This window comes from Cucurbita pepo, chromosome 20 (genome assembly GCF_057944985.1).
Source record: "Cucurbita pepo subsp. pepo isolate OVF chromosome 20, ASM5794498v1, whole genome shotgun sequence".
NCBI classification, from domain to species: Eukaryota; Viridiplantae; Streptophyta; class Magnoliopsida; order Cucurbitales; family Cucurbitaceae; genus Cucurbita; species Cucurbita pepo.
The window spans coordinates 11,862,145-11,934,233 of record NC_141817.1 but is presented as its reverse complement, the minus strand read 5'-3'; positions in this window follow the sequence as shown (position 1 = coordinate 11,934,233).

Here is a 72,089-nt window from a genome sequence, read left to right as displayed (position 1 = left end):
ATTTTTTTTCACTTTCGCTTCCGGGCCATTTTGCACTCAAATTCCATAGGTGTTAACATAGGAACTTTTTTCCACTTTGGGACAGGGTCGTTAACTAGATCTGAAAAGTTGTTTTCTCGTTTTAGTATCATACCATATCCACTAAAGATGGTCCTAAGTGAAAAATATGTTAGAAAAAAAACATTTACTCTTGTCGATAAGACTTCACAACCTCAACCCTTATGAAAAGACCCTCATGGAGGCACCCTAATCAGTATCGGAAAAACCTTTGTTTCTCTCGATATTTTTCGACGAATCTGTAAGGAACGGTCAAGATTAAGAACCGTACACATATAATTGGTGAAAATACGAATTTTTTTCACTTTCGCTTCCGGGCCATTTTGCACTAAAATTCCATAGGTGTTAACATAGGAACTTTTTTACCCTTTGGGACAGGGTCATTAACTCGATCTGAAAAGTTGTTTTCTCGTTTTAGTATCATACCATATCCATTAAAGATTGTCCTAAGTGAAAAACATGGAACAAACGAATCATTTACTCGTGTCGATAAGACTTCACAACCTCAACCCTTATGAAAAGACGCTCGTGGAGGCACCCGAATCAGTATCGGAAAAACCTTTGTTTCACTCGCTATTTTTCGACGAATCTGTAAGGAACGGTCAAGATTAAGAACCGTACACATATAATTGGTGAAAATACGAATTTTTTTCACTTTCGCTTCCGGGCCATTTTGCACTCAAATTCCATAGGTGTTAACATAGGAACTTTTTTCCCCTTTGGGACAGGGTCGTTAACTCGATCTGAAAAGTTGTTTTCTCGTTTTAGTATCATACCATATCCATTAAAGATTGTCCTAAGTGAAAAATATGGAACAAACAAATCATTTACTCGTGTCGATAAGACTTCACAACCTCAACCCTTATGAAAAGACCCTCGTGGAGGCACCCGAATCAGTATCGGAAAAACCTTTGTTTCACTCGCTATTTTTCGACGAATCTGTAAGGAACGGTCAAGATTAAGAACCTTACACATATAATTGGTGAAAATACGAATTTTTTTTCACTTTCGCTTCCGGGCCATTTTGCACTCAAATTCCATAGGTGTTAACATAGGAACTTTTTTCCACTTTGGGACAGGGTCGTTAACTAGATCTGAAAAGTTGTTTTCTCGTTTTAGTATCATACCATATCCACTAAAGATGGTCCTAAGTGAAAAATATGTTAGAAAAAAAACATTTACTCGTGTCGATAAGACTTCACAACCTCAACCCTTATGAAAAGACCCTCATGGAGGCACCCTAATCAGTATCGGAAAAACCTTTGTTTCTCTCGATATTTTTCGACGAATCTGTAAGGAACGGTCAAGATTAAGAACCGTACACATATAATTGGTGAAAATACGAATTTTTTTCACTTTCGCTTCCGGGCCATTTTGCACTAAAATTCCATAGGTGTTAACATAGGAACTTTTTTACCCTTTGGGACAGGGTCATTAACTCGATCTGAAAAGTTGTTTTCTCGTTTTAGTATCATACCATATCCATTAAAGATTGTCCTAAGTGAAAAATATGGAACAAACAAATCATTTACTCGTGTCGATAAGACTTCACAACCTCAACCCTTATGAAAAGACCCTCGTGGAGGCACCCGAATCAGTATCGGAAAAACCTTTGTTTCACTCGCTATTTTTCGACGAATCTGTAAGGAACGGTCAAGATTAAGAACCTTACACATATAATTGGTGAAAATACGAATTTTTTTCACTTCCGCTTCCGGGCCATTTTGCACACAAATTCCATAGGTGTTAACATAGGAACTTTTTTCCCCTTTGGGACAGGGTCGTTAACTCGATCTGAAAAGTTGTTTTCTCGTTTTAGTATCATAACATATCCATTAAAGATTGTCCTAAGTTAAAAATATGGAAGAAACAAAACATTTACTCGTGTCGATAAGACTTCACAACCTCAACCCTTATGAAAAGACCCTCATGGAGGCACCCGAATCAGTATCGGAAAAACCTTTGTTTCTCTCGATATTTTTCGACGAATCTGTAAGGAACGGTCAAGATTAAGAACCTTACACATATAATTGGTGAAAATAAAATTTTTTTTCACTTTCGCTTCCGGGCCATTTTGCACTCAAATTCGATAGGTGTTAACATAGGAACTTTTTTCCCCTTTGGGACAGGGTCGTTAACTCGATCTGAAAAGTTGTTTTCTCGTTTTAGTATCATACCATATCCACTAAAGATGGTCCTAAGTGAAAAATATGTTAGAAAAAAAACATTTACTCGTGTCGATAAGACTTCACAACCTCAACCCTTATGAAAAGACCCTCATGGAGGCACCCTAATCAGTATCGGAAAAACCTTTGTTTCTCTCGATATTTTTCGACGAATCTGTAAGGAACGGTCAAGATTAAGAACCGTACACATATAATTGGTGAAAATACGAATTTTTTTCACTTTCGCTTCCGGGCCATTTTGCACTAAAATTCCATAGGTGTTAACATAGGAACTTTTTTACCCTTTGGGACAGGGTCATTAACTCGATCTGAAAAGTTGTTTTCTCGTTTTAGTATCATACCATATCCATTAAAGATTGTCCTAAGTGAAAAATATGGAACAAACAAATCATTTACTCGTGTCGATAAGACTTCACAACCTCAACCCTTATGAAAAGACCCTCGTGGAGGCACCCGAATCAGTATCGGAAAAACCTTTGTTTCACTCGCTATTTTTCGACGAATCTGTAAGGAACGGTCAAGATTAAGAACCTTACACATATAATTGGTGAAAATACGAATTTTTTTCACTTCCGCTTCCGGGCCATTTTGCACTCAAATTCCATAGGTGTTAACATAGGAACTTTTTTCCCCTTTGGGACAGGGTCGTTAACTCGATCTGAAAAGTTGTTTTCTCGTTTTAGTATCATAACATATCCATTAAAGATTGTCCTAAGTTAAAAATATGGAAGAAACAAAACATTTACTCGTGTCGATAAGACTTCACAACCTCAACCCTTATGAAAAGACCCTCATGGAGGCACCCGAATCAGTATCGGAAAAACCTTTGTTTCTCTCGATATTTTTCGACGAATCTGTAAGGAACGGTCAAGATTAAGAACCTTACACATATAATTGGTGAAAATACGATTTTTTTTCACTTTCGCATCCGGGCCATTTTGCACTCAAATTCCATAGGTGTTAACATAGGAACTTTTTCCCCCTTTGGGACAGGGTCGTTAACTCGATCTGAAAAGTTGTTTTCTCGTTTTAGTATCATACCATATCCACTAAAGATTGTCCTAAGTGAAAAATATGGAAGAAAAAAAATATTTACTCGTGTCGATAAGACTTCACAACCTCAACCATTATGAAAAGACCCTCATGGAGGCACCCGAATCAGTATCGGAAAAACCTTTGTTTCTCTCGATATTTTTCGACGAATCTGTAAGGAACGGTAAAGATTAAGAACCTTACACATATATTTGGTGAAAATACGAATTTTTTTCACTTTCGCTTCCGGGCCATTTTGCACTCAAATTCCATAGGTGTTAACATAGGAACTTTTTTCCGCTTTGGGACAGGGTCGTTAACTCGATCTGAAAAGTTGTTTTCTCGTTTTAGTATCATACCATATCCACTAAAGATGGTCCTAAGTGAAAAATATATTAGAAAAAAAACATTTACTCGTGTCGATAAGACTTCACAACCTCAACCCTTATGAAAAGACCCTCATGGAGGCACCCGAATCAGTATCGGAAAAACCTTTGTTTCTCTCGATATTTTTCGACGAATCTGTAAGGAACGGTCAAGATTAAGAACCTTACACATATAATTGGTGAAAATACAATTTTTTTTCACTTTCGCTTCCGGGCCATTTTGCACTCAAATTCCATAGGTGTTAACATAGGAACTTTTTTCCGCTTTGGGACAGGGTCGTTAACTCGATCTGAAAAGTTGTTTTCTCGTTTTAGTATCATACCATATCCACTAAAGATGGTCCTAAGTGAAAAATATATTAGAAAAAAAACATTTACTCGTGTCGATAAGACTTCACAACCTCAACCCTTATGAAAAGACCCTCATGGAGGCACCCGAATCAGTATCGGAAAAACCTTTGTTTCTCTCGATATTTTTCGACGAATCTGTAAGGAACGGTCAAGATTAAGAACCTTACACATATAATTGGTGAAAATACGATTTTTTTTCACTTTCGCATCCGGGCCATTTTGCACTCAAATTCCATAGGTGTTAACATAGGAACTTTTTCCCCCTTTGGGACAGGGTCGTTAACTCGATCTGAAAAGTTGTTTTCTCGTTTTAGTATCATACCATATCCACTAAAGATTGTCCTAAGTGAAAAATATGGAAGAAAAAAAATATTTACTCGTGTCGATAAGACTTCACAACCTCAACCATTATGAAAAGACCCTCATGGAGGCACCCGAATCAGTATCGGAAAAACCTTTGTTTCTCTCGATATTTTTCGACGAATCTGTAAGGAACGGTAAAGATTAAGAACCTTACACATATATTTGGTGAAAATACGAATTTTTTTCACTTTCGCTTCCGGGCCATTTTGCACTCAAATTCCATAGGTGTTAACATAGGAACTTTTTTCCGCTTTGGGACAGGGTCGTTAACTCGATCTGAAAAGTTGTTTTCTCGTTTTAGTATCATACCATATCCACTAAAGATGGTCCTAAGTGAAAAATATATTAGAAAAAAAACATTTACTCGTGTCGATAAGACTTCACAACCTCAACCCTTATGAAAAGACCCTCATGGAGGCACCCGAATCAGTATCGGAAAAACCTTTGTTTCTCTCGATATTTTTCGACGAATCTGTAAGGAACGGTCAAGATTAAGAACCTTACACATATAATTGGTGAAAATACAATTTTTTTTCACTTTCGCTTCCGGGCCATTTTGCACTCAAATTCCATAGGTGTTAACATAGGAACTTTTTTCCGCTTTGGGACAGGGTCGTTAACTCGATCTGAAAAGTTGTTTTCTCGTTTTAGTATCATACCATATCCACTAAAGATGGTCCTAAGTGAAAAATATATTAGAAAAAAAACATTTACTCGTGTCGATAAGACTTCACAACCTCAACCCTTATGAAAAGACCCTCATGGAGGCACCCGAATCAGTATCGGAAAAACCTTTGTTTCTCTCGATATTTTTCGACGAATCTGTAAGGAACGGTCAAGATTAAGAACCTTACACATATAATTGGTGAAAATACAATTTTTTTTCACTTTCGCTTCCGGGCCATTTTGCACTCAAATTCCATAGGTGTTAACATAGGAACTTTTTTCCGCTTTGGGACAGGGTCGTTAACTCGATCTGAAAAGTTGTTTTCTCGTTTTAGTATCATACCATATCCACTAAAGATGGTCCTAAGTGAAAAATATATTAGAAAAAAAACATTTACTCGTGTCGATAAGACTTCACAACCTCAACCCTTATGAAAAGACCCTCATGGAGGCACCCGAATCAGTATCGGAAAAACCTTTGTTTCTCTCGATATTTTTCGACGAATCTGTAAGGAACGGTCAAGATTAAGAACCTTACACATATAATTGGTGAAAATACGATTTTTTTTCACTTTCGCATCCGGGCCATTTTGCACTCAAATTCCATAGGTGTTAACATAGGAACTTTTTCCCCCTTTGGGACAGGGTCGTTAACTCGATCTGAAAAGTTGTTTTCTCGTTTTAGTATCATACCATATCCACTAAAGATTGTCCTAAGTGAAAAATATGGAAGAAAAAAAATATTTACTCGTGTCGATAAGACTTCACAACCTCAACCATTATGAAAAGACCCTCATGGAGGCACCCGAATCAGTATCGGAAAAACCTTTGTTTCTCTCGATATTTTTCGACGAATCTGTAAGGAACGGTAAAGATTAAGAACCTTACACATATATTTGGTGAAAATACGAATTTTTTTCACTTTCGCTTCCGGGCCATTTTGCACTCAAATTCCATAGGTGTTAACATAGGAACTTTTTTCCGCTTTGGGACAGGGTCGTTAACTCGATCTGAAAAGTTGTTTTCTCGTTTTAGTATCATACCATATCCACTAAAGATGGTCCTAAGTGAAAAATATATTAGAAAAAAAACATTTACTCGTGTCGATAAGACTTCACAACCTCAACCCTTATGAAAAGACCCTCATGGAGGCACCCGAATCAGTATCGGAAAAACCTTTGTTTCTCTCGATATTTTTCGACGAATCTGTAAGGAACGGTCAAGATTAAGAACCTTACACATATAATTGGTGAAAATACAATTTTTTTTCACTTTCGCTTCCGGGCCATTTTGCACTCAAATTCCATAGGTGTTAACATAGGAACTTTTTTCCGCTTTGGGACAGGGTCGTTAACTCGATCTGAAAAGTTGTTTTCTCGTTTTAGTATCATACCATATCCACTAAAGATGGTCCTAAGTGAAAAATATATTAGAAAAAAAACATTTACTCGTGTCGATAAGACTTCACAACCTCAACCCTTATGAAAAGACCCTCATGGAGGCACCCGAATCAGTATCGGAAAAACCTTTGTTTCTCTCGATATTTTTCGACGAATCTGTAAGGAACGGTCAAGATTAAGAACCTTACACATATAATTGGTGAAAATACGATTTTTTTTCACTTTCGCTTCCGGGCCATTTTGCACTCAAATTCCATAGGTGTTAACATAGGAACTTTTTTCCCCTTTGGGACAGGGTCGTTAACTCGATCTGAAAAGTTGTTTTCTCGTTTTAGTATCATACCATATCCACTAAAGATGGTCCTAAGTGAAAAATATGTTAGAAAAAAAACATTTACTCGTGTCGATAAGACTTCACAACCTCAACCCTTATGAAAAGACCCTCATGGAGGCACCCGAATCAGTATCGGAAAAACCTTTGTTTCTCTCGATATTTTTCGACGAATCTGTAAGGAACGGTCAAGATTAAGAACCTTACACATATAATTGGTGAAAATACGATTTTTTTTCACTTTCGCTTCCGGGCCATTTTGCACTCAAATTCCATAGGTGTTAACATAGGAACTTTTTTCCCCTTTGGGACAGGGTCGTTAACTCGATCTGAAAAGTTGTTTTCTCGTTTTAGTATCATACCATATCCACTAAAGATGGTCCTAAGTGAAAAATATGTTTGAAAAAAAACATTTACTCGTGTCGATAAGACTTCACAACCTCAACCCTTATGAAAAGACCCTCATGGAGGCACCCGAATCAATATCGGAAAAACCTTTGTTTCTCTCGATATTTTTCGACGAATCTGTAAGGAACGGTCAAGATTAAGAACCTTACACATATAATTGGTGAAAATACGATTTTTTTTCACTTTCGCTTCCGGGCCATTTTGCACTCAAATTCCATAGGTGTTAACATAGGAACTTTTTTCCGCTTTGGGACAGGGTCGTTAACTCGATCTGAAAAGTTGTTTTCTCGTTTTAGTATCATACCATATCCACTAAAGATGGTCCTAAGTGAAAAATATATTAGAAAAAAAACATTTACTCGTGTCGATAAGACTTCACAACCTCAACCCTTATGAAAAGACCCTCATGGAGGCACCCGAATCAGTATCGGAAAAACCTTTGTTTCTCTCGATATTTTTCGACGAATCTGTAAGGAACGGTCAAGATTAAGAACCTTACACATATAATTGGTGAAAATACGATTTTTTTTCACTTTCGCTTCCGGGCCATTTTGCACTCAAATTCCATAGGTGTTAACATAGGAACTTTTTTCCCCTTTGGGACAGGGTCGTTAACTCGATCTGAAAAGTTGTTTTCTCGTTTTAGTATCATACCATATCCACTAAAGATGGTCCTAAGTGAAAAATATGTTAGAAAAAAAACATTTACTCGTGTCGATAAGAATTCACAACCTCAACCCTTATGAAAAGACCCTCATGGAGGCACCCGAATCAGTATCGGAAAAACCTTTGTTTCTCTCGATATTTTTCGACGAATCTGTAAGGAACGGTGAAGATTAAGAACCGTACACATATAATTGGTGAAAATACGAATTTTTTTCACTTTCGCTTCCGGGCCATTTTGCACTCAAATTCCATAGGTGTTAACATAGGAACTTTTTTCCGCTTTGGGACAGGGTCGTTAACTCGATCTGAAAAGTTGTTTTCTCGTTTTAGTATCATACCATATCCACTAAAGATGGTCCTAAGTGAAAAATATATTAGAAAAAAAATATTTACTCGTGTCGATAAGACTTCACAACCTCAACCCTTATGAAAAGACCCTCATGGAGTCACCCGAATCAGTATCGGAAAAACCTTTGTTTCTCTCGATATTTTTCGACGAATCTGTAAGGAACGGTCAAGATTAAGAACCTTACACATATAATTGGTGAAAATACAATTTTTTTTCACTTTCGCTTCCGGGCCATTTTGCACTCAAATTCCATAAGTGTTAACATAGGAACTTTTTTCCGCTTTGGGACAGGGTCGTTAACTCGATCTGAAAAGTTGTTTTCTCGTTTTAGTATCATACCATATCCACTAAAGATGGTCCTAAGTGAAAAATATATTAGAAAAAAAACATTTACTCGTGTCGATAAGACTTCACAACCTCAACCCTTATGAAAAGACCCTCATGGAGGCACCCGAATCAGTATCGGAAAAACCTTTGTTTCTCTCGATATTTTTCGACGAATCTGTAAGGAACGGTCAAGATTAAGAACCTTACACATATAATTGGTGAAAATACGAATTTTTTTCACTTTCGCTTCCGGGAAATTTTGAACTCAAATTCCATAGGTGTTAACATAGGAACTTTTTTCCCCTTTGGGACGGGGTCGTTAACTCGATCTGAAAAGTTGTTTTCTCGTTTTAGTATCATAACATATCCATTAAAGATTGTCCTAAGTTAAAAATATGGAAGAAACAAAACATTTACTCGTGTCGATAAGACTTCACAACCTCAACCCTTATGAAAAGACCCTCATGGAGGCACCCGAATCAGTATCGGAAAAACCTTTGTTTCTCTCGATATTTTTCGACGAATCTGTAAGGAACGGTCAAGATTAAGAACCTTACACATATAATTGGTGAAAATACGATTTTTTTTCACTTTCGCTTCCGGGCCATTTTGCACTCAAATTCCATAGGTGTTAACAGAGGAACTTTTTTCCCCTTTGGGACAGGGTCGTTAACTCGATCTGAAAAGTTGTTTTCTCGTTTTAGTATCATACCATATCCACTAAAGATTGTCCTAAGTGAAAAATATGGAAGAAACAAAACATTTACTCGTGTCGATAAGACTTCACAACCTCAACCCTTATGAAAAGACCCTCATGGAGGCACCCGAATCAGTATCGGAAAAACCTTTGTTTCTCTCGATATTTTTCGACGAATCTGTAAGGAACGGTCAAGATTAAGAACCTTACACATATAATTGGTGAAAATACGAATTTTTTTCACTTTCGCTTCCGGGCCATTTTGCACTCAAATTCCATAGGTGTTAACATAGGAACTTTTTTCCCCTTTGGGACAGGGTCGTTAACTCGATCTGAAAAGTTGTTTTCTCGTTTTAGTATCATACCATATCCACTAAAGATTGTCCTAAGTGAAAAATATGGAAGAAACAAAACATTTACTCGTGTCGATAAGACTTCACAACCTCGACCCTTATGAAAAGACCCTCATGGAGGCACCCGAATCAGTATCGGAAAAACCTTTGTTTCTCTCGATATTTTTCGACGAATCTGTAAGGAACGGTCAAGATTAAGAACCTTACACATATAATTGGTGAAAATACGAATTTTTTTCACTTTCGCTTCCGGGCCATTTTGCACTCAAATTCCATAGGTGTTAACATAGGAACTTTTTTCCCCTTTGGGACAGGGTCGTTAACTCGATCTGAAAAGTTGTTTTCTCGTTTTAGTATCATACCATATCCATTAAAGATGGTCCTAAGTGAAAAATATGTTAGAAAAAAAACATTTACTCGTGTCGATAAGACTTCACAACCTCAACCCTTATGAAAAGACCCTCATGGAGGCACCCGAATCAATATCGGAAAAACCTTTGTTTCTCTCGATATTTTTCGACGAATCTGTAAGGAACGGTCAAGATTAAGAACCTTACACATATAATTGGTGAAAATACGATTTTTTTTCACTTTCGCTTCCGGGCCATTTTGCACTCAAATTCCATAGGTGTTAACATAGGAACTTTTTTCCGCTTTGGGACAGGGTCGTTAACTCGATCTGAAAAGTTGTTTTCTCGTTTTAGTATCATACCATATCCACTAAAGATGGTCCTAAGTGAAAAATATATTAGAAAAAAAACATTTACTCGTGTCGATAAGACTTCACAACCTCAACCCTTATGAAAAGACCCTCATGGAGGCACCCGAATCAGTATCGGAAAAACCTTTGTTTCTCTCGATATTTTTCGACGAATCTGTAAGGAACGGTCAAGATTAAGAACCTTACACATATAATTGGTGAAAATACGATTTTTTTTCACTTTCGCTTCCGGGCCATTTTGCACTCAAATTCCATAGGTGTTAACATAGGAACTTTTTTCCCCTTTGGGACAGGGTCGTTAACTCGATCTGAAAAGTTGTTTTCTCGTTTTAGTATCATACCATATCCATTAAAGATGGTCCTAAGTGAAAAATATGTTAGAAAAAAAACATTTACTCGTGTCGATAAGACTTCACAACCTCAACCCTTATGAAAAGACCCTCATGGAGGCACTCGAATCAATATCGGAAAAACCTTTGTTTCTCTCGATATTTTTCGACGAATCTGTAAGGAACGGTCAAGATTAAGAACCTTACACATATAATTCGTGAAAATACGATTTTTTTTCACTTTCGCTTCCGGGCCATTTTGCACTCAAATTCCATAGGTGTTAACATAGGAACTTTTTTCCCCTTTGGGACAGGGTCGTTAACTCGATCTGAAAAGTTGTTTTCTCGTTTTAGTATCATACCATATCCACTAAAGATGGTCCTAAGTGAAAAATATGTTAGAAAAAAAACATTTACTCGTGTCGATAAGACTTCACAACCTCAACCCTTATGAAAAGACCCTCATGGAGGCACCCGAATCAGTATCGGAAAAACCTTTGTTTCTCTCGATATTTTTCGACGAATCTGTAAGGAACGGTCAAGATTAAGAACCTTACACATATAATTGGTGAAAATACGATTTTTTTTCACTTTCGCTTCCGGGCCATTTTGCACTCAAATTCCATAGGTGTTAACATAGGAACTTTTTTCCCCTTTGGGACAGGGTCGTTAACTCGATCTGAAAAGTTGTTTTCTCGTTTTAGTATCATACCATATCCACTAAAGATGGTCCTAAGTGAAAAATATGTTAGAAAAAAAACATTTACTCGTGTCGATAAGACTTCACAACCTCAACCCTTATGAAAAGACCCTCATGGAGGCACCCGAATCAATATCGGAAAAACCTTTGTTTCTCTCGATATTTTTCGACGAATCTGTAAGGAACGGTCAAGATTAAGAACCTTACACATATAATTGGTGAAAATACGATTTTTTTTCACTTTCGCTTCCGGGCCATTTTGCACTCAAATTCCATAGGTGTTAACATAGGAACTTTTTTCCCCTTTGGGACAGGGTCGTTAACTCGATCTGAAAAGTTGTTTTCTCGTTTTAGTATCATACCATATCCACTAAAGATGGTCCTAAGTGAAAAATATGTTAGAAAAAAAACATTTACTCGTGTCGATAAGAATTCACAACCTCAACCCTTATGAAAAGACCCTCATGGAGGCACCCGAATCAGTATCGGAAAAACCTTTGTTTCTCTCGATATTTGTCGACGAATCTGTAAGGAACGGTGAAGATTAAGAACCGTACACATATAATTGGTGAAAATACGAATTTTTTTCACTTTCGCTTCCGGGCCATTTTGCACTCAAATTCCATAGGTGTTAACATAGGAACTTTTTTCCCCTTTGGGACAGGGTCGTTAACTCGATCTGAAAAATTGTTTTCTCGTTTTAGTATCATACCATATCCACTAAAGATGGTCCAAAGTGAAAAATATGTTAGAAAAAAACATTTACTCGTGTCGATAAGAATTCACAACCTCAACCCTTATGAAAAGACCCTCATGGAGGCACCCGAATCAGTATCGGAAAAACCTTTGTTTCTCTCGATATTTTTCGACGAATCTGTAAGGAACGGTCAAGATTAAGAACCTTACACATATAATTGGTGAAAATACGATTTTTTTTCACTTTCGCTTCCGGGCCATTTTGCACTCAAATTCCATAGGTGTTAACATAGGAACTTTTTTCCCCTTTGGGACAGGGTCGTTAACTCGATCTGAAAAGTTGTTTTCTCGTTTTAGTATCATACCATATCCACTAAAGATGGTCCTAAGTGAAAAATATGTTAGAAAAAAAACATTTACTCGTGTCGATAAGAATTCACAACCTCAACCCTTATGAAAAGACCCTCATGGAGGCACCCGAATCAGTATCGGAAAAACCTTTGTTTCTCTCGATATTTTTCGACGAATCTGTAAGGAACGGTGAAGATTAAGAACCGTACACATATAATTGGTGAAAATACGAATTTTTTTCACTTTCGCTTCCGGGCCATTTTGCACTCAAATTCCATAGGTGTTAACATAGGAACTTTTTTCCCCTTTGGGACAGGGTCGTTAACTCGATCTGAAAAGTTGTTTTCTCGTTTTAGTATCATACCATATCCACTAAAGATGGTCCTAAGTGAAAAATATGTTAGAAAAAAAACATTTACTCGTGTCGATAAGAATTCACAACCTCAACCCTTATGAAAAGACCCTCATGGAGGCACACGAATCAGTATCGGAAAAACCTTTGTTTCTCTCGATATTTTTCGACGAATCTGTAAGGAACGGTCAAGATTAAGAACCTTACACATATAATTGGTGAAAATACGATTTTTTTTCACTTTCGCTTCCGGGCCATTTTGCACTCAAATTCCATAGGTGTTAACATAGGAACTTTTTTCCCCTTTGGGACAGGGTCGTTAACTCGATCTGAAAAGTTGTTTTCTCGTTTTAGTATCATACCATATCCACTAAAGATGGTCCTAAGTGAAAAATATGTTAGAAAAAAAACATTTACTCGTGTCGATAAGACTTCACAACCTCAACCCTTATGAAAAGACCCTCATGGAGGCACCCGAATCAATATCGGAAAAACCTTTGTTTCTCTCGATATTTTTCGACGAATCTGTAAGGAACGGTCAAGATTAAGAACCTTACACATATAATTGGTGAAAATACGATTTTTTTTCACTTTCGCTTCCGGGCCATTTTGCACTCAAATTCCATAGGTGTTAACATAGGAACTTTTTTCCCCTTTGGGACAGGGTCGTTAACTCGATCTGAAAAGTTGTTTTCTCGTTTTAGTATCATACCATATCCACTAAAGATGGTCCTAAGTGAAAAATATGTTAGAAAAAAAACATTTACTCGTGTCGATAAGAATTCACAACCTCAACCCTTATGAAAAGACCCTCATGGAGGCACCCGAATCAGTATCGGAAAAACCTTTGTTTCTCTCGATATTTTTCGACGAATCTGTAAGGAACGGTGAAGATTAAGAACCGTACACATATAATTGGTGAAAATACGAATTTTTTTCACTTTCGCTTCCGGGCCATTTTGCACTCAAATTCCATAGGTGTTAACATAGGAACTTTTTTCCCCTTTGGGACAGGGTCGTTAACTCGATCTGAAAAATTGTTTTCTCGTTTTAGTATCATACCATATCCACTAAAGATGGTCCAAAGTGAAAAATATGTTAGAAAAAAACATTTACTCGTGTCGATAAGAATTCACAACCTCAACCCTTATGAAAAGACCCTCATGGAGGCACCCGAATCAGTATCGGAAAAACCTTTGTTTCTCTCGATATTTTTCGACGAATCTGTAAGGAACGGTCAAGATTAAGAACCTTACACATATAATTGGTGAAAATACGATTTTTTTTCACTTTCGCTTCCGGGCCATTTTGCACTCAAATTCCATAGGTGTTAACATAGGAACTTTTTTCCCCTTTGGGACAGGGTCGTTAACTCGATCTGAAAAGTTGTTTTCTCGTTTTAGTATCATACCATATCCACTAAAGATGGTCCTAAGTGAAAAATATGTTAGAAAAAAAACATTTACTCGTGTCGATAAGACTTCACAACCTCAACCCTTATGAAAAGACCCTCATGGAGGCACACGAATCAGTATCGGAAAAACCTTTGTTTCTCTCGATATTTTTCGACGAATCTGTAAGGAACGGTCAAGATTAAGAACCTTACACATATAATTGGTGAAAATACGATTTTTTTTCACTTTCGCTTCCGGGCCATTTTGCACTCAAATTCCATAGGTGTTAACATAGGAACTTTTTTCCCCTTTGGGACAGGGTCGTTAACTCGATCTGAAAAGTTGTTTTCTCGTTTTAGTATCATACCATATCCACTAAAGATGGTCCTAAGTGAAAAATATGTTAGAAAAAAAACATTTACTCGTGTCGATAAGACTTCACAACCTCAACCCTTATGAAAAGACCCTCATGGAGGCACCCGAATCAATATCGGAAAAACCTTTGTTTCTCTCGATATTTTTCGACGAATCTGTAAGGAACGGTCAAGATTAAGAACCTTACACATATAATTGGTGAAAATACGATTTTTTTTCACTTTCGCTTCCGGGCCATTTTGCACTCAAATTCCATAGGTGTTAACATAGGAACTTTTTTCCCCTTTGGGACAGGGTCGTTAACTCGATCTGAAAAGTTGTTTTCTCCTTTTAGTATCATACCATATCCACTAAAGATGGTCCTAAGTGAAAAATATGTTAGAAAAAAAACATTTACTCGTGTCGATAAGAATTCACAACCTCAACCCTTATGAAAAGACCCTCATGGAGGCACCCGAATCAGTATCGGAAAAACCTTTGTTTCTCTCGATATTTGTCGACGAATCTGTAAGGAACGGTGAAGATTAAGAACCGTACACATATAATTGGTGAAAATACGAATTTTTTTCACTTTCGCTTCCGGGCCATTTTGCACTCAAATTCCATAGGTGTTAACATAGGAACTTTTTTCCCCTTTGGGACAGGGTCGTTAACTCGATCTGAAAAATTGTTTTCTCGTTTTAGTATCATACCATATCCACTAAAGATGGTCCAAAGTGAAAAATATGTTAGAAAAAAACATTTACTCGTGTCGATAAGAATTCACAACCTCAACCCTTATGAAAAGACCCTCATGGAGGCACCCGAATCAGTATCGGAAAAACCTTTGTTTCTCTCGATATTTTTCGACGAATCTGTAAGGAACGGTCAAGATTAAGAACCTTACACATATAATTGGTGAAAATACGATTTTTTTTCACTTTCGCTTCCGGGCCATTTTGCACTCAAATTCCATAGGTGTTAACATAGGAACTTTTTTCCCCTTTGGGACAGGGTCGTTAACTCGATCTGAAAAGTTGTTTTCTCGTTTTAGTATCATACCATATCCACTAAAGATGGTCCTAAGTGAAAAATATGTTAGAAAAAAAACATTTACTCGTGTCGATAAGACTTCACAACCTCAACCCTTATGAAAAGACCCTCATGGAGGCACACGAATCAGTATCGGAAAAACCTTTGTTTCTCTCGATATTTTTCGACGAATCTGTAAGGAACGGTCAAGATTAAGAACCTTACACATATAATTGGTGAAAATACGATTTTTTTTCACTTTCGCTTCCGGGCCATTTTGCACTCAAATTCCATAGGTGTTAACATAGGAACTTTTTTCCCCTTTGGGACAGGGTCGTTAACTCGATCTGAAAAGTTGTTTTCTCGTTTTAGTATCATACCATATCCACTAAAGATGGTCCTAAGTGAAAAATATGTTAGAAAAAAAACATTTACTCGTGTCGATAAGACTTCACAACCTCAACCCTTATGAAAAGACCCTCATGGAGGCACCCGAATCAATATCGGAAAAACCTTTGTTTCTCTCGATATTTTTCGACGAATCTGTAAGGAACGGTCAAGATTAAGAACCTTACACATATAATTGGTGAAAATACGATTTTTTTTCACTTTCGCTTCCGGGCCATTTTGCACTCAAATTCCATAGGTGTTAACATAGGAACTTTTTTCCCCTTTGGGACAGGGTCGTTAACTCGATCTGAAAAGTTGTTTTCTCGTTTTAGTATCATACCATATCCACTAAAGATGGTCCTAAGTGAAAAATATGTTAGAAAAAAAACATTTACTCGTGTCGATAAGAATTCACAACCTCAACCCTTATGAAAAGACCCTCATGGAGGCACCCGAATCAGTATCGGAAAAACCTTTGTTTCTCTCGATATTTGTCGACGAATCTGTAAGGAACGGTGAAGATTAAGAACCGTACACATATAATTGGTGAAAATACGAATTTTTTTCACTTTCGCTTCCGGGCCATTTTGCACTCAAATTCCATAGGTGTTAACATAGGAACTTTTTTCCGCTTTGGGACAGGGTCGTTAACTCGATCTGAAAAGTTGTTTTCTCGTTTTAGTATCATACCATATCCACTAAAGATGGTCCAAAGTGAAAAATATGTTAGAAAAAAACATTTACTCGTGTCGATAAGAATTCACAACCTCAACCCTTATGAAAAGACCCTCATGGAGGCACCCGAATCAGTATCGGAAAAACCTTTGTTTCTCTCGATATTTTTCGACGAATCTGTAAGGAACGGTCAAGATTAAGAACCTTACACATATAATTGGTGAAAATACGATTTTTTTTCACTTTCGCTTCCGGGCCATTTTGCACTCAAATTCCATAGGTGTTAACATAGGAACTTTTTTCCCCTTTGGGACAGGGTCGTTAACTCGATCTGAAAAGTTGTTTTCTCGTTTTAGTATCATACCATATCCACTAAAGATGGTCCTAAGTGAAAAATATGTTAGAAAAAAAACATTTACTCGTGTCGATAAGACTTCACAACCTCAACCCTTATGAAAAGACCCTCATGGAGGCACACGAATCAGTATCGGAAAAACCTTTGTTTCTCTCGATATTTTTCGACGAATCTGTAAGGAACGGTCAAGATTAAGAACCTTACACATATAATTGGTGAAAATACGATTTTTTTTCACTTTCGCTTCCGGGCCATTTTGCACTCAAATTCCATAGGTGTTAACATAGGAACTTTTTTCCCCTTTGGGACAGGGTCGTTAACTCGATCTGAAAAGTTGTTTTCTCGTTTTAGTATCATACCATATCCACTAAAGATGGTCCTAAGTGAAAAATATGTTAGAAAAAAAACATTTACTCGTGTCGATAAGACTTCACAACCTCAACCCTTATGAAAAGACCCTCATGGAGGCACCCGAATCAATATCGGAAAAACCTTTGTTTCTCTCGATATTTTTCGACGAATCTGTAAGGAACGGTCAAGATTAAGAACCTTACACATATAATTGGTGAAAATACGATTTTTTTTCACTTTCGCTTCCGGGCCATTTTGCACTCAAATTCCATAGGTGTTAACATAGGAACTTTTTTCCCCTTTGGGACAGGGTCGTTAACTCGATCTGAAAAGTTGTTTTCTCGTTTTAGTATCATACCATATCCACTAAAGATGGTCCTAAGTGAAAAATATGTTAGAAAAAAAACATTTACTCGTGTCGATAAGAATTCACAACCTCAACCCTTATGAAAAGACCCTCATGGAGGCACCCGAATCAGTATCGGAAAAACCTTTGTTTCTCTCGATATTTGTCGACGAATCTGTAAGGAACGGTGAAGATTAAGAACCGTACACATATAATTGGTGAAAATACGAATTTTTTTCACTTTCGCTTCCGGGCCATTTTGCACTCAAATTCCATAGGTGTTAACATAGGAACTTTTTTCCCCTTTGGGACAGGGTCGTTAACTCGATCTGAAAAATTGTTTTCTCGTTTTAGTATCATACCATATCCACTAAAGATGGTCCAAAGTGAAAAATATGTTAGAAAAAAACATTTACTCGTGTCGATAAGAATTCACAACCTCAACCCTTATGAAAAGACCCTCATGGAGGCACCCGAATCAGTATCGGAAAAACCTTTGTTTCTCTCGATATTTTTCGACGAATCTGTAAGGAACGGTCAAGATTAAGAACCTTACACATATAATTGGTGAAAATACGATTTTTTTTCACTTTCGCTTCCGGGCCATTTTGCACTCAAATTCCATAGGTGTTAACATAGGAACTTTTTTCCCCTTTGGGACAGGGTCGTTAACTCGATCTGAAAAGTTGTTTTCTCGTTTTAGTATCATACCATATCCACTAAAGATGGTCCTTAGTGAAAAATATGTTAGAAAAAAAACATTTACTCGTGTCGATAAGAATTCACAACCTCAACCCTTATGAAAAGACCCTCATGGAGGCACCCGAATCAGTATCGGAAAAACCTTTGTTTCTCTCGATATTTTTCGACGAATCTGTAAGGAACGGTGAAGATTAAGAACCGTACACATATAATTGGTGAAAATACGAATTTTTTTCACTTTCGCTTCCGGGCCATTTTGCACTCAAATTCCATAGGTGTTAACATAGGAACTTTTTTCCCCTTTGGGACAGGGTCGTTAACTCGATCTGAAAAATTGTTTTCTCGTTTTAGTATCATACCATATCCACTAAAGATGGTCCAAAGTGAAAAATATGTTAGAAAAAAACATTTACTCGTGTCGATAAGAATTCACAACCTCAACCCTTATGAAAAGACCCTCATGGAGGCACCCGAATCAGTATCGGAAAAACCTTTGTTTCTCTCGATATTTTTCGACGAATCTGTAAGGAACGGTCAAGATTAAGAACCTTACACATATAATTGGTGAAAATACGATTTTTTTTCACTTTCGCTTCCGGGCCATTTTGCACTCAAATTCCATAGGTGTTAACATAGGAACTTTTTTCCCCTTTGGGACAGGGTCGTTAACTCGATCTGAAAAGTTGTTTTCTCGTTTTAGTATCATACCATATCCACTAAAGATGGTCCTAAGTGAAAAATATGTTAGAAAAAAAACATTTACTCGTGTCGATAAGACTTCACAACCTCAACCCTTATGAAAAGACCCTCATGGAGGCACCCGAATCAGTATCGGAAAAACCTTTGTTTCTCTCGATATTTTTCGACGAATCTGTAAGGAACGGTCAAGATTAAGAACCTTACACATATAATTGGTGAAAATACGATTTTTTTTCACTTTCGCTTCCGGGCCATTTTGCACTCAAATTCCATAGGTGTTAACATAGGAACTTTTTTCCCCTTTGGGACAGGGTCGTTAACTCGATCTGAAAAGTTGTTTTCTCGTTTTAGTATCATACCATATCCACTAAAGATGGTCCTAAGTGAAAAATATGTTAGAAAAAAAACATTTACTCGTGTCGATAAGACTTCACAACCTCAACCCTTATGAAAAGACCCTCATGGAGGCACCCGAATCAATATCGGAAAAACCTTTGTTTCTCTCGATATTTTTCGACGAATCTGTAAGGAACGGTCAAGATTAAGAACCTTACACATATAATTGGTGAAAATACGATTTTTTTTCACTTTCACTTCCGGGCCATTTTGCACTCAAATTCCATAGGTGTTAACATAGGAACTTTTTTCCCCTTTGGGACAGGGTCGTTAACTCGATCTGAAAAGTTGTTTTCTCGTTTTAGTATCATACCATATCCACTAAAGATGGTCCTAAGTGAAAAATATGTTAGAAAAAAAACATTTACTCGTGTCGATAAGAATTCACAACCTCAACCCTTATGAAAAGACCCTCATGGAGGCACCCGAATCAGTATCGGAAAAACCTTTGTTTCTCTCGATATTTGTCGACGAATCTGTAAGGAACGGTGAAGATTAAGAACCGTACACATATAATTGGTGAAAATACGAATTTTTTTCACTTTCGCTTCCGGGCCATTTTGCACTCAAATTCCATAGGTGTTAACATAGGAACTTTTTTCCCCTTTGGGACAGGGTCGTTAACTCGATCTGAAAAATTGTTTTCTCGTTTTAGTATCATACCATATCCACTAAAGATGGTCCAAAGTGAAAAATATGTTAGAAAAAAACATTTACTCGTGTCGATAAGAATTCACAACCTCAACCCTTATGAAAAGACCCTCATGGAGGCACCCGAATCAGTATCGGAAAAACCTTTGTTTCTCTCGATATTTTTCGACGAATCTGTAAGGAACGGTCAAGATTAAGAACCTTACACATATAATTGGTGAAAATACGATTTTTTTTCACTTTCGCTTCCGGGCCATTTTGCACTCAAATTCCATAGGTGTTAACATAGGAACTTTTTTCCCCTTTGGGACAGGGTCGTTAACTCGATCTGAAAAGTTGTTTTCTCGTTTTAGTATCATACCATATCCACTAAAGATGGTCCTAAGTGAAAAATATGTTAGAAAAAAAACATTTACTCGTGTCGATAAGACTTCACAACCTCAACCCTTATGAAAAGACCCTCATGGAGGCACCCGAATCAGTATCGGAAAAACCTTTGTTTCTCTCGATATTTTTCGACGAATCTGTAAGGAACGGTCAAGATTAAGAACCTTACACATATAATTGGTGAAAATACGATTTTTTTTCACTTTCGCTTCCGGGCCATTTTGCACTCAAATTCCATAGGTGTTAACATAGGAACTTTTTTCCCCTTTGGGACAGGGTCGTTAACTCGATCTGAAAAGTTGTTTTCTCGTTTTAGTATCATACCATATCCACTAAAGATGGTCCTAAGTGAAAAATATGTTAGAAAAAAAACATTTACTCGTGTCGATAAGAATTCACAACCTCAACCCTTATGAAAAGACCCTCATGGAGGCACCCGAATCAGTATCGGAAAAACCTTTGTTTCTCTCGATATTTTTCGACGAATCTGTAAGGAACGGTGAAGATTAAGAACCGTACACATATAATTGGTGAAAATACGAATTTTTTTCACTTTCGCTTCCGGGCCATTTTGCACTCAAATTCCATAGGTGTTAACATAGGAACTTTTTTCCCCTTTGGGACAGGGTCGTTAACTCGATCTGAAAAATTTTTTTCTCGTTTTAGTATCATACCATATCCACTAAAGATGGTCCAAAGTGAAAAATATGTTAGAAAAAAACATTTACTCGTGTCGATAAGAATTCACAACCTCAACCCTTATGAAAAGACCCTCATGGAGGCACCCGAATCAGTATCGGAAAAACCTTTGTTTCTCTCGATATTTTTCGACGAATCTGTAAGGAACGGTCAAGATTAAGAACCTTACACATATAATTGGTGAAAATACGATTTTTTTTCACTTTCGCTTCCGGGCCATTTTGCACTCAAATTCCATAGGTGTTAACATAGGAACTTTTTTCCCCTTTGGGACAGGGTCGTTAACTCGATCTGAAAAATTGTTTTCTCGTTTTAGTATCATACCATATCCACTAAAGATGGTCCTAAGTGAAAAATATGTTAGAAAAAAACATTTACTCGTGTCGATAAGAATTCACAACCTCAACCCTTATGAAAAGACCCTCATGGAGGCACCCGAATCAGTATCGGAAAAACCTTTGTTTCTCTCGATATTTTTCGACGAATCTGTAAGGAACGGTCAAGATTAAGAACCTTACACATATAATTGGTGAAAATACGATTTTTTTTCACTTTCGCTTCCGGGCCATTTTGCACTCAAATTCCATAGGTGTTAACATAGGAACTTTTTTCCCCTTTGGGACAGGGTCGTTAACTCGATCTGAAAAGTTGTTTTCTCGTTTTAGTATCATACCATATCCACTAAAGATGGTCCTAAGTGAAAAATATGTTAGAAAAAAAACATTTACTCGTGTCGATAAGACTTCACAACCTCAACCCTTATGAAAAGACCCTCATGGAGGCACCCGAATCAGTATCGGAAAAACCTTTGTTTCTCTCGATATTTTTCGACGAATCTGTAAGGAACGGTCAAGATTAAGAACCTTACACATATAATTGGTGAAAATACGATTTTTTTTCACTTTCGCTTCCGGGCCATTTTGCACTCAAATTCCATAGGTGTTAACATAGGAACTTTTTTCCGCTTTGGGACAGGGTCGTTAACTCGATCTGAAAAGTTGTTTTCTCGTTTTAGTATCATACCATATCCACTAAAGATGGTCCTAAGTGAAAAATATATTAGAAAAAAAACATTTACTCGTGTCGATAAGACTTCACAACCTCAACCCTTATGAAAAGACCCTCATGGAGGCACCCGAATCAGTATCGGAAAAACCTTTGTTTCTCTCGATATTTTTCGACGAATCTGTAAGGAACGGTCAAGATTAAGAACCTTACACATATAATTGGTGAAAATACGATTTTTTTTCACTTTCGCTTCCGGGCCATTTTGCACTCAAATTCCATAGGTGTTAACATAGGAACTTTTTTCCCCTTTGGGACAGGGTCGTTAACTCGATCTGAAAAGTTGTTTTCTCGTTTTAGTATCATACCATATCCACTAAAGATGGTCCTAAGTGAAAAATATGTTAGAAAAAAAACATTTACTCGTGTCGATAAGAATTCACAACCTCAACCCTTATGAAAAGACCCTCATGGAGGCACCCGAATCAGTATCGGAAAAACCTTTGTTTCTCTCGATATTTGTCGACGAATCTGTAAGGAACGGTGAAGATTAAGAACCGTACACATATAATTGGTGAAAATACGAATTTTTTTCACTTTCGCTTCCGGGCCATTTTGCACTCAAATTCCATAGGTGTTAACATAGGAACTTTTTTCCCCTTTGGGACAGGGTCGTTAACTCGATCTGAAAAATTGTTTTCTCGTTTTAGTATCATACCATATCCACTAAAGATGGTCCAAAGTGAAAAATATGTTAGAAAAAAACATTTACTCGTGTCGATAAGAATTCACAACCTCAACCCTTATGAAAAGACCCTCATGGAGGCACCCGAATCAGTATCGGAAAAACCTTTGTTTCTCTCGATATTTTTCGACGAATCTGTAAGGAACGGTCAAGATTAAGAACCTTACACATATAATTGGTGAAAATACGATTTTTTTTCACTTTCGCTTCCGGGCCATTTTGCACTCAAATTCCATAGGTGTTAACATAGGAACTTTTTTCCCCTTTGGGACAGGGTCGTTAACTCGATCTGAAAAGTTGTTTTCTCGTTTTAGTATCATACCATATCCACTAAAGATGGTCCTAAGTGAAAAATATGTTAGAAAAAAAACATTTACTCGTGTCGATAAGACTTCACAACCTCAACCCTTATGAAAAGACCCTCATGGAGGCACCCGAATCAGTATCGGAAAAACCTTTGTTTCTCTCGATATTTTTCGACGAATCTGTAAGGAACGGTCAAGATTAAGAACCTTACACATATAATTGGTGAAAATACGATTTTTTTTCACTTTCGCTTCCGGGCCATTTTGCACTCAAATTCCATAGGTGTTAACATAGGAACTTTTTTCCCCTTTGGGACAGGGTCGTTAACTCGATCTGAAAAGTTGTTTTCTCGTTTTAGTATCATACCATATCCACTAAAGATGGTCCTAAGTGAAAAATATGTTAGAAAAAAAACATTTACTCGTGTCGATAAGAATTCACAACCTCAACCCTTATGAAAAGACCCTCATGGAGGCACCCGAATCAGTATCGGAAAAACCTTTGTTTCTCTCGATATTTTTCGACGAATCTGTAAGGAACGGTGAAGATTAAGAACCGTACACATATAATTGGTGAAAATACGAATTTTTTTCACTTTCGCTTCCGGGCCATTTTGCACTCAAATTCCATAGGTGTTAACATAGGAACTTTTTTCCCCTTTGGGACAGGGTCGTTAACTCGATCTGAAAAATTTTTTTCTCGTTTTAGTATCATACCATATCCACTAAAGATGGTCCAAAGTGAAAAATATGTTAGAAAAAAACATTTACTCGTGTCGATAAGAATTCACAACCTCAACCCTTATGAAAAGACCCTCATGGAGGCACCCGAATCAGTATCGGAAAAACCTTTGTTTCTCTCGATATTTTTCGACGAATCTGTAAGGAACGGTCAAGATTAAGAACCTTACACATATAATTGGTGAAAATACGATTTTTTTTCACTTTCGCTTCCGGGCCATTTTGCACTCAAATTCCATAGGTGTTAACATAGGAACTTTTTTCCCCTTTGGGACAGGGTCGTTAACTCGATCTGAAAAATTGTTTTCTCGTTTTAGTATCATACCATATCCACTAAAGATGGTCCTAAGTGAAAAATATGTTAGAAAAAAACATTTACTCGTGTCGATAAGAATTCACAACCTCAACCCTTATGAAAAGACCCTCATGGAGGCACCCGAATCAGTATCGGAAAAACCTTTGTTTCTCTCGATATTTTTCGACGAATCTGTAAGGAACGGTCAAGATTAAGAACCTTACACATATAATTGGTGAAAATACGATTTTTTTTCACTTTCGCTTCCGGGCCATTTTGCACTCAAATTCCATAGGTGTTAACATAGGAACTTTTTTCCCCTTTGGGACAGGGTCGTTAACTCGATCTGAAATGTTGTTTTCTCGTTTTAGTATCATACCATATCCACTAAAGATGGTCCTAAGTGAAAAATATGTTAGAAAAAAAACATTTACTCGTGTCGATAAGACTTCACAACCTCAACCCTTATGAAAAGACCCTCATGGAGGCACCCGAATCAATATCGGAAAAACCTTTGTTTCTCTCGATATTTTTCGACGAATCTGTAAGGAACGGTCAAGATTAAGAACCTTACACATATAATTGGTGAAAATACGATTTTTTTTCACTTTCGCTTCCGGGCCATTTTGCACTCAAATTCCATAGGTGTTAACATAGGAACTTTTTTCCGCTTTGGGACAGGGTCGTTAACTCGATCTGAAAAGTTGTTTTCTCGTTTTAGTATCATACCATATCCACTAAAGATGGTCCTAAGTGAAAAATATATTAGAAAAAAAACATTTACTCGTGTCGATAAGACTTCACAACCTCAACCCTTATGAAAAGACCCTCATGGAGGCACCCGAATCAGTATCGGAAAAACCTTTGTTTCTCTCGATATTTTTCGACGAATCTGTAAGGAACGGTCAAGATTAAGAACCTTACACATATAATTGGTGAAAATACGATTTTTTTTCACTTTCGCTTCCGGGCCATTTTGCACTCAAATTCCATAGGTGTTAACATAGGAACTTTTTTCCCCTTTGGGACAGGGTCGTTAACTCGATCTGAAAAGTTGTTTTCTCGTTTTAGTATCATACCATATCCACTAAAGATGGTCCTAAGTGAAAAATATGTTAGAAAAAAAACATTTACTCGTGTCGATAAGAATTCACAACCTCAACCCTTATGAAAAGACCCTCATGGAGGCACCCGAATCAGTATCGGAAAAACCTTTGTTTCTCTCGATATTTTTCGACGAATCTGTAAGGAACGGTGAAGATTAAGAACCGTACACATATAATTGGTGAAAATACGAATTTTTTTCACTTTCGCTTCCGGGCCATTTTGCACTCAAATTCCATAAGTGTTAACATAGGAACTTTTTTCCCCTTTGGGACAGGGTCGTTAACTCGATCTGAAAAATTGTTTTCTCGTTTTAGTATCATACCATATCCACTAAAGATGGTCCAAAGTGAAAAATATGTTAGAAAAAAACATTTACTCGTGTCGATAAGAATTCACAACCTCAACCCTTATGAAAAGACCCTCATGGAGGCACCCGAATCAGTATCGGAAAAACCTTTGTTTCTCTCGATATTTTTCGACGAATCTGTAAGGAACGGTCAAGATTAAGAACCTTACACATATAATTGGTGAAAATACGATTTTTTTTCACTTTCGCTTCCGGGCCATTTTGCACTCAAATTCCATAGGTGTTAACATAGGAACTTTTTTCCGCTTTGGGACAGGGTCGTTAACTCGATCTGAAAAGTTGTTTTCTCGTTTTAGTATCATACCATATCCACTAAAGATGGTCCTAAGTGAAAAATATATTAGAAAAAAAACATTTACTCGTGTCGATAAGACTTCACAACCTCAACCCTTATGAAAAGACCCTCATGGAGGCACCCGAATCAGTATCGGAAAAACCTTTGTTTCTCTCGATATTTTTCGACGAATCTGTAAGGAACGGTCAAGATTAAGAACCTTACACATATAATTGGTGAAAATACGATTTTTTTTCACTTTCGCTTCCGGGCCATTTTGCACTCAAATTCCATAGGTGTTAACATAGGAACTTTTTTCCCCTTTGGGACAGGGTCGTTAACTCGATCTGAAAAGTTGTTTTCTCGTTTTAGTATCATACCATATCCACTAAAGATGGTCCTAAGTGAAAAATATGTTAGAAAAAAAACATTTACTCGTGTCGATAAGAATTCACAACCTCAACCCTTATGAAAAGACCCTCATGGAGGCACCCGAATCAGTATCGGAAAAACCTTTGTTTCTCTCGATATTTTTCGACGAATCTGTAAGGAACGGTGAAGATTAAGAACCGTACACATATAATTGGTGAAAATACGAATTTTTTTCACTTTCGCTTCCGGGCCATTTTGCACTCAAATTCCATAAGTGTTAACATAGGAACTTTTTTCCCCTTTGGGACAGGGTCGTTAACTCGATCTGAAAAATTGTTTTCTCGTTTTAGTATCATACCATATCCACTAAAGATGGTCCAAAGTGAAAAATATGTTAGAAAAAAACATTTACTCGTGTCGATAAGAATTCACAACCTCAACCCTTATGAAAAGACCCTCATGGAGGCACCCGAATCAGTATCGGAAAAACCTTTGTTTCTCTCGATATTTTTCGACGAATCTGTAAGGAACGGTCAAGATTAAGAACCTTACACATATAATTGGTGAAAATACGATTTTTTTTCACTTTCGCTTCCGGGCCATTTTGCACTCAAATTCCATAGGTGTTAACATAGGAACTTTTTTCCGCTTTGGGACAGGGTCGTTAACTCGATCTGAAAAGTTGTTTTCTCGTTTTAGTATCATACCATATCCACTAAAGATGGTCCTAAGTGAAAAATATATTAGAAAAAAAACATTTACTCGTGTCGATAAGACTTCACAACCTCAACCCTTATGAAAAGACCCTCATGGAGGCACCCGAATCAGTATCGGAAAAACCTTTGTTTCTCTCGATATTTTTCGACGAATCTGTAAGGAACGGTCAAGATTAAGAACCTTACACATATAATTGGTGAAAATACGATTTTTTTTCACTTTCGCTTCCGGGCCATTTTGCACTCAAATTCCATAGGTGTTAACATAGGAACTTTTTTCCCCTTTGGGACAGGGTCGTTAACTCGATCTGAAAAGTTGTTTTCTCGTTTTAGTATCATACCATATCCACTAAAGATGGTCCTAAGTGAAAAATATGTTAGAAAAAAAACATTTACTCGTGTCGATAAGAATTCACAACCTCAACCCTTATGAAAAGACCCTCATGGAGGCACCCGAATCAGTATCGGAAAAACCTTTGTTTCTCTCGATATTTTTCGACGAATCTGTAAGGAACGGTGAAGATTAAGAACCGTACACATATAATTGGTGAAAATACGAATTTTTTTCACTTTCGCTTCCGGGCAATTTTGCACTCAAATTCCATAAGTGTTAACATAGGAACTTTTTTCCCCTTTGGGACAGGGTCGTTAACTCGATCTGAAAAATTGTTTTCTCGTTTTAGTATCATACCATATCCACTAAAGATGGTCCAAAGTGAAAAATATGTTAGAAAAAAACATTTACTCGTGTCGATAAGAATTCACAACCTCAACCCTTATGAAAAGACCCTCATGGAGGCACCCGAATCAGTATCGGAAAAACCTTTGTTTCTCTCGATATTTTTCGACGAATCTGTAAGGAACGGTCAAGATTAAGAACCTTACACATATAATTGGTGAAAATACGATTTTTTTTCACTTTCGCTTCCGGGCCATTTTGCACTCAAATTCCATAGGTGTTAACATAGGAACTTTTTTCCCCTTTGGGACAGGGTCGTTAACTCGATCTGAAAAGTTGTTTTCTCGTTTTAGTATCATACCATATCCACTAAAGATGGTCCTAAGTGAAAAATATGTTAGAAAAAAAACATTTACTCGTGTCGATAAGAATTCACAACCTCAACCCTTATGAAAAGACCCTCATGGAGGCACCCGAATCAGTATCGGAAAAACCTTTGTTTCTCTCGATATTTTTCGACGAATCTGTAAGGAACGGTGAAGATTAAGAACCGTACACATATAATTGGTGAAAATACGAATTTTTTTCACTTTCGCTTCCGGGCCATTTTGCACTCAAATTCCATAGGTGTTAACATAGGAACTTTTTTCCCCTTTGGGACAGGGTCGTTAACTCGATCTGAAAAATTTTTTTCTCGTTTTAGTATCATACCATATCCACTAAAGATGGTCCAAAGTGAAAAATATGTTAGAAAAAAACATTTACTCGTGTCGATAAGAATTCACAACCTCAACCCTTATGAAAAGACCCTCATGGAGGCACCCGAATCAGTATCGGAAAAACCTTTGTTTCTCTCGATATTTTTCGACGAATCTGTAAGGAACGGTCAAGATTAAGAACCTTACACATATAATTGGTGAAAATACGATTTTTTTTCACTTTCGCTTCCGGGCCATTTTGCACTCAAATTCCATAGGTGTTAACATAGGAACTTTTTTCCCCTTTGGGACAGGGTCGTTAACTCGATCTGAAAAATTGTTTTCTCGTTTTAGTATCATACCATATCCACTAAAGATGGTCCTAAGTGAAAAATATGTTAGAAAAAAACATTTACTCGTGTCGATAAGAATTCACAACCTCAACCCTTATGAAAAGACCCTCATGGAGGCACCCGAATCAGTATCGGAAAAACCTTTGTTTCTCTCGATATTTTTCGACGAATCTGTAAGGAACGGTCAAGATTAAGAACCTTACACATATAATTGGTGAAAATACGATTTTTTTTCACTTTCGCTTCCGGGCCATTTTGCACTCAAATTCCATAGGTGTTAACATAGGAACTTTTTTCCCCTTTGGGACAGGGTCGTTAACTCGATCTGAAATGTTGTTTTCTCGTTTTAGTATCATACCATATCCACTAAAGATGGTCCTAAGTGAAAAATATGTTAGAAAAAAAACATTTACTCGTGTCGATAAGACTTCACAACCTCAACCCTTATGAAAAGACCCTCATGGAGGCACCCGAATCAATATCGGAAAAACCTTTGTTTCTCTCGATATTTTTCGACGAATCTGTAAGGAACGGTCAAGATTAAGAACCTTACACATATAATTGGTGAAAATACGATTTTTTTTCACTTTCGCTTCCGGGCCATTTTGCACTCAAATTCCATAGGTGTTAACATAGGAACTTTTTTCCGCTTTGGGACAGGGTCGTTAACTCGATCTGAAAAGTTGTTTTCTCGTTTTAGTATCATACCATATCCACTAAAGATGGTCCTAAGTGAAAAATATATTAGAAAAAAAACATTTACTCGTGTCGATAAGACTTCACAACCTCAACCCTTATGAAAAGACCCTCATGGAGGCACCCGAATCAGTATCGGAAAAACCTTTGTTTCTCTCGATATTTTTCGACGAATCTGTAAGGAACGGTCAAGATTAAGAACCTTACACATATAATTGGTGAAAATACGATTTTTTTTCACTTTCGCTTCCGGGCCATTTTGCACTCAAATTCCATAGGTGTTAACATAGGAACTTTTTTCCCCTTTGGGACAGGGTCGTTAACTCGATCTGAAAAGTTGTTTTCTCGTTTTAGTATCATACCATATCCACTAAAGATGGTCCTAAGTGAAAAATATGTTAGAAAAAAAACATTTACTCGTGTCGATAAGAATTCACAACCTCAACCCTTATGAAAAGACCCTCATGGAGGCACCCGAATCAGTATCGGAAAAACCTTTGTTTCTCTCGATATTTTTCGACGAATCTGTAAGGAACGGTGAAGATTAAGAACCGTACACATATAATTGGTGAAAATACGAATTTTTTTCACTTTCGCTTCCGGGCCATTTTGCACTCAAATTCCATAAGTGTTAACATAGGAACTTTTTTCCCCTTTGGGACAGGGTCGTTAACTCGATCTGAAAAATTGTTTTCTCGTTTTAGTATCATACCATATCCACTAAAGATGGTCCAAAGTGAAAAATATGTTAGAAAAAAACATTTACTCGTGTCGATAAGAATTCACAACCTCAACCCTTATGAAAAGACCCTCATGGAGGCACCCGAATCAGTATCGGAAAAACCTTTGTTTCTCTCGATATTTTTCGACGAATCTGTAAGGAACGGTCAAGATTAAGAACCTTACACATATAATTGGTGAAAATACGATTTTTTTTCACTTTCGCTTCCGGGCCATTTTGCACTCAAATTCCATAGGTGTTAACATAGGAACTTTTTTCCGCTTTGGGACAGGGTCGTTAACTCGATCTGAAAAGTTGTTTTCTCGTTTTAGTATCATACCATATCCACTAAAGATGGTCCTAAGTGAAAAATATATTAGAAAAAAAACATTTACTCGTGTCGATAAGACTTCACAACCTCAACCCTTATGAAAAGACCCTCATGGAGGCACCCGAATCAGTATCGGAAAAACCTTTGTTTCTCTCGATATTTTTCGACGAATCTGTAAGGAACGGTCAAGATTAAGAACCTTACACATATAATTGGTGAAAATACGATTTTTTTTCACTTTCGCTTCCGGGCCATTTTGCACTCAAATTCCATAGGTGTTAACATAGGAACTTTTTTCCCCTTTGGGACAGGGTCGTTAACTCGATCTGAAAAGTTGTTTTCTCGTTTTAGTATCATACCATATCCACTAAAGATGGTCCTAAGTGAAAAATATGTTAGAAAAAAAACATTTACTCGTGTCGATAAGAATTCACAACCTCAACCCTTATGAAAAGACCCTCATGGAGGCACCCGAATCAGTATCGGAAAAACCTTTGTTTCTCTCGATATTTTTCGACGAATCTGTAAGGAACGGTGAAGATTAAGAACCGTACACATATAATTGGTGAAAATACGAATTTTTTTCACTTTCGCTTCCGGGCAATTTTGCACTCAAATTCCATAAGTGTTAACATAGGAACTTTTTTCCCCTTTGGGACAGGGTCGTTAACTCGATCTGAAAAATTGTTTTCTCGTTTTAGTATCATACCATATCCACTAAAGATGGTCCAAAGTGAAAAATATGTTAGAAAAAAACATTTACTCGTGTCGATAAGAATTCACAACCTCAACCCTTATGAAAAGACCCTCATGGAGGCACCCGAATCAGTATCGGAAAAACCTTTGTTTCTCTCGATATTTTTCGACGAATCTGTAAGGAACGGTCAAGATTAAGAACCTTACACATATAATTGGTGAAAATACGATTTTTTTTCACTTTCGCTTCCGGGCCATTTTGCACTCAAATTCCATAGGTGTTAACATAGGAACTTTTTTCCCCTTTGGGACAGGGTCGTTAACTCGATCTGAAAAGTTGTTTTCTCGTTTTAGTATCATACCATATCCACTAAAGATGGTCCTAAGTGAAAAATATGTTAGAAAAAAAACATTTACTCGTGTCGATAAGAATTCACAACCTCAACCCTTATGAAAAGACCCTCATGGAGGCACCCGAATCAGTATCGGAAAAACCTTTGTTTCTCTCGATATTTTTCGACGAATCTGTAAGGAACGGTGAAGATTAAGAACCGTACACATATAATTGGTGAAAATACGAATTTTTTTCACTTTCGCTTCCGGGCCATTTTGCACTCAAATTCCATAGGTGTTAACATAGGAACTTTTTTCCCCTTTGGGACAGGGTCGTTAACTCGATCTGAAAAATTGTTTTCTCGTTTTAGTATCATACCATATCCACTAAAGATGGTCCAAAGTGAAAAATATGTTAGAAAAAAACATTTACTCGTGTCGATAAGAATTCACAACCTCAACCCTTATGAAAAGACCCTCATGGTGGCACCCGAATCAGTATCGGAAAAACCTTTGTTTCTCTCGATATTTTTCGACGAATCTGTAAGGAACGGTCAAGATTAAGAACCTTACACATATAATTGGTGAAAATACGATTTTTTTTCACTTTCGCTTCCGGGCCATTTTGCACTCAAATTCCATAGGTGTTAACATAGGAACTTTTTTCCCCTTTGGGACAGGGTCGTTAACTCGATCTGAAAAGTTGTTTTCTCGTTTTAGTATCATACCATATCCACTAAAGATGGTCCTAAGTGAAAAATATGTTAGAAAAAAAACATTTACTCGTGTCGATAAGAATTCACAACCTCAACCCTTATGAAAAGACCCTCATGGAGGCACCCGAATCAGTATCGGAAAAACCTTTGTTTCTCTCGATATTTTTCGACGAATCTGTAAGGAACGGTGAAGATTAAGAACCGTACACATATAATTGGTGAAAATACGAATTTTTTTCACTTTCGCTTCCGGGCAATTTTGCACTCAAATTCCATAAGTGTTAACATAGGAACTTTTTTCCCCTTTGGGACAGGGTCGTTAACTCGATCTGAAAAATTGTTTTCTCGTTTTAGTATCATACCATATCCACTAAAGATGGTCCAAAGTGAAAAATATGTTAGAAAAAAACATTTACTCGTGTCGATAAGAATTCACAACCTCAACCCTTATGAAAAGACCCTCATGGAGGCACCCGAATCAGTATCGGAAAAACCTTTGTTTCTCTCGATATTTTTCGACGAATCTGTAAGGAACGGTCAAGATTAAGAACCTTACACATATAATTGGTGAAAATACGATTTTTTTTCACTTTCGCTTCCGGGCCATTTTGCACTCAAATTCCATAGGTGTTAACATAGGAACTTTTTTCCCCTTTGGGACAGGGTCGTTAACTCGATCTGAAAAGTTGTTTTCTCGTTTTAGTATCATACCATATCCACTAAAGATGGTCCTAAGTGAAAAATATGTTAGAAAAAAAACATTTACTCGTGTCGATAAGAATTCACAACCTCAACCCTTATGAAAAGACCCTCATGGAGGCACCCGAATCAGTATCGGAAAAACCTTTGTTTCTCTCGATATTTTTCGACGAATCTGTAAGGAACGGTGAAGATTAAGAACCGTACACATATAATTGGTGAAAATACGAATTTTTTTCACTTTCGCTTCCGGGCCATTTTGCACTCAAATTCCATAGGTGTTAACATAGGAACTTTTTTCCCCTTTGGGACAGGGTCGTTAACTCGATCTGAAAAATTGTTTTCTCGTTTTAGTATCATACCATATCCACTAAAGATGGTCCAAAGTGAAAAATATGTTAGAAAAAAACATTTACTCGTGTCGATAAGAATTCACAACCTCAACCCTTATGAAAAGACCCTCATGGAGGCACCCGAATCAGTATCGGAAAAACCTTTGTTTCTCTCGATATTTTTCGACGAATCTGTAAGGAACGGTCAAGATTAAGAACCTTACACATATAATTGGTGAAAATACGATTTTTTTTCACTTTCGCTTCCGGGCCATTTTGCACTCAAATTCCATAGGTGTTAACATAGGAACTTTTTTCCCCTTTGGGACAGGGTCGTTAACTCGATCTGAAAAGTTGTTTTCTCGTTTTAGTATCATACCATATCCACTAAAGATGGTCCTAAGTGAAAAATATGTTAGAAAAAAAACATTTACTCGTGTCGATAAGACTTCACAACCTCAACCCTTATGAAAAGACCCTCATGGAGGCACCCGAATCAGTATCGGAAAAACCTTTGTTTCTCTCGATATTTTTCGACGAATCTGTAAGGAACGGTCAAGATTAAGAACCTTACACATATAATTGGTGAAAATACGATTTTTTTTCACTTTCGCTTCCGGGCCATTTTGCACTCAAATTCCATAGGTGTTAACATAGGAACTTTTTTCCCCTTTGGGACAGGGTCGTTAACTCGATCTGAAAAATTGTTTTCTCGTTTTAGTATCATACCATATCCACTAAAGATGGTCCTAAGTGAAAAATATGTTAGAAAAAAACATTTACTCGTGTCGATAAGAATTCACAACCTCAACCCTTATGAAAAGACCCTCATGGAGGCACCCGAATCAGTATCGGAAAAACCTTTGTTTCTCTCGATATTTTTCGACGAATCTGTAAGGAACGGTCAAGATTAAGAACCTTACACATATAATTGGTGAAAATACGATTTTTTTTCACTTTCGCTTCCGGGCCATTTTGCACTCAAATTCCATAGGTGTTAACATAGGAACTTTTTTCCCCTTTGGGACAGGGTCGTTAACTCGATCTGAAAAGTTGTTTTCTCGTTTTAGTATCATACCATATCCACTAAAGATGGTCCTAAGTGAAAAATATGTTAGAAAAAAAACATTTACTCGTGTCGATAAGACTTCACAACCTCAACCCTTATGAAAAGACCCTCATGGAGGCACCCGAATCAATATCGGAAAAACCTTTGTTTCTCTCGATATTTTTCGACGAATCTGTAAGGAACGGTCAAGATTAAGAACCTTACACATATAATTGGTGAAAATACGATTTTTTTTCACTTTCGCTTCCGGGCCATTTTGCACTCAAATTCCATAGGTGTTAACATAGGAACTTTTTTCCCCTTTGGGACAGGGTCGTTAACTCGATCTGAAAAGTTGTTTTCTCGTTTTAGTATCATACCATATCCACTAAAGATGGTCCTAAGTGAAAAATATGTTAGAAAAAAACATTTACTCGTGTCGATAAGAATTCACAACCTCAACCCTTATGAAAAGACCCTCATGGTGGCACCCGAATCAGTATCGGAAAAACCTTTGTTTCTCTCGATATTTTTCGACGAATCTGTAAGGAACGGTCAAGATTAAGAACCTTACACATATAATTGGTGAAAATACGATTTTTTTTCACTTTCGCTTCCGGGCCATTTTGCACTCAAATTCCATAGGTGTTAACATAGGAACTTTTTTCCCCTTTGGGACAGGGTCGTTAACTCGATCTGAAAAGTTGTTTTCTCGTTTTAGTATCATACCATATCCACTAAAGATGGTCCTAAGTGAAAAATATGTTAGAAAAAAAACATTTACTCGTGTCGATAAGACTTCACAACCTCAACCCTTATGAAAAGACCCTCATGGAGGCACCCGAATCAATATCGGAAAAACCTTTGTTTCTCTCGATATTTTTCGACGAATCTGTAAGGAACGGTCAAGATTAAGAACCTTACACATATAATTGGTGAAAATACGAATTTTTTTCACTTTCGCTTCCGGGCCATTTTGCACTCAAATTCCATAGGTGTTAACATAGGAACTTTTTTCCCCTTTGGGACAGGGTCGTTAACTCGATCTGAAAAGTTGTTTTCTCGTTTTAGTATCATACCATATCCACTAAAGATGGTCCTAAGTGAAAAATATGTTAGAAAAAAACATTTACTCGTGTCGATAAGAATTCACAACCTCAACCCTTATGAAAAGACCCTCATGGAGGCACCCGAATCAGTATCGGAAAAACCTTTGTTTCTCTCGATATTTTTCGACGAATCTGTAAGGAACGGTCAAGATTAAGAACCTTACACATATAATTGGTGAAAATACGATTTTTTTTCACTTTCGCTTCCGGGCCATTTTGCACTCAAATTCCATAGGTGTTAACATAGGAACTTTTTTCCCCTTTGGGACAGGGTCGTTAACTCGATCTGAAAAGTTGTTTTCTCGTTTTAGTATCATACCATATCCACTAAAGATGGTCCTAAGTGAAAAATATGTTAGAAAAAAAACATTTACTCGTGTCGATAAGACTTCACAACCTCAACCCTTATGAAAAGACCCTCATGGAGGCACCCGAATCAATATCGGAAAAACCTTTGTTTCTCTCGATATTTTTCGACGAATCTGTAAGGAACGGTCAAGATTAAGAACCTTACACATATAATTGGTGAAAATACGATTTTTTTTCACTTTCGCTTCCGGGCCATTTTGCACTCAAATTCCATAGGTGTTAACATAGGAACTTTTTTCCCCTTTGGGACAGGGTCGTTAACTCGATCTGAAAAGTTGTTTTCTCGTTTTAGTATCATACCATATCCACTAAAGATGGTCCTAAGTGAAAAATATGTTAGAAAAAAACATTTACTCGTGTCGATAAGAATTCACAACCTCAACCCTTATGAAAAGACCCTCATGGTGGCACCCGAATCAGTATCGGAAAAACCTTTGTTTCTCTCGATATTTTTCGACGAATCTGTAAGGAACGGTCAAGATTAAGAACCTTACACATATAATTGGTGAAAATACGATTTTTTTTCACTTTCGCTTCCGGGCCATTTTGCACTCAAATTCCATAGGTGTTAACATAGGAACTTTTTTCCCCTTTGGGACAGGGTCGTTAACTCGATCTGAAAAGTTGTTTTCTCGTTTTAGTATCATACCATATCCACTAAAGATGGTCCTAAGTGAAAAATATGTTAGAAAAAAAACATTTACTCGTGTCGATAAGACTTCACAACCTCAACCCTTATGAAAAGACCCTCATGGAGGCACCCGAATCAATATCGGAAAAACCTTTGTTTCTCTCGATATTTTTCGACGAATCTGTAAGGAACGGTCAAGATTAAGAACCTTACACATATAATTGGTGAAAATACGATTTTTTTTCACTTTCGCTTCCGGGCCATTTTGCACTCAAATTCCATAGGTGTTAACATAGGAACTTTTTTCCCCTTTGGGACAGGGTCGTTAACTCGATCTGAAAAGTTGTTTTCTCGTTTTAGTATCATACCATATCCACTAAAGATGGTCCTAAGTGAAAAATATGTTAGAAAAAAAACATTTACTCGTGTCGATAAGACTTCACAACCTCAACCCTTATGAAAAGACCCTCATGGAGGCACCCGAATCAATATCGGAAAAACCTTTGTTTCTCTCGATATTTTTCGACGAATCTGTAAGGAACGGTCAAGATTAAGAACCTTACACATATAATTGGTGAAAATACGATTTTTTTTCACTTTCGCTTCCGGGCCATTTTGCACTCAAATTCCATAGGTGTTAACATAGGAACTTTTTTCCCCTTTGGGACAGGGTCGTTAACTCGATCTGAAAAGTTGTTTTCTCGTTTTAGTATCATACCATATCCACTAAAGATGGTCCTAAGTGAAAAATATGTTAGAAAAAAAACATTTACTCGTGTCGATAAGACTTCACAACCTCAACCCTTATGAAAAGACCCTCATGGAGGCACCCGAATCAATATCGGAAAAACCTTTGTTTCTCTCGATATTTTTCGACGAATCTGTAAGGAACGGTCAAGATTAAGAACCTTACACATATAATTGGTGAAAATACGATTTTTTTTCACTTTCGCTTCCGGGCCATTTTGCACTCAAATTCCATAGGTGTTAACATAGGAACTTTTTTCCCCTTTGGGACAGGGTCGTTAACTCGATCTGAAAAGTTGTTTTCTCGTTTTAGTATCATACCATATCCACTAAAGATGGTCCTAAGTGAAAAATATGTTAGAAAAAAACATTTACTCGTGTCGATAAGAATTCACAACCTCAACCCTTATGAAAAGACCCTCATGGAGGCACCCGAATCAGTATCGGAAAAACCTTTGTTTCTCTCGATATTTTTCGACGAATCTGTAAGGAACGGTCAAGATTAAGAACCTTACACATATAATTGGTGAAAATACGATTTTTTTTCACTTTCGCTTCCGGGCCATTTTGCACTCAAATTCCATAGGTGTTAACATAGGAACTTTTTTCCCCTTTGGGACAGGGTCGTTAACTCGATCTGAAAAGTTGTTTTCTCGTTTTAGTATCATACCATATCCACTAAAGATGGTCCTAAGTGAAAAATATGTTAGAAAAAAAACATTTACTCGTGTCGATAAGACTTCACAACCTCAACCCTTATGAAAAGACCCTCATGGAGGCACCCGAATCAATATCGGAAAAACCTTTGTTTCTCTCGATATTTTTCGACGAATCTGTAAGGAACGGTCAAGATTAAGAACCTTACACATATAATTGGTGAAAATACGATTTTTTTTCACTTTCGCTTCCGGGCCATTTTGCACTCAAATTCCATAGGTGTTAACATAGGAACTTTTTTCCCCTTTGGGACAGGGTCGTTAACTCGATCTGAAAAGTTGTTTTCTCGTTTTAGTATCATACCATATCCACTAAAGATGGTCCTAAGTGAAAAATATGTTAGAAAAAAACATTTACTCGTGTCGATAAGAATTCACAACCTCAACCCTTATGAAAAGACCCTCATGGTGGCACCCGAATCAGTATCGGAAAAACCTTTGTTTCTCTCGATATTTTTCGACGAATCTGTAAGGAACGGTCAAGATTAAGAACCTTACACATATAATTGGTGAAAATACGATTTTTTTTCACTTTCGCTTCCGGGCCATTTTGCACTCAAATTCCATAGGTGTTAACATAGGAACTTTTTTCCCCTTTGGGACAGGGTCGTTAACTCGATCTGAAAAGTTGTTTTCTCGTTTTAGTATCATACCATATCCACTAAAGATGGTCCTAAGTGAAAAATATGTTAGAAAAAAAACATTTACTCGTGTCGATAAGACTTCACAACCTCAACCCTTATGAAAAGACCCTCATGGAGGCACCCGAATCAATATCGGAAAAACCTTTGTTTCTCTCGATATTTTTCGACGAATCTGTAAGGAACGGTCAAGATTAAGAACCTTACACATATAATTGGTGAAAATACGATTTTTTTTCACTTTCGCTTCCGGGCCATTTTGCACTCAAATTCCATAGGTGTTAACATAGGAACTTTTTTCCCCTTTGGGACAGGGTCGTTAACTCGATCTGAAAAGTTGTTTTCTCGTTTTAGTATCATACCATATCCACTAAAGATGGTCCTAAGTGAAAAATATGTTAGAAAAAAACATTTACTCGTGTCGATAAGAATTCACAACCTCAACCCTTATGAAAAGACCCTCATGGAGGCACCCGAATCAGTATCGGAAAAACCTTTGTTTCTCTCGATATTTTTCGACGAATCTGTAAGGAACGGTCAAGATTAAGAACCTTACACATATAATTGGTGAAAATACGATTTTTTTTCACTTTCGCTTCCGGGCCATTTTGCACTCAAATTCCATAGGTGTTAACATAGGAACTTTTTTCCCCTTTGGGACAGGGTCGTTAACTCGATCTGAAAAGTTGTTTTCTCGTTTTAGTATCATACCATATCCACTAAAGATGGTCCTAAGTGAAAAATATGTTAGAAAAAAAACATTTACTCGTGTCGATAAGACTTCACAACCTCAACCCTTATGAAAAGACCCTCATGGAGGCACCCGAATCAATATCGGAAAAACCTTTGTTTCTCTCGATATTTTTCGACGAATCTGTAAGGAACGGTCAAGATTAAGAACCTTACACATATAATTGGTGAAAATACGATTTTTTTTCACTTTCGCTTCCGGGCCATTTTGCACTCAAATTCCATAGGTGTTAACATAGGAACTTTTTTCCCCTTTGGGACAGGGTCGTTAACTCGATCTGAAAAGTTGTTTTCTCGTTTTAGTATCATACCATATCCACTAAAGATGGTCCTAAGTGAAAAATATGTTAGAAAAAAACATTTACTCGTGTCGATAAGAATTCACAACCTCAACCCTTATGAAAAGACCCTCATGGTGGCACCCGAATCAGTATCGGAAAAACCTTTGTTTCTCTCGATATTTTTCGACGAATCTGTAAGGAACGGTCAAGATTAAGAACCTTACACATATAATTGGTGAAAATACGATTTTTTTTCACTTTCGCTTCCGGGCCATTTTGCACTCAAATTCCATAGGTGTTAACATAGGAACTTTTTTCCCCTTTGGGACAGGGTCGTTAACTCGATCTGAAAAGTTGTTTTCTCGTTTTAGTATCATACCATATCCACTAAAGATGGTCCTAAGTGAAAAATATGTTAGAAAAAAAACATTTACTCGTGTCGATAAGACTTCACAACCTCAACCCTTATGAAAAGACCCTCATGGAGGCACCCGAATCAATATCGGAAAAACCTTTGTTTCTCTCGATATTTTTCGACGAATCTGTAAGGAACGGTCAAGATTAAGAACCTTACACATATAATTGGTGAAAATACGATTTTTTTTCACTTTCGCTTCCGGGCCATTTTGCACTCAAATTCCATAGGTGTTAACATAGGAACTTTTTTCCCCTTTGGGACAGGGTCGTTAACTCGATCTGAAAAGTTGTTTTCTCGTTTTAGTATCATACCATATCCACTAAAGATGGTCCTAAGTGAAAAATATGTTAGAAAAAAAACATTTACTCGTGTCGATAAGACTTCACAACCTCAACCCTTATGAAAAGACCCTCATGGAGGCACCCGAATCAATATCGGAAAAACCTTTGTTTCTCTCGATATTTTTCGACGAATCTGTAAGGAACGGTCAAGATTATGAACCTTACACATATAATTGGTGAAAATACGATTTTTTTTCACTTTCGCTTCCGGGCCATTTTGCACTCAAATTCCATAGGTGTTAACATAGGAACTTTTTTCCCCTTTGGGACAGGGTCGTTAACTCGATCTGAAAAGTTGTTTTCTCGTTTTAGTATCATACCATATCCACTAAAGATGGTCCTAAGTGAAAAATATGTTAGAAAAAAACATTTACTCGTGTCGATAAGAATTCACAACCTCAACCCTTATGAAAAGACCCTCATGGAGGCACCCGAATCAGTATCGGAAAAACCTTTGTTTCTCTCGATATTTTTCGACGAATCTGTAAGGAACGGTCAAGATTAAGAACCTTACACATATAATTGGTGAAAATACGATTTTTTTTCACTTTCGCTTCCGGGCCATTTTGCACTCAAATTCCATAGGTGTTAACATAGGAACTTTTTTCCCCTTTGGGACAGGGTCGTTAACTCGATCTGAAAAGTTGTTTTCTCGTTTTAGTATCATACCATATCCACTAAAGATGGTCCTAAGTGAAAAATATGTTAGAAAAAAAACATTTACTCGTGTCGATAAGACTTCACAACCTCAACCCTTATGAAAAGACCCTCATGGAGGCACCCGAATCAATATCGGAAAAACCTTTGTTTCTCTCGATATTTTTCGACGAATCTGTAAGGAACGGTCAAGATTAAGAACCTTACACATATAATTGGTGAAAATACGATTTTTTTTCACTTTCGCTTCCGGGCCATTTTGCACTCAAATTCCATAGGTGTTAACATAGGAACTTTTTTCCCCTTTGGGACAGGGTCGTTAACTCGATCTGAAAAGTTGTTTTCTCGTTTTAGTATCATACCATATCCACTAAAGATGGTCCTAAGTGAAAAATATGTTAGAAAAAAACATTTACTCGTGTCGATAAGAATTCACAACCTCAACCCTTATGAAAAGACCCTCATGGTGGCACCCGAATCAGTATCGGAAAAACCTTTGTTTCTCTCGATATTTTTCGACGAATCTGTAAGGAACGGTCAAGATTAAGAACCTTACACATATAATTGGTGAAAATACGATTTTTTTTCACTTTCGCTTCCGGGCCATTTTGCACTCAAATTCCATAGGTGTTAACATAGGAACTTTTTTCCCCTTTGGGACAGGGTCGTTAACTCGATCTGAAAAGTTGTTTTCTCGTTTTAGTATCATACCATATCCACTAAAGATGGTCCTAAGTGAAAAATATGTTAGAAAAAAAACATTTACTCGTGTCGATAAGACTTCACAACCTCAACCCTTATGAAAAGACCCTCATGGAGGCACCCGAATCAATATCGGAAAAACCTTTGTTTCTCTCGATATTTTTCGACGAATCTGTAAGGAACGGTCAAGATTAAGAACCTTACACATATAATTGGTGAAAATACGATTTTTTTTCACTTTCGCTTCCGGGCCATTTTGCACTCAAATTCCATAGGTGTTAACATAGGAACTTTTTTCCCCTTTGGGACAGGGTCGTTAACTCGATCTGAAAAGTTGTTTTCTCGTTTTAGTATCATACCATATCCACTAAAGATGGTCCTAAGTGAAAAATATGTTAGAAAAAAAACATTTACTCGTGTCGATAAGACTTCACAACCTCAACCCTTATGAAAAGACCCTCATGGAGGCACCCGAATCAATATCGGAAAAACCTTTGTTTCTCTCGATATTTTTCGACGAATCTGTAAGGAACGGTCAAGATTATGAACCTTACACATATAATTGGTGAAAATACGATTTTTTTTCACTTTCGCTTCCGGGCCATTTTGCACTCAAATTCCATAGGTGTTAACATAGGAACTTTTTTCCCCTTTGGGACAGGGTCGTTAACTCGATCTGAAAAGTTGTTTTCTCGTTTTAGTATCATACCATATCCACTAAAGATGGTCCTAAGTGAAAAATATGTTAGAAAAAAAACATTTACTCGTGTCGATAAGACTTCACAACCTCAACCCTTATGAAAAGACCCTCATGGAGGCACCCGAATCAATATCGGAAAAACCTTTGTTTCTCTCGATATTTTTCGACGAATCTGTAAGGAACGGTCAAGATTAAGAACCTTACACATATAATTGGTGAAAATACGATTTTTTTTCACTTTCGCTTCCGGGCCATTTTGCACTCAAATTCCATAGGTGTTAACATAGGAACTTTTTTCCCCTTTGGGACAGGGTCGTTAACTCGATCTGAAAAGTTGTTTTCTCGTTTTAGTATCATACCATATCCACTAAAGATGGTCCTAAGTGAAAAATATGTTAGAAAAAAAACATTTACTCGTGTCGATAAGACTTCACAACCTCAACCCTTATGAAAAGACCCTCATGGAGGCACCCGAATCAATATCGGAAAAACCTTTGTTTCTCTCGATATTTTTCGACGAATCTGTAAGGAACGGTCAAGATTAAGAACCTTACACATATAATTGGTGAAAATACGATTTTTTTTCACTTTCGCTTCCGGGCCATTTTGCACTCAAATTCCATAGGTGTTAACATAGGAACTTTTTTCCCCTTTGGGACAGGGTCGTTAACTCGATCTGAAAAGTTGTTTTCTCGTTTTAGTATCATACCATATCCACTAAAGATGGTCCTAAGTGAAAAATATGTTAGAAAAAAACATTTACTCGTGTCGATAAGAATTCACAACCTCAACCCTTATGAAAAGACCCTCATGGTGGCACCCGAATCAGTATCGGAAAAACCTTTGTTTCTCTCGATATTTTTCGACGAATCTGTAAGGAACGGTCAAGATTAAGAACCTTACACATATAATTGGTGAAAATACGATTTTTTTTCACTTTCGCTTCCGGGCCATTTTGCACTCAAATTCCATAGGTGTTAACATAGGAACTTTTTTCCCCTTTGGGACAGGGTCGTTAACTCGATCTGAAAAGTTGTTTTCTCGTTTTAGTATCATACCATATCCACTAAAGATGGTCCTAAGTGAAAAATATGTTAGAAAAAAAACATTTACTCGTGTCGATAAGACTTCACAACCTCAACCCTTATGAAAAGACCCTCATGGAGGCACCCGAATCAATATCGGAAAAACCTTTGTTTCTCTCGATATTTTTCGACGAATCTGTAAGGAACGGTCAAGATTAAGAACCTTACACATATAATTGGTGAAAATACGATTTTTTTTCACTTTCGCTTCCGGGCCATTTTGCACTCAAATTCCATAGGTGTTAACATAGGAACTTTTTTCCCCTTTGGGACAGGGTCGTTAACTCGATCTGAAAAGTTGTTTTCTCGTTTTAGTATCATACCATATCCACTAAAGATGGTCCTAAGTGAAAAATATGTTAGAAAAAAACATTTACTCGTGTCGATAAGAATTCACAACCTCAACCCTTATGAAAAGACCCTCATGGTGGCACCCGAATCAGTATCGGAAAAACCTTTGTTTCTCTCGATATTTTTCGACGAATCTGTAAGGAACGGTCAAGATTAAGAACCTTACACATATAATTGGTGAAAATACGATTTTTTTTCACTTTCGCTTCCGGGCCATTTTGCACTCAAATTCCATAGGTGTTAACATAGGAACTTTTTTCCCCTTTGGGACAGGGTCGTTAACTCGATCTGAAAAGTTGTTTTCTCGTTTTAGTATCATACCATATCCACTAAAGATGGTCCTAAGTGAAAAATATGTTAGAAAAAAAACATTTACTCGTGTCGATAAGACTTCACAACCTCAACCCTTATGAAAAGACCCTCATGGAGGCACCCGAATCAATATCGGAAAAACCTTTGTTTCTCTCGATATTTTTCGACGAATCTGTAAGGAACGGTCAAGATTAAGAACCTTACACATATAATTGGTGAAAATACGATTTTTTTTCACTTTCGCTTCCGGGCCATTTTGCACTCAAATTCCATAGGTGTTAACATAGGAACTTTTTTCCCCTTTGGGACAGGGTCGTTAACTCGATCTGAAAAGTTGTTTTCTCGTTTTAGTATCATACCATATCCACTAAAGATGGTCCTAAGTGAAAAATATGTTAGAAAAAAACATTTACTCGTGTCGATAAGAATTCACAACCTCAACCCTTATGAAAAGACCCTCATGGTGGCACCCGAATCAGTATCGGAAAAACCTTTGTTTCTCTCGATATTTTTCGACGAATCTGTAAGGAACGGTCAAGATTAAGAACCTTACACATATAATTGGTGAAAATACGATTTTTTTTCACTTTCGCTTCCGGGCCATTTTGCACTCAAATTCCATAGGTGTTAACATAGGAACTTTTTTCCCCTTTGGGACAGGGTCGTTAACTCGATCTGAAAAGTTGTTTTCTCGTTTTAGTATCATACCATATCCACTAAAGATGGTCCTAAGTGAAAAATATGTTAGAAAAAAAACATTTACTCGTGTCGATAAGACTTCACAACCTCAACCCTTATGAAAAGACCCTCATGGAGGCACCCGAATCAATATCGGAAAAACCTTTGTTTCTCTCGATATTTTTCGACGAATCTGTAAGGAACGGTCAAGATTAAGAACCTTACACATATAATTGGTGAAAATACGATTTTTTTTCACTTTCGCTTCCGGGCCATTTTGCACTCAAATTCCATAGGTGTTAACATAGGAACTTTTTTCCCCTTTGGGACAGGGTCGTTAACTCGATCTGAAAAGTTGTTTTCTCGTTTTAGTATCATACCATATCCACTAAAGATGGTCCTAAGTGAAAAATATGTTAGAAAAAAACATTTACTCGTGTCGATAAGAATTCACAACCTCAACCCTTATGAAAAGACCCTCATGGTGGCACCCGAATCAGTATCGGAAAAACCTTTGTTTCTCTCGATATTTTTCGACGAATCTGTAAGGAACGGTCAAGATTAAGAACCTTACACATATAATTGGTGAAAATACGATTTTTTTTCACTTTCGCTTCCGGGCCATTTTGCACTCAAATTCCATAGGTGTTAACATAGGAACTTTTTTCCCCTTTGGGACAGGGTCGTTAACTCGATCTGAAAAGTTGTTTTCTCGTTTTAGTATCATACCATATCCACTAAAGATGGTCCTAAGTGAAAAATATGTTAGAAAAAAAACATTTACTCGTGTCGATAAGACTTCACAACCTCAACCCTTATGAAAAGACCCTCATGGAGGCACCCGAATCAATATCGGAAAAACCTTTGTTTCTCTCGATATTTTTCGACGAATCTGTAAGGAACGGTCAAGATTAAGAACCTTACACATATAATTGGTGAAAATACGATTTTTTTTCACTTTCGCTTCCGGGCCATTTTGCACTCAAATTCCATAGGTGTTAACATAGGAACTTTTTTCCCCTTTGGGACAGGGTCGTTAACTCGATCTGAAAAGTTGTTTTCTCGTTTTAGTATCATACCATATCCACTAAAGATGGTCCTAAGTGAAAAATATGTTAGAAAAAAACATTTACTCGTGTCGATAAGAATTCACAACCTCAACCCTTATGAAAAGACCCTCATGGTGGCACCCGAATCAGTATCGGAAAAACCTTTGTTTCTCTCGATATTTTTCGACGAATCTGTAAGGAACGGTCAAGATTAAGAACCTTACACATATAATTGGTGAAAATACGATTTTTTTTCACTTTCGCTTCCGGGCCATTTTGCACTCAAATTCCATAGGTGTTAACATAGGAACTTTTTTCCCCTTTGGGACAGGGTCGTTAACTCGATCTGAAAAGTTGTTTTCTCGTTTTAGTATCATACCATATCCACTAAAGATGGTCCTAAGTGAAAAATATGTTAGAAAAAAACATTTACTCGTGTCGATAAGAATTCACAACCTCAACCCTTATGAAAAGACCCTCATGGTGGCACCCGAATCAGTATCGGAAAAACCTTTGTTTCTCTCGATATTTTTCGACGAATCTGTAAGGAACGGTCAAGATTAAGAACCTTACACATATAATTGGTGAAAATACGATTTTTTTTCACTTTCGCTTCCGGGCCATTTTGCACTCAAATTCCATAGGTGTTAACATAGGAACTTTTTTCCCCTTTGGGACAGGGTCGTTAACTCGATCTGAAAAGTTGTTTTCTCGTTTTAGTATCATACCATATCCACTAAAGATGGTCCTAAGTGAAAAATATGTTAGAAAAAAAACATTTACTCGTGTCGATAAGACTTCACAACCTCAACCCTTATGAAAAGACCCTCATGGAGGCACCCGAATCAATATCGGAAAAACCTTTGTTTCTCTCGATATTTTTCGACGAATCTGTAAGGAACGGTCAAGATTAAGAACCTTACACATATAATTGGTGAAAATACGATTTTTTTTCACTTTCGCTTCCGGGCCATTTTGCACTCAAATTCCATAGGTGTTAACATAGGAACTTTTTTCCCCTTTGGGACAGGGTCGTTAACTCGATCTGAAAAGTTGTTTTCTCGTTTTAGTATCATACCATATCCACTAAAGATGGTCCTAAGTGAAAAATATGTTAGAAAAAAAACATTTACTCGTGTCGATAAGACTTCACAACCTCAACCCTTATGAAAAGACCCTCATGGAGGCACCCGAATCAATATCGGAAAAACCTTTGTTTCTCTCGATATTTTTCGACGAATCTGTAAGGAACGGTCAAGATTAAGAACCTTACACATATAATTGGTGAAAATACGATTTTTTTTCACTTTCGCTTCCGGGCCATTTTGCACTCAAATTCCATAGGTGTTAACATAGGAACTTTTTTCCCCTTTGGGACAGGGTCGTTAACTCGATCTGAAAAGTTGTTTTCTCGTTTTAGTATCATACCATATCCACTAAAGATGGTCCTAAGTGAAAAATATGTTAGAAAAAAACATTTACTCGTGTCGATAAGAATTCACAACCTCAACCCTTATGAAAAGACCCTCATGGTGGCACCCGAATCAGTATCGGAAAAACCTTTGTTTCTCTCGATATTTTTCGACGAATCTGTAAGGAACGGTCAAGATTAAGAACCTTACACATATAATTGGTGAAAATACGATTTTTTTTCACTTTCGCTTCCGGGCCATTTTGCACTCAAATTCCATAGGTGTTAACATAGGAACTTTTTTCCCCTTTGGGACAGGGTCGTTAACTCGATCTGAAAAGTTGTTTTCTCGTTTTAGTATCATACCATATCCACTAAAGATGGTCCTAAGTGAAAAATATGTTAGAAAAAAAACATTTACTCGTGTCGATAAGACTTCACAACCTCAACCCTTATGAAAAGACCCTCATGGAGGCACCCGAATCAATATCGGAAAAACCTTTGTTTCTCTCGATATTTTTCGACGAATCTGTAAGGAACGGTCAAGATTAAGAACCTTACACATATAATTGGTGAAAATACGATTTTTTTTCACTTTCGCTTCCGGGCCATTTTGCACTCAAATTCCATAGGTGTTAACATAGGAACTTTTTTCCCCTTTGGGACAGGGTCGTTAACTCGATCTGAAAAGTTGTTTTCTCGTTTTAGTATCATACCATATCCACTAAAGATGGTCCTAAGTGAAAAATATGTTAGAAAAAAACATTTACTCGTGTCGATAAGAATTCACAACCTCAACCCTTATGAAAAGACCCTCATGGTGGCACCCGAATCAGTATCGGAAAAACCTTTGTTTCTCTCGATATTTTTCGACGAATCTGTAAGGAACGGTCAAGATTAAGAACCTTACACATATAATTGGTGAAAATACGATTTTTTTTCACTTTCGCTTCCGGGCCATTTTGCACTCAAATTCCATAGGTGTTAACATAGGAACTTTTTTCCCCTTTGGGACAGGGTCGTTAACTCGATCTGAAAAGTTGTTTTCTCGTTTTAGTATCATACCATATCCACTAAAGATGGTCCTAAGTGAAAAATATGTTAGAAAAAAAACATTTACTCGTGTCGATAAGACTTCACAACCTCAACCCTTATGAAAAGACCCTCATGGAGGCACCCGAATCAATATCGGAAAAACCTTTGTTTCTCTCGATATTTTTCGACGAATCTGTAAGGAACGGTCAAGATTAAGAACCTTACACATATAATTGGTGAAAATACGATTTTTTTTCACTTTCGCTTCCGGGCCATTTTGCACTCAAATTCCATAGGTGTTAACATAGGAACTTTTTTCCCCTTTGGGACAGGGTCGTTAACTCGATCTGAAAAGTTGTTTTCTCGTTTTAGTATCATACCATATCCACTAAAGATGGTCCTAAGTGAAAAATATGTTAGAAAAAAAACATTTACTCGTGTCGATAAGACTTCACAACCTCAACCCTTATGAAAAGACCCTCATGGAGGCACCCGAATCAATATCGGAAAAACCTTTGTTTCTCTCGATATTTTTCGACGAATCTGTAAGGAACGGTCAAGATTAAGAACCTTACACATATAATTGGTGAAAATACGATTTTTTTTCACTTTCGCTTCCGGGCCATTTTGCACTCAAATTCCATAGGTGTTAACATAGGAACTTTTTTCCCCTTTGGGACAGGGTCGTTAACTCGATCTGAAAAGTTGTTTTCTCGTTTTAGTATCATACCATATCCACTAAAGATGGTCCTAAGTGAAAAATATGTTAGAAAAAAAACATTTACTCGTGTCGATAAGACTTCACAACCTCAACCCTTATGAAAAGACCCTCATGGAGGCACCCGAATCAATATCGGAAAAACCTTTGTTTCTCTCGATATTTTTCGACGAATCTGTAAGGAACGGTCAAGATTAAGAACCTTACACATATAATTGGTGAAAATACGATTTTTTTTCACTTTCGCTTCCGGGCCATTTTGCACTCAAATTCCATAGGTGTTAACATAGGAACTTTTTTCCCCTTTGGGACAGGGTCGTTAACTCGATCTGAAAAGTTGTTTTCTCGTTTTAGTATCATACCATATCCACTAAAGATGGTCCTAAGTGAAAAATATGTTAGAAAAAAAACATTTACTCGTGTCGATAAGACTTCACAACCTCAACCCTTATGAAAAGACCCTCATGGAGGCACCCGAATCAATATCGGAAAAACCTTTGTTTCTCTCGATATTTTTCGACGAATCTGTAAGGAACGGTCAAGATTAAGAACCTTACACATATAATTGGTGAAAATACGATTTTTTTTCACTTTCGCTTCCGGGCCATTTTGCACTCAAATTCCATAGGTGTTAACATAGGAACTTTTTTCCCCTTTGGGACAGGGTCGTTAACTCGATCTGAAAAGTTGTTTTCTCGTTTTAGTATCATACCATATCCACTAAAGATGGTCCTAAGTGAAAAATATGTTAGAAAAAAACATTTACTCGTGTCGATAAGAATTCACAACCTCAACCCTTATGAAAAGACCCTCATGGTGGCACCCGAATCAGTATCGGAAAAACCTTTGTTTCTCTCGATATTTTTCGACGAATCTGTAAGGAACGGTCAAGATTAAGAACCTTACACATATAATTGGTGAAAATACGATTTTTTTTCACTTTCGCTTCCGGGCCATTTTGCACTCAAATTCCATAGGTGTTAACATAGGAACTTTTTTCCCCTTTGGGACAGGGTCGTTAACTCGATCTGAAAAGTTGTTTTCTCGTTTTAGTATCATACCATATCCACTAAAGATGGTCCTAAGTGAAAAATATGTTAGAAAAAAAACATTTACTCGTGTCGATAAGACTTCACAACCTCAACCCTTATGAAAAGACCCTCATGGAGGCACCCGAATCAATATCGGAAAAACCTTTGTTTCTCTCGATATTTTTCGACGAATCTGTAAGGAACGGTCAAGATTAAGAACCTTACACATATAATTGGTGAAAATACGATTTTTTTTCACTTTCGCTTCCGGGCCATTTTGCACTCAAATTCCATAGGTGTTAACATAGGAACTTTTTTCCCCTTTGGGACAGGGTCGTTAACTCGATCTGAAAAGTTGTTTTCTCGTTTTAGTATCATACCATATCCACTAAAGATGGTCCTAAGTGAAAAATATGTTAGAAAAAAAACATTTACTCGTGTCGATAAGACTTCACAACCTCAACCCTTATGAAAAGACCCTCATGGAGGCACCCGAATCAATATCGGAAAAACCTTTGTTTCTCTCGATATTTTTCGACGAATCTGTAAGGAACGGTCAAGATTAAGAACCTTACACATATAATTGGTGAAAATACGATTTTTTTTCACTTTCGCTTCCGGGCCATTTTGCACTCAAATTCCATAGGTGTTAACATAGGAACTTTTTTCCCCTTTGGGACAGGGTCGTTAACTCGATCTGAAAAGTTGTTTTCTCGTTTTAGTATCATACCATATCCACTAAAGATGGTCCTAAGTGAAAAATATGTTAGAAAAAAAACATTTACTCGTGTCGATAAGACTTCACAACCTCAACCCTTATGAAAAGACCCTCATGGAGGCACCCGAATCAATATCGGAAAAACCTTTGTTTCTCTCGATATTTTTCGACGAATCTGTAAGGAACGGTCAAGATTAAGAACCTTACACATATAATTGGTGAAAATACGATTTTTTTTCACTTTCGCTTCCGGGCCATTTTGCACTCAAATTCCATAGGTGTTAACATAGGAACTTTTTTCCCCTTTGGGACAGGGTCGTTAACTCGATCTGAAAAGTTGTTTTCTCGTTTTAGTATCATACCATATCCACTAAAGATGGTCCTAAGTGAAAAATATGTTAGAAAAAAAACATTTACTCGTGTCGATAAGACTTCACAACCTCAACCCTTATGAAAAGACCCTCATGGAGGCACCCGAATCAATATCGGAAAAACCTTTGTTTCTCTCGATATTTTTCGACGAATCTGTAAGGAACGGTCAAGATTAAGAACCTTACACATATAATTGGTGAAAATACGATTTTTTTTCACTTTCGCTTCCGGGCCATTTTGCACTCAAATTCCATAGGTGTTAACATAGGAACTTTTTTCCCCTTTGGGACAGGGTCGTTAACTCGATCTGAAAAGTTGTTTTCTCGTTTTAGTATCATACCATATCCACTAAAGATGGTCCTAAGTGAAAAATATGTTAGAAAAAAAACATTTACTCGTGTCGATAAGACTTCACAACCTCAACCCTTATGAAAAGACCCTCATGGAGGCACCCGAATCAATATCGGAAAAACCTTTGTTTCTCTCGATATTTTTCGACGAATCTGTAAGGAACGGTCAAGATTATGAACCTTACACATATAATTGGTGAAAATACGATTTTTTTTCACTTTCGCTTCCGGGCCATTTTGCACTCAAATTCCATAGGTGTTAACATAGGAACTTTTTTCCCCTTTGGGACAGGGTCGTTAACTCGATCTGAAAAGTTGTTTTCTCGTTTTAGTATCATACCATATCCACTAAAGATGGTCCTAAGTGAAAAATATGTTAGAAAAAAACATTTACTCGTGTCGATAAGAATTCACAACCTCAACCCTTATGAAAAGACCCTCATGGTGGCACCCGAATCAGTATCGGAAAAACCTTTGTTTCTCTCGATATTTTTCGACGAATCTGTAAGGAACGGTCAAGATTAAGAACCTTACACATATAATTGGTGAAAATACGATTTTTTTTCACTTTCGCTTCCGGGCCATTTTGCACTCAAATTCCATAGGTGTTAACATAGGAACTTTTTTCCCCTTTGGGACAGGGTCGTTAACTCGATCTGAAAAGTTGTTTTCTCGTTTTAGTATCATACCATATCCACTAAAGATGGTCCTAAGTGAAAAATATGTTAGAAAAAAAACATTTACTCGTGTCGATAAGACTTCACAACCTCAACCCTTATGAAAAGACCCTCATGGAGGCACCCGAATCAATATCGGAAAAACCTTTGTTTCTCTCGATATTTTTCGACGAATCTGTAAGGAACGGTCAAGATTAAGAACCTTACACATATAATTGGTGAAAATACGATTTTTTTTCACTTTCGCTTCCGGGCCATTTTGCACTCAAATTCCATAGGTGTTAACATAGGAACTTTTTTCCCCTTTGGGACAGGGTCGTTAACTCGATCTGAAAAGTTGTTTTCTCGTTTTAGTATCATACCATATCCACTAAAGATGGTCCTAAGTGAAAAATATGTTAGAAAAAAACATTTACTCGTGTCGATAAGAATTCACAACCTCAACCCTTATGAAAAGACCCTCATGGTGGCACCCGAATCAGTATCGGAAAAACCTTTGTTTCTCTCGATATTTTTCGACGAATCTGTAAGGAACGGTCAAGATTAAGAACCTTACACATATAATTGGTGAAAATACGATTTTTTTTCACTTTCGCTTCCGGGCCATTTTGCACTCAAATTCCATAGGTGTTAACATAGGAACTTTTTTCCCCTTTGGGACAGGGTCGTTAACTCGATCTGAAAAGTTGTTTTCTCGTTTTAGTATCATACCATATCCACTAAAGATGGTCCTAAGTGAAAAATATGTTAGAAAAAAAACATTTACTCGTGTCGATAAGACTTCACAACCTCAACCCTTATGAAAAGACCCTCATGGAGGCACCCGAATCAATATCGGAAAAACCTTTGTTTCTCTCGATATTTTTCGACGAATCTGTAAGGAACGGTCAAGATTAAGAACCTTACACATATAATTGGTGAAAATACGATTTTTTTTCACTTTCGCTTCCGGGCCATTTTGCACTCAAATTCCATAGGTGTTAACATAGGAACTTTTTTCCCCTTTGGGACAGGGTCGTTAACTCGATCTGAAAAGTTGTTTTCTCGTTTTAGTATCATACCATATCCACTAAAGATGGTCCTAAGTGAAAAATATGTTAGAAAAAAACATTTACTCGTGTCGATAAGAATTCACAACCTCAACCCTTATGAAAAGACCCTCATGGTGGCACCCGAATCAGTATCGGAAAAACCTTTGTTTCTCTCGATATTTTTCGACGAATCTGTAAGGAACGGTCAAGATTAAGAACCTTACACATATAATTGGTGAAAATACGATTTTTTTTCACTTTCGCTTCCGGGCCATTTTGCACTCAAATTCCATAGGTGTTAACATAGGAACTTTTTTCCCCTTTGGGACAGGGTCGTTAACTCGATCTGAAAAGTTGTTTTCTCGTTTTAGTATCATACCATATCCACTAAAGATGGTCCTAAGTGAAAAATATGTTAGAAAAAAAACATTTACTCGTGTCGATAAGACTTCACAACCTCAACCCTTATGAAAAGACCCTCATGGAGGCACCCGAATCAATATCGGAAAAACCTTTGTTTCTCTCGATATTTTTCGACGAATCTGTAAGGAACGGTCAAGATTAAGAACCTTACACATATAATTGGTGAAAATACGATTTTTTTTCACTTTCGCTTCCGGGCCATTTTGCACTCAAATTCCATAGGTGTTAACATAGGAACTTTTTTCCCCTTTGGGACAGGGTCGTTAACTCGATCTGAAAAGTTGTTTTCTCGTTTTAGTATCATACCATATCCACTAAAGATGGTCCTAAGTGAAAAATATGTTAGAAAAAAAACATTTACTCGTGTCGATAAGACTTCACAACCTCAACCCTTATGAAAAGACCCTCATGGAGGCACCCGAATCAATATCGGAAAAACCTTTGTTTCTCTCGATATTTTTCGACGAATCTGTAAGGAACGGTCAAGATTAAGAACCTTACACATATAATTGGTGAAAATACGATTTTTTTTCACTTTCGCTTCCGGGCCATTTTGCACTCAAATTCCATTGGTGTTAACATAGGAACTTTTCCCCCTTTGGGACAGGGTCGTTAACTCGATCTGAAAAGTTGTTTTCTCGTTTTAGTATCATACCATATCCACTAAAGATTGTCCTAAGTGAAAAATATATTAGAAAAAAAACATTTACTCGTGTCGATAAGACTTCACAACCTCAACCCTTATGAAAAGACCCTCATGGAGGCACCCGAATCAGTATCGGAAAAACCTTTGTTTCTCTCGATATTTTTCGACGAATCTGTAAGGAACGGTCAAGATTAAGAACCTTACACATATAATTGGTGAAAATACGATTTTTTTTCACTTTCGCTTCCGGGCCATTTTGCACTCAAATTCCATAGGTGTTAACATAGGAACTTTTTTCCCCTTTGGGACAGGGTCGTTAACTCGATCTGAAAAGTTGTTTTCTCGTTTTAGTATCATATCATATCCACTAAAGATGGTCCTAAGTGAAAAATATGTTAGAAAAAAAACATTTACTCGTGTCGATAAGACTTCACAACCTCAACCCTTATGAAAAGACCCTCATGGAGGCACCCGAATCAGTATCGGAAAAACCTTTGTTTCTCTCGATATTTTTCGACGAATCTGTAAGGAACGGTCAAGATTAAGAACCTTACACATATAATTGGTGAAAATACGATTTTTTTTCACTTTCGCTTCCGGGCCATTTTGCACTCAAATTCCATAGGTGTTAACATAGGAACTTTTTTCCCCTTTGGGACAGGGTCGTTAACTCGATCTGAAAAGTTGTTTTCTCGTTTTAGTATCATACCATATCCACTAAAGATGGTCCTAAGTGAAAAATATGTTAGAAAAAAAACATTTACTCGTGTCGATAAGACTTCACAACCTCAACCCTTATGAAAAGACCCTCATGGAGGCACCCGAATCAATATCGGAAAAACCTTTGTTTCTCTCGATATTTTTCGACGAATCTGTAAGGAACGGTCAAGATTAAGAACCTTACACATATAATTGGTGAAAATACGATTTTTTTTCACTTTCGCTTCCGGGCCATTTTGCACTCAAATTCCATAGGTGTTAACATAGGAACTTTTTCCCCCTTTGGGACAGGGTCGTTAACTCGATCTGAAAAGTTGTTTTCTCGTTTTAGTATCATAACATATCCATTAAAGATTGTCCTAAGTTAAAAATATGGAAGAAACAAAACATTTACTCGTGTCGATAAGACTTCACAACCTCAACCCTTATGAAAAGACCCTCATGGAGGCACCCGAATCAGTATCGGAAAAACCTTTGTTTCTCTCGATATTTTTCGACGAATCTGTAAGGAACGGTGAAGATTAAGAACCGTACACATATAATTGGTGAAAATACGAATTTTTTTCACTTTCGCTTCCGGGCCATTTTGCACTCAAATTCCATAGGTGTTAACATAGGAACTTTTTTCCCCTTTGGGACAGGGTCGTTAACTCGATCTGAAAAGTTGTTTTCTCGTTTTAGTATCATACCATATCCACTAAAGATGGTCCTAAGTGAAAAATATGTTAGAAAAAAAACATTTACTCGTGTCGATAAGACTTCACAACCTCAACCCTTATGAAAAGACCCTCATGGAGGCACCCGAATCAATATCGGAAAAACCTTTGTTTCTCTCGATATTTTTCGACGAATCTGTAAGGAACGGTCAAGATTAAGAACCTTACACATATAATTGGTGAAAATACGATTTTTTTTCACTTTCGCTTCCGGGCCATTTTGCACTCAAATTCCATAGGTGTTAACATAGGAACTTTTTTCCCCTTTGGGACAGGGTCGTTAACTCGATCTGAAAAGTTGTTTTCTCGTTTTAGTATCATACCATATCCACTAAAGATGGTCCTAAGTGAAAAATATATTAGAAAAAAAACATTTACTCGTGTCGATAAGACTTCACAACCTCAACCCTTATGAAAAGACCCTCATGGAGGCACCCGAATCAGTATCGGAAAAACCTTTGTTTCTCTCGATATTTTTCGACGAATCTGTAAGGAACGGTCAAGATTAAGAACCTTACACATATAATTGGTGAAAATACGATTTTTTTTCACTTTCGCTTCCGGGCCATTTTGCACTCAAATTCCATAGGTGTTAACATAGGAACTTTTTTCCCCTTTGGGACAGGGTCGTTAACTCGATCTGAAAAGTTGTTTTCTCGTTTTAGTATCATACCATATCCACTAAAGATGGTCCTAAGTGAAAAATATGTTAGAAAAAAAACATTTACTCGTGTCGATAAGACTTCACAACCTCAACCCTTATGAAAAGACCCTCATGGAGGCACCCGAATCAATATCGGAAAAACCTTTGTTTCTCTCGATATTTTTCGACGAATCTGTAAGGAACGGTCAAGATTAAGAACCTTACACATATAATTGGTGAAAATACGATTTTTTTTCACTTTCGCTTCCGGGCCATTTTGCACTCAAATTCCATAGGTGTTAACATAGGAACTTTTTTCCCCTTTGGGACAGGGTCGTTAACTCGATCTGAAAAGTTGTTTTCTCGTTTTAGTATCATACCATATCCACTAAAGATGGTCCTAAGTGAAAAATATGTTAGAAAAAAAACATTTACTCGTGTCGATAAGACTTCACAACCTCAACCCTTATGAAAAGACCCTCATGGAGGCACCCGAATCAATATCGGAAAAACCTTTGTTTCTCTCGATATTTTTCGACGAATCTGTAAGGAACGGTCAAGATTAAGAACCTTACACATATAATTGGTGAAAATACGATTTTTTTTCACTTTCGCTTCCGGGCCATTTTGCACTCAAATTCCATAGGTGTTAACATAGGAACTTTTTCCCCCTTTGGGACAGGGTCGTTAACTCGATCTGAAAAGTTGTTTTCTCGTTTTAGTATCATACCATATCCACTAAAGATTGTCCTAAGTGAAAAATATATTAGAAAAAAAACATTTACTCGTGTCGATAAGACTTCACAACCTCAACCCTTATGAAAAGACCCTCATGGAGGCACCCGAATCAGTATCGGAAAAACCTTTGTTTCTCTCGATATTTTTCGACGAATCTGTAAGGAACGGTCAAGATTAAGAACCTTACACATATAATTGGTGAAAATACGATTTTTTTTCACTTTCGCTTCCGGGCCATTTTGCACTCAAATTCCATAGGTGTTAACATAGGAACTTTTTTCCCCTTTGGGACAGGGTCGTTAACTCGATCTGAAAAGTTGTTTTCTCGTTTTAGTATCATATCATATCCACTAAAGATGGTCCTAAGTGAAAAATATGTTAGAAAAAAAACATTTACTCGTGTCGATAAGACTTCACAACCTCAACCCTTATGAAAAGACCCTCATGGAGGCACCCGAATCAGTATCGGAAAAACCTTTGTTTCTCTCGATATTTTTCGACGAATCTGTAAGGAACGGTCAAGATTAAGAACCTTACACATATAATTGGTGAAAATACGATTTTTTTTCACTTTCGCTTCCGGGCCATTTTGCACTCAAATTCCATAGGTGTTAACATAGGAACTTTTTTCCCCTTTGGGACAGGGTCGTTAACTCGATCTGAAAAGTTGTTTTCTCGTTTTAGTATCATACCATATCCACTAAAGATGGTCCTAAGTGAAAAATATGTTAGAAAAAAAACATTTACTCGTGTCGATAAGACTTCACAACCTCAACCCTTATGAAAAGACCCTCATGGAGGCACCCGAATCAATATCGGAAAAACCTTTGTTTCTCTCGATATTTTTCGACGAATCTGTAAGGAACGGTCAAGATTAAGAACCTTACACATATAATTGGTGAAAATACGATTTTTTTTCACTTTCGCTTCCGGGCCATTTTGCACTCAAATTCCATAGGTGTTAACATAGGAACTTTTTCCCCCTTTGGGACAGGGTCGTTAACTCGATCTGAAAAGTTGTTTTCTCGTTTTAGTATCATAACATATCCATTAAAGATTGTCCTAAGTTAAAAATATGGAAGAAACAAAACATTTACTCGTGTCGATAAGACTTCACAACCTCAACCCTTATGAAAAGACCCTCATGGAGGCACCCGAATCAGTATCGGAAAAACCTTTGTTTCTCTCGATATTTTTCGACGAATCTGTAAGGAACGGTGAAGATTAAGAACCGTACACATATAATTGGTGAAAATACGAATTTTTTTCACTTTCGCTTCCGGGCCATTTTGCACTCAAATTCCATAGGTGTTAACATAGGAACTTTTTTCCCCTTTGGGACAGGGTCGTTAACTCGATCTGAAAAGTTGTTTTCTCGTTTTAGTATCATACCATATCCACTAAAGATGGTCCTAAGTGAAAAATATGTTAGAAAAAAAACATTTACTCGTGTCGATAAGACTTCACAACCTCAACCCTTATGAAAAGACCCTCATGGAGGCACCCGAATCAATATCGGAAAAACCTTTGTTTCTCTCGATATTTTTCGACGAATCTGTAAGGAACGGTCAAGATTAAGAACCTTACACATATAATTGGTGAAAATACGATTTTTTTTCACTTTCGCTTCCGGGCCATTTTGCACTCAAATTCCATAGGTGTTAACATAGGAACTTTTTTCCCCTTTGGGACAGGGTCGTTAACTCGATCTGAAAAGTTGTTTTCTCGTTTTAGTATCATACCATATCCACTAAAGATGGTCCTAAGTGAAAAATATATTAGAAAAAAAACATTTACTCGTGTCGATAAGACTTCACAACCTCAACCCTTATGAAAAGACCCTCATGGAGGCACCCGAATCAGTATCGGAAAAACCTTTGTTTCTCTCGATATTTTTCGACGAATCTGTAAGGAACGGTCAAGATTAAGAACCTTACACATATAATTGGTGAAAATACGATTTTTTTTCACTTTCGCTTCCGGGCCATTTTGCACTCAAATTCCATAGGTGTTAACATAGGAACTTTTTTCCCCTTTGGGACAGGGTCGTTAACTCGATCTGAAAAGTTGTTTTCTCGTTTTAGTATCATACCATATCCACTAAAGATGGTCCTAAGTGAAAAATATATTAGAAAAAAAACATTTACTCGTGTCGATAAGACTTCACAACCTCAACCCTTATGAAAAGACCCTCATGGAGGCACCCGAATCAGTATCGGAAAAACCTTTGTTTCTCTCGATATTTTTCGACGAATCTGTAAGGAACGGTCAAGATTAAGAACCTTACACATATAATTGGTGAAAATACGATTTTTTTTCACTTTCGCTTCCGGGCCATTTTGCACTCAAATTCCATAGGTGTTAACATAGGAACTTTTTTCCCCTTTGGGACAGGGTCGTTAACTCGATCTGAAAAGTTGTTTTCTCGTTTTAGTATCATACCATATCCACTAAAGATGGTCCTAAGTGAAAAATATGTTAGAAAAAAAACATTTACTCGTGTCGATAAGACTTCACAACCTCAACCCTTATGAAAAGACCCTCATGGAGGCACCCGAATCAATATCGGAAAAACCTTTGTTTCTCTCGATATTTTTCGACGAATCTGTAAGGAACGGTCAAGATTAAGAACCTTACACATATAATTGGTGAAAATACGATTTTTTTTCACTTTCGCTTCCGGGCCATTTTGCACTCAAATTCCATAGGTGTTAACATAGGAACTTTTTCCCCCTTTGGGACAGGGTCGTTAACTCGATCTGAAAAGTTGTTTTCTCGTTTTAGTATCATACCATATCCACTAAAGATTGTCCTAAGTGAAAAATATATTAGAAAAAAAACATTTACTCGTGTCGATAAGACTTCACAACCTCAACCCTTATGAAAAGACCCTCATGGAGGCACCCGAATCAGTATCGGAAAAACCTTTGTTTCTCTCGATATTTTTCGACGAATCTGTAAGGAACGGTCAAGATTAAGAACCTTACACATATAATTGGTGAAAATACGATTTTTTTTCACTTTCGCTTCCGGGCCATTTTGCACTCAAATTCCATAGGTGTTAACATAGGAACTTTTTTCCCCTTTGGGACAGGGTCGTTAACTCGATCTGAAAAGTTGTTTTCTCGTTTTAGTATCATACCATATCCACTAAAGATGGTCCTAAGTGAAAAATATGTTAGAAAAAAAACATTTACTCGTGTCGATAAGACTTCACAACCTCAACCCTTATGAAAAGACCCTCATGGAGGCACCCGAATCAGTATCGGAAAAACCTTTGTTTCTCTCGATATTTTTCGACGAATCTGTAAGGAACGGTCAAGATTAAGAACCTTACACATATAATTGGTGAAAATACGATTTTTTTTCACTTTCGCTTCCGGGCCATTTTGCACTCAAATTCCATAGGTGTTAACATAGGAACTTTTTTCCCCTTTGGGACAGGGTCGTTAACTCGATCTGAAAAGTTGTTTTCTCGTTTTAGTATCATACCATATCCACTAAAGATGGTCCTAAGTGAAAAATATATTAGAAAAAAAACATTTACTCGTGTCGATAAGACTTCACAACCTCAACCCTTATGAAAAGACCCTCATGGAGGCACCCGAATCAGTATCGGAAAAACCTTTGTTTCTCTCGATATTTTTCGACGAATCTGTAAGGAACGGTCAAGATTAAGAACCTTACACATATAATTGGTGAAAATACGATTTTTTTTCACTTTCGCTTCCGGGCCATTTTGCACTCAAATTCCATAGGTGTTAACATAGGAACTTTTTTCCCCTTTGGGACAGGGTCGTTAACTCGATCTGAAAAGTTGTTTTCTCGTTTTAGTATCATACCATATCCACTAAAGATGGTCCTAAGTGAAAAATATATTAGAAAAAAAACATTTACTCGTGTCGATAAGACTTCACAACCTCAACCCTTATGAAAAGACCCTCATGGAGGCACCCGAATCAGTATCGGAAAAACCTTTGTTTCTCTCGATATTTTTCGACGAATCTGTAAGGAACGGTCAAGATTAAGAACCTTACACATATAATTGGTGAAAATACGATTTTTTTTCACTTTCGCTTCCGGGCCATTTTGCACTCAAATTCCATAGGTGTTAACATAGGAACTTTTTTCCCCTTTGGGACAGGGTCGTTAACTCGATCTGAAAAGTTGTTTTCTCGTTTTAGTATCATACCATATCCACTAAAGATGGTCCTAAGTGAAAAATATGTTAGAAAAAAAACATTTACTCGTGTCGATAAGACTTCACAACCTCAACCCTTATGAAAAGACCCTCATGGAGGCACCCGAATCAATATCGGAAAAACCTTTGTTTCTCTCGATATTTTTCGACGAATCTGTAAGGAACGGTCAAGATTAAGAACCTTACACATATAATTGGTGAAAATACGATTTTTTTTCACTTTCGCTTCCGGGCCATTTTGCACTCAAATTCCATAGGTGTTAACATAGGAACTTTTTCCCCCTTTGGGACAGGGTCGTTAACTCGATCTGAAAAGTTGTTTTCTCGTTTTAGTATCATACCATATCCACTAAAGATTGTCCTAAGTGAAAAATATATTAGAAAAAAAACATTTACTCGTGTCGATAAGACTTCACAACCTCAACCCTTATGAAAAGACCCTCATGGAGGCACCCGAATCAGTATCGGAAAAACCTTTGTTTCTCTCGATATTTTTCGACGAATCTGTAAGGAACGGTCAAGATTAAGAACCTTACACATATAATTGGTGAAAATACGATTTTTTTTCACTTTCGCTTCCGGGCCATTTTGCACTCAAATTCCATAGGTGTTAACATAGGAACTTTTTTCCCCTTTGGGACAGGGTCGTTAACTCGATCTGAAAAGTTGTTTTCTCGTTTTAGTATCATACCATATCCACTAAAGATGGTCCTAAGTGAAAAATATGTTAGAAAAAAAACATTTACTCGTGTCGATAAGACTTCACAACCTCAACCCTTATGAAAAGACCCTCATGGAGGCACCCGAATCAATATCGGAAAAACCTTTGTTTCTCTCGATATTTTTCGACGAATCTGTAAGGAACGGTCAAGATTAAGAACCTTACACATATAATTGGTGAAAATACGATTTTTTTTCACTTTCGCTTCCGGGCCATTTTGCACTCAAATTCCATAGGTGTTAACATAGGAACTTTTTCCCCCTTTGGGACAGGGTCGTTAACTCGATCTGAAAAGTTGTTTTCTCGTTTTAATATCATACCATATCCACTAAAGATTGTCCTAAGTGAAAAATATGGAAGAAAAAAAATATTTACTCGTGTCGATAAGACTTCACAACCTCAACCCTTATGAAAAGACCCTCATGGAGGCACCCGAATCAGTATCGGAAAAACCTTTGTTTCTCTCGATATTTTTCGACGAATCTGTAAGGAACGGTAAAGATTAAGAACCTTACACATATATTTGGTGAAAATACGAATTTTTTTCACTTTCGCTTCCGGGCCATTTTGCACTCAAATTCCATAGGTGTTAACATAGGAACTTTTTTCCGCTTTGGGACAGGGTCGTTAACTCGATCTGAAAAGTTGTTTTCTCGTTTTAGTATCATACCATATCCACTAAAGATGGTCCTAAGTGAAAAATATATTAGAAAAAAAACATTTACTCGTGTCGATAAGACTTCACAACCTCAACCCTTATGAAAAGACCCTCATGGAGGCACCCGAATCAGTATCGGAAAAACCTTTGTTTCTCTCGATATTTTTCGACGAATCTGTAAGGAACGGTCAAGATTAAGAACCTTACACATATAATTGGTGAAAATACGATTTTTTTTCACTTTCGCTTCCGGGCCATTTTGCACTCAAATTCCATAGGTGTTAACATAGGAACTTTTTTCCCCTTTGGGACAGGGTCGTTAACTTGATCTGAAAAGTTGTTTTCTCGTTTTAGTATCATACCATATCCACTAAAGATGGTCCTAAGTGAAAAATATGTTAGAAAAAAAACATTTACTCGTGTCGATAAGACTTCACAACCTCAACCCTTATGAAAAGACCCTCATGGAGGCACCCGAATCAGTATCGGAAAAACCTTTGTTTCTCTCGATATTTTTCGACGAATCTGTAAGGAACGGTCAAGATTAAGAACCTTACACATATAATTGGTGAAAATACGATTTTTTTTCACTTTCGCTTCCGGGCCATTTTGCACTCAAATTCCATAGGTGTTAACATAGGAACTTTTTTCCCCTTTGGGACAGGGTCGTTAACTCGATCTGAAAAGTTGTTTTCTCGTTTTAGTATCATACCATATCCACTAAAGATGGTCCTAAGTGAAAAATATGTTAGAAAAAAAACATTTACTCGTGTCGATAAGACTTCACAACCTCAACCCTTATGAAAAGACCCTCATGGAGGCACCCGAATCAATATCGGAAAAACCTTTGTTTCTCTCGATATTTTTCGACGAATCTGTAAGGAACGGTCAAGATTAAGAACCTTACACATATAATTGGTGAAAATACGATTTTTTTTCACTTTCGCTTCCGGGCCATTTTGCACTCAAATTCCATAGGTGTTAACATAGGAACTTTTTTCCGCTTTGGGACAGGGTCGTTAACTCGATCTGAAAAGTTGTTTTCTCGTTTTAGTATCATAACATATCCATTAAAGATTGTCCTAAGTTAAAAATATGGAAGAAACAAAACATTTACTCGTGTCGATAAGACTTCACAACCTCAACCCTTATGAAAAGACCCTCATGGAGGCACCCGAATCAGTATCGGAAAAACCTTTGTTTCTCTCGATATTTTTCGACGAATCTGTAAGGAACGGTGAAGATTAAGAACCGTACACATATAATTGGTGAAAATACGAATTTTTTTCACTTTCGCTTCCGGGCCATTTTGCACTCAAATTCCATAGGTGTTAACATAGGAACTTTTTTCCCCTTTGGGACAGGGTCGTTAACTCGATCTGAAAAGTTGTTTTCTCGTTTTAGTATCATACCATATCCACTAAAGATGGTCCTAAGTGAAAAATATGTTAGAAAAAAAACATTTACTCGTGTCGATAAGACTTCACAACCTCAACCCTTATGAAAAGACCCTCATGGAGGCACCCGAATCAATATCGGAAAAACCTTTGTTTCTCTCGATATTTTTCGACGAATCTGTAAGGAACGGTCAAGATTAAGAACCTTACACATATAATTGGTGAAAATACGATTTTTTTTCACTTTCGCTTCCGGGCCATTTTGCACTCAAATTCCATAGGTGTTAACATAGGAACTTTTTTCCCCTTTGGGACAGGGTCGTTAACTCAATCTGAAAAGTTGTTTTCTCGTTTTAGTATCATACCATATCCACTAAAGATGGTCCTAAGTGAAAAATATGTTAGAAAAAAACATTTACTCGTGTCGATAAGACTTCACAACCTCAACCCTTATGAAAAGACCCTCATGGAGGCACCCGAATCAGTATCGGAAAAACCTTTGTTTCTCTCGATATTTTTCGACGAATCTGTAAGGAACGGTCAAGATTAAGAACCTTACACATATAATTGGTGAAAATACGATTTTTTTTCACTTTCGCTTCCGGGCCATTTTGCACTCAAATTCCATAGGTGTTAACATAGGAACTTTTTTCCCCTTTGGGACAGGGTCGTTAACTCGATCTGAAAAGTTGTTTTCTCGTTTTAGTATCATACCATATCCACTAAAGATGGTCCTAAGTGAAAAATATGGAAGAAAAAAAACATTTACTCGTGTCGATAAGAATTCACAACCTCAACCCTTATGAAAAGACCCTCATGGAGGCACCCGAATCAGTATCGGAAAAACCTTTGTTTCTCTCGATATTTTTCGACGAATCTGTAAGGAACGGTGAAGATGAAGAACCGTACACATATAATTGGTGAAAATACGAATTTTTTTCACTTTCGCTTCCGGGCCATTTTGCACTCAAATTCCATAGGTGTTAACATAGGAACTTTTTTCCCCTTTGGGACAGGGTCGTTAACTCGATCTGAAAAATTGTTTTCTCGTTTTAGTATCATACCATATCCACTAAAGATGGTCCTAAGTGAAAAATATGTTAGAAAAAAACATTTACTCGTGTCGATAAGAATTCAGAACCTCAACCCTTATGAAAAGACCCTCATGGAGGCACCCGAATCAGTATCGGAAAAACCTTTGTTTCTCTCGATATTTTTCGACGAATCTGTAAGGAACGGTCAAGATTAAGAACCTTACACATATAATTGGTGAAAATACGATTTTTTTTCACTTTCGCTTCCGGGCCATTTTGCACTCAAATTCCATAGGTGTTAACATAGGAACTTTTTTCCCCTTTGGGACAGGGTCGTTAACTCGATCTGAAAAGTTGTTTTCTCGTTTTAGTATCATACCATATCCACTAAAGATGGTCCTAAGTGAAAAATATGTTAGAAAAAAAACATTTACTCGTGTCGATAAGAATTCACAACCTCAACCCTTATGAAAAGACCCTCATGGAGGCACCCGAATCAGTATCGGAAAAACCTTTGTTTCTCTCGATATTTTTCGACGAATCTGTAAGGAACGGTGAAGATTAAGAACCGTACACATATAATTGGTGAAAATACGAATTTTTTTCACTTTCGCTTCCGGGCCATTTTGCACTCAAATTCCATAGGTGTTAACATAGGAACTTTTTTCCCCTTTGGGACAGGGTCGTTAACTCGATCTGAAAAGTTGTTTTCTCGTTTTAGTATCATACCATATCCACTAAAGATGGTCCTAAGTGAAAAATATATTAGAAAAAAAACATTTACTCGTGTCGATAAGACTTCACAACCTCAACCCTTATGAAAAGACCCTCATGGAGGCACCCGAATCAGTATCGGAAAAACCTTTGTTTCTCTCGATATTTTTCGACGAATCTGTAAGGAACAGTCAAGATTAAGAACCTTACACATATAATTGGTGAAAATACGAATTTTTTTCACTTTCGCTTCCGGGCCATTTTGCACTCAAATTCCATAGGTGTTAACATAGGAACTTTTTCCCCCTTTGGGACAGGGTCGTTAACTCGATCTGAAAAGTTGTTTTCTCGTTTTAGTATCATACCATATCCACTAAAGATTGTCCTAAGTGAAAAATATGGAAGAAAAAAAATATTTACTCGTGTCGATAAGACTTCACAACCTCAACCCTTATGAAAAGACCCTCATGGAGGCACCCGAATCAGTATCGGAAAAACCTTTGTTTCTCTCGATATTTTTCGACGAATCTGTAAGGAACGGTAAAGATTAAGAACCTTACACATATATTTGGTGAAAATACGAATTTTTTTCACTTTCGCTTCCGGGCCATTTTGCACTCAAATTCCATAGGTGTTAACATAGGAACTTTTTTCCCCTTTGGGACAGGGTCATTAACTCGATCTGAAAAGTTGTTTTCTCGTTTTAGTATCATACCATATAAATTAAAGATTGTCCTCAGTGAAAAATATGAAAGAAACAAAACATTTACTCGTGTCGATAAGACTTCACAACCTCAACCTTTATGAAAAGACCCTCATGGAGGCACCCGAATCAGTATCGGAAAAACCTTTGTTTCTCTCGATATTTTTCGACGAATCTGTAAGGAACGGTCAAGATTAAGAACCTTACACATATAATTGGTGAAAATACGATTTTTTTTCACTTTCGCTTCCGGGCCATTTTGCACTCAAATTCCATAGGTGTTAACATAGGAACTTTTTTCCCCTTTGGGACAGGGTCGTTAACTCGATCTGAAAAGTTGTTTTCTCGTTTTAGTATCATACCATATCCACTAAAGATGGTCCTAAGTGAAAAATATGTTAGAAAAAAAACATTTACTCGTGTCGATAAGACTTCACAACCTCAACCCTTATGAAAAGACCCTCATGGAGGCACCCGAATCAGTATCGGAAAAACCTTTGTTTCTCTCGATATTTTTCGACGAATCTGTAAGGAACGGTCAAGATTAAGAACCTTACACATATAATTGGTGAAAATACGATTTTTTTTCACTTTCGCTTCCGGGCCATTTTGCACTCAAATTCCATAGGTGTTAACATAGGAACTTTTTTCCCCTTTGGGACAGGGTCGTTAACTCGATCTGAAAAGTTGTTTTCTCGTTTTAGTATCATACCATATCCACTAAAGATGGTCCTAAGTGAAAAATATGTTAGAAAAAAAACATTTACTCGTGTCGATAAGACTTCACAACCTCAACCCTTATGAAAAGACCCTCATGGAGGCACCCTAATCAGTATCGGAAAAACCTTTGTTTCTCTCGATATTTTTCGACGAATCTGTAAGGAACGGTCAAGATTAAGAACCGTACACATATAATTGGTGAAAATACGAATTTTTTTCACTTTCGCTTCCGGGCCATTTTGCACTAAAATTCCATAGGTGTTAACATAGGAACTTTTTTACCCTTTGGGACAGGGTCATTAACTCGATCTGAAAAGTTGTTTTCTCGTTTTAGTATCATACCATATCCATTAAAGATTGTCCTAAGTGAAAAATATGGAACAAACAAATCATTTACTCGTGTCGATAAGACTTCACAACCTCAACCCTTATGAAAAGACCCTCGTGGAGGCACCCGAATCAGTATCGGAAAAACCTTTGTTTCACTCGCTATTTTTCGACGAATCTGTAAGGAACGGTCAAGATTAAGAACCTTACACATATAATTGGTGAAAATACGAATTTTTTTCACTTCCGCTTCCGGGCCATTTTGCACTCAAATTCCATAGGTGTTAACATAGGAACTTTTTTCCCCTTTGGGACAGGGTCGTTAACTCGATCTGAAAAGTTGTTTTCTCGTTTTAGTATCATAACATATCCATTAAAGATTGTCCTAAGTTAAAAATATGGAAGAAACAAAACATTTACTCGTGTCGATAAGACTTCACAACCTCAACCCTTATGAAAAGACCCTCATGGAGGCACCCGAATCAGTATCGGAAAAACCTTTGTTTCTCTCGATATTTTTCGACGAATCTGTAAGGAACGGTCAAGATTAAGAACCTTACACATATAATTGGTGAAAATACGAATTTTTTTCACTTTCGCTTCCGGGCCATTTTGCACTCAAAATCCATAGGTGTTAACATAGGAACATTTTCCCCTTTTGGGACAGGGTCGTTAACTCGATCTGAAAAGTTGTTTTCTCGTTTTAGTATCATACCATATCCACTAAAGATTGTCCTAAGTGAAAAATATGGAAGAAAAAAAATATTTACTCGTGTCGATAAGACTTCACAACCTCAACCCTTATGAAAAGACCCTAATGGAGGCACCCGAATCAGTATCGGAAAAACCTTTGTTTCTCTCGATATTTTTCGACGAATCTGTAAGGAACGGTAAAGATTAAGAACCTTACACATATATTTGGTGAAAATACGAATTTTTTTCACTTTCGCTTCCGGGCCATTTTGCACTCAAATTCCATAGGTGTTAACATAGGAACTTTTTTCCGCTTTGGGACAGGGTCGTTAACTCGATCTGAAAAGTTGTTTTCTCGTTTTAGTATCATACCATATCCACTAAAGATGGTCCTAAGTGAAAAATATATTAGAAAAAAAAACATTTACTCGTGTCGATAAGACTTCACAACCTCAACCCTTATGAAAAGACCCTCATGGAGGCACCCGAATCAGTATCGGAAAAACCTTTGTTTCTCTCGATATTTTTCGACGAATCTGTAAGGAACGGTCAAGATTAAGAACCTTACACATATAATTGGTGAAAATACGATTTTTATTCACTTTCGCTTCCGGGCCATTTTGCACTCAAATTCCATAGGTGTTAACATAGGAACTTTTTTCCCCTTTGGGACAGGGTCGTTAACTCGATCTGAAAAGTTGTTTTCTCGTTTTAGTATCATACCATATCCACTAAAGATGGTCCTAAGTGAAAAATATGTTAGAAAAAAAACATTTACTCGTGTCGATAAGACTTCACAACCTCAACCCTTATGAAAAGACCCTCATGGAGGCACCCGAATCAATATCGGAAAAACCTTTTTTTCTCTCGATATTTTTCGACGAATCTGTAAGGAACGGTCATGATTAAGAACCTTACACATATAATTGGTGAAAATACGATTTTTTTTCACTTTCGCTTCCGGGCCATTTTGCACTCAAATTCCATAGGTGTTAACATAGGAACTTTTTTCCGCTTTGGGACAGGGTCGTTAACTCGATCTGAAAAGTTGTTTTCTCGTTTTAGTATCATAACATATCCATTAAAGATTGTCCTAAGTTAAAAATATGGAAGAAACAAAACATTTACTCGTGTCGATAAGACTTCACAACCTCAACCCTTATGAAAAGACCCTCATGGAGGCACCCGAATCAGTATCGGAAAAACCTTTGTTTCTCTCGATATTTTTCGACGAATCTGTAAGGAACGGTGAAGATTAAGAACCGTACACATATAATTGGTGAAAATACGAATTTTTTTCACTTTCGCTTCCGGGCCATTTTGCACTCAAATTCCATAGGTGTTAACATAGGAACTTTTTTCCCCTTTGGGACAGGGTCGTTAACTCGATCTGAAAAGTTGTTTTCTCGTTTTAGTATCATACCATATCCACTAAAGATGGTCCTAAGTGAAAAATATGTTAGAAAAAAAACATTTACTCGTGTCGATAAGACTTCACAACCTCAACCCTTATGAAAAGACCCTCATGGAGGCACCCGAATCAATATCGGAAAAACCTTTGTTTCTCTCGATATTTTTCGACGAATCTGTAAGGAACGGTCAAGATTAAGAACCTTACACATATAATTGGTGAAAATACGATTTTTTTTCACTTTCGCTTCCGGGCCATTTTGCACTCAAATTCCATAGGTGTTAACATAGGAACTTTTTTCCCCTTTGGGACAGGGTCGTTAACTCGATCTGAAAAGTTGTTTTCTCGTTTTAGTATCATACCATATCCACTAAAGATGGTCCTAAGTGAAAAATATGTTAGAAAAAAAACATTTACTCGTGTCGATAAGACTTCACAACCTCAACCCTTATGAAAAGACCCTCATGGAGGCACCCGAATCAGTATCGGAAAAACCTTTGTTTCTCTCGATATTTTTCGACGAATCTGTAAGGAACGGTCAAGATTAAGAACCTTACACATATAATTGGTGAAAATACGATTTTTTTTCACTTTCGCTTCCGGGCCATTTTGCACTCAAATTCCATAGGTGTTAACATAGGAACTTTTTTCCCCTTTGGGACAGGGTCGTTAACTCGATCTGAAAAGTTGTTTTCTCGTTTTAGTATCATACCATATCCACTAAAGATGGTCCTAAGTGAAAAATATGTTAGAAAAAAAACATTTACTCGTGTCGATAAGACTTCACAACCTCAACCCTTATGAAAAGACCCTCATGGAGGCACCCGAATCAATATCGGAAAAACCTTTTTTTCTCTCGATATTTTTCGACGAATCTGTAAGGAACGGTCAAGATTAAGAACCTTACACATATAATTGGTGAAAATACGATTTTTTTTCACTTTCGCTTCCGGGCCATTTTGCACTCAAATTACATAGGTGTTAACATAGGAACTTTTTTCCGCTTTGGGACAGGGTCGTTAACTCGATCTGAAAAGTTGTTTTCTCGTTTTAGTATCATAACATATCCATTAAAGATTGTCCTAAGTTAAAAATATGGAAGAAACAAAACATTTACTCGTGTCGATAAGACTTCACAACCTCAACCCTTATGAAAAGACCCTCATGGAGGCACCCGAATCAGTATCGGAAAAACCTTTGTTTCTCTCGATATTTTTCGACGAATCTGTAAGGAACGGTGAAGATTAAGAACCGTACACATATAATTGGTGAAAATACGAATTTTTTTCACTTTCGCTTCCGGGCCATTTTGCACTCAAATTCCATAGGTGTTAACATAGGAACTTTTTTCCCCTTTGGGACAGGGTCGTTAACTCGATCTGAAAAGTTGTTTTCTCGTTTTAGTATCATACCATATCCACTAAAGATGGTCCTAAGTGAAAAATATGTTAGAAAAAAAACATTTACTCGTGTCGATAAGACTTCACAACCTCAACCCTTATGAAAAGACCCTCATGGAGGCACCCGAATCAATATCGGAAAAACCTTTGTTTCTCTCGATATTTTTCGACGAATCTGTAAGGAACGGTCAAGATTAAGAACCTTACACATATAATTGGTGAAAATACGATTTTTTTTCACTTTCGCTTCCGGGCCATTTTGCACTCAAATTCCATAGGTGTTAACATAGGAACTTTTTTCCCCTTTGGGACAGGGTCGTTAACTCGATCTGAAAAGTTGTTTTCTCGTTTTAGTATCATACCATATCCACTAAAGATGGTCCTAAGTGAAAAATATGTTAGAAAAAAAACATTTACTCGTGTCGATAAGACTTCACAACCTCAACCCTTATGAAAAGACCCTCATGGAGGCACCCGAATCAGTATCGGAAAAACCTTTGTTTCTCTCGATATTTTTCGACGAATCTGTAAGGAACGGTCAAGATTAAGAACCTTACACATATAATTGGTGAAAATACGATTTTTTTTCACTTTCGCTTCCGGGCCATTTTGCACTCAAATTCCATAGGTGTTAACATAGGAACTTTTTTCCCCTTTGGGACAGGGTCGTTAACTCGATCTGAAAAGTTGTTTTCTCGTTTTAGTATCATACCATATCCACTAAAGATGGTCCTAAGTGAAAAATATGTTAGAAAAAAAACATTTACTCGTGTCGATAAGACTTCACAACCTCAACCCTTATGAAAAGACCCTCATGGAGGCACCCGAATCAGTATCGGAAAAACCTTTGTTTCTCTCGATATTTTTCGACGAATCTGTAAGGAACGGTCAAGATTAAGAACCTTACACATATAATTGGTGAAAATACGATTTTTTTTCACTTTCGCTTCCGGGCCATTTTGC